The sequence below is a fragment of the Lactuca virosa genome, chromosome 4 (assembly GCF_052849685.1).
Source record: "Lactuca virosa cultivar CGN04683 chromosome 4, Lactuca_virosa_CGN04683_v6, whole genome shotgun sequence".
NCBI lineage: Eukaryota > Viridiplantae > Streptophyta > Magnoliopsida > Asterales > Asteraceae > Lactuca > Lactuca virosa.
This window is the reverse complement of record NC_136429.1, coordinates 148,777,339-148,849,427: the sequence shown is the minus strand read 5'-3', so window position 1 is coordinate 148,849,427 and position 72,089 is coordinate 148,777,339. Positions and strand designations below refer to the sequence as shown.

At 34.8% G+C, this 72,089-nt stretch overlaps 4 protein-coding genes across 4 annotated transcripts; 1 reads left to right on the top strand and 3 right to left on the bottom strand.

Moving 5' to 3' along the window:
* The first annotated feature begins 25,673 nt into the window (after nt 1-25,673).
* On the top strand, nt 25,674-31,030 carry LOC145107537 (kinase with adenine nucleotide alpha hydrolases-like domain-containing protein). Its single transcript, XM_079044441.1, has 11 exons — nt 25,674-25,809; nt 25,937-26,349; nt 26,451-26,524; nt 26,699-26,817; nt 27,163-27,278; nt 27,955-28,515; nt 28,592-28,840; nt 29,446-29,609; nt 29,768-29,995; nt 30,228-30,377; nt 30,562-31,030. Exons 2-11 carry the CDS (start codon nt 26,178-26,180, stop codon nt 30,832-30,834), a joined length of 2,106 nt encoding a protein of 701 aa, XP_078900567.1. The 5' UTR covers nt 25,674-25,809; nt 25,937-26,177; the 3' UTR covers nt 30,835-31,030.
* Nucleotides 31,031-33,973: 2,943 nt separating this feature from the next.
* LOC145107536 (WD-40 repeat-containing protein MSI3-like) lies at nt 33,974-36,234 on the bottom strand. Its single transcript, XM_079044440.1, has 6 exons — nt 35,870-36,234; nt 35,080-35,403; nt 34,834-34,977; nt 34,623-34,747; nt 34,457-34,552; nt 33,974-34,362 (listed from the first exon to the last, which is right to left on the bottom strand). The coding sequence occupies exons 1-6, from the start codon at nt 36,188-36,190 to the stop codon at nt 34,161-34,163; spliced, it is 1,212 nt and encodes a 403-aa protein (XP_078900566.1). The 5' UTR covers nt 36,191-36,234; the 3' UTR covers nt 33,974-34,160.
* A 13,676-nt stretch (nt 36,235-49,910) lies between these two features.
* On the bottom strand, nt 49,911-50,501 carry LOC145105203 (uncharacterized). Its single transcript, XM_079042334.1, has one exon. It carries the CDS (start codon nt 50,499-50,501, stop codon nt 49,911-49,913), a length of 591 nt encoding a protein of 196 aa, XP_078898460.1.
* Nucleotides 50,502-63,067: 12,566 nt separating this feature from the next.
* On the bottom strand, nt 63,068-65,022 carry LOC145107535 (heavy metal-associated isoprenylated plant protein 26-like). The gene is made up of 2 exons (XM_079044439.1): nt 64,909-65,022; nt 63,068-63,530 (listed from the first exon to the last, which is right to left on the bottom strand). Exons 1-2 carry the CDS (start codon nt 64,990-64,992, stop codon nt 63,147-63,149), a joined length of 468 nt encoding a protein of 155 aa, XP_078900565.1. The 5' UTR covers nt 64,993-65,022; the 3' UTR covers nt 63,068-63,146.
* Between the last annotated feature and the right edge of the window lie 7,067 nt (nt 65,023-72,089).

Here is a 72,089-nt window from a genome sequence, read left to right as displayed (position 1 = left end):
ATGTTAGTGTGCCGGTAAACCACACACGCTCCACTAACGACTTTGAGAATGCAAATATCACAATTGCTATCTAGCTAAAATCTACTTAGTGAAAGTGTTTCCTCACCATCATTTTCATGAATCGGAGAGAAACCTTATGACACTTAGATTTAATAGTGTATGTGTTCTTATCCATGTGAATTTGTCAAAACCATAATCACAAGACAAGGTTAGTGACAAATCCAAACTCATATTGATTAAACTTGTGCAATCTTAAATTCTTGCCATTTGGCAGCTCAGGTGCCTGCCATTGCTTCCAAGTAGTTGTGCAACCAATTGAGAACTCTCAGAACTCCTATGCAAAGCCAACTTGAATAGGCACAAAAATTTCAACACGATAGGTTATAAACCTCAAGTCGTGTGCTAGTGAAGGACTTTAGGTTTTATTCTTGATTAAGTCTTGAAACTTTCAAGAGCTTTAAGACTCCCACTGTCCTCTTGACATATAAGACTCCCTTGTCAAATATTCAAGAGATAGTGTGGATTCTTTATCAAGACTAACACTTTACACAATTGGCCTAAGTTGGTCTCTGTTTTATCCAAAACATCACAACTTACCAATTTCAAATGTACAAGAGTAGATAACCTTTTACTCTTACATTTGACTAGTGTTAACAAACCCTCTTTAAGATATGTCACTCAAGTTACAATCTTGGAGTATGACTCTAAGAATTGTTTTGGAACGAAGTATGACTCATCTTTTTGATTTAACCATTTCAACAATTCATGACTCCTCTTCTTAGTCATAAGAATGCACTAAGATGACTTTAGAGGACCAATTGTGATATGGTATCTTAATCATTAAGATGATCATAAACATGATACTAAAGTACTCTCCCATCTTTTCAGATTTGAGAAACTTTTATCTTTCTGCCATACTTTGATTCTTTTTATTCGTTCTGTCTCACATTGAAACTTCTCCAATGCTACAGACTTATACTTAAACTTATAAGTATAACCATATTTACTGAACTTAAGTAAATCATGATGAATAGTCTTCTTGATCTTTTGTGGTGGACTTGACCAGTGCACAAGAATGTGTACTCGATCCCTTAGTCCTTTCCTTATTCACATAAGGAATTAGTCTTCATTTTCCAAGCTGAAAGTTCTCATTCATCATACTATACAACTTGCATGATTCCAAGTTTCGGTCCAATTGAACCTTGGGTGATGAGAATCTTTCCTTATTTGGTAATATTAGACACTACCACAACCGAAAGAATCAAATCCATTTTTCCAATATTGCTATCAATGGAATCTTATAAGCAACAACTTTTCACAAATGCCATTGTAAGGATACTTAAAATAAATAAAATCAAAACCTTTTTTCTTTTATTTTAAAACTTTGCGGAAAAACTTATCCTTACAATCCATATGAAAACCTTGTTGTTATCTATTCCTAAGAAATATAAATATCATAACTCTTAAGTAATAGCCCAAAATTCTGATCACCGAACCATGCGATTGAAATCCATCTTCGCGATCAGAATCAGCATGTACTTAATAGAGTTAGACAATGGACTTTACCTGAAGTAGAGCCAAACTTATTGACTTTAACATCCTTAGGTAAATTTGGCAGCTTCGTAACCAATGCCCCTTCCTTTGGCAATAGTTACCTATGGACCCTTGATAATGGGACTATCTCAGACTTCGCCTCTCTCTTTACCATTGGGTCAACCGAGTTGACTATGGCCGATCCCTTTCCATTGGGAAGAGAGAGCTTTACTGGATATCCAATGTCATCATAGTCAATGTCCATAGCGTTTTAGGAAGTTGATCTTAGCAAATAGATAAGATCATTAAGGGTCTTGTCTTAGTCTGTTTCATAGGATTCCCAAAAGAACTCACTATGTGACTTAGAAAGTAGTTGAGCCACCAACTTTCTCAAGACTTTGACACCAAACTCTCCCGGCTTGTCAATATGTGACTACATCTCCAAGATGTGATCACACCTAGACCTTGCCTTGCCAATAGGGCTTGAGTGACCTTAAACGTTTTAGGAACTTGTGGGTTAGGGAGAATAATTGGAGGAGGTGAAAGAAGTATGATATTCATGGGACATCATCTTCATTTAGGAAAGCTTGTTTCAAGAGATTTGGGAAGATCATAAATGTCTAGACCAGACATCTTTTTGGGAGATATTCAAGATAGTTGATTTAAAGTCCTTAATATGACACCCAATATGAAATATTAAGGCTAGGACCCAACAAACTATTTTATAACTTAGAAGAGGGATGTCGTAATCCAAGCTATAAAATATTTGAAGGTAGGTGAATGACGATTCACCAATTTCCACCATGAAAAACGAAATAATTTATTAGGTTTTAATTGGATTTGAAAGTCCTAGATCTTTGAGATTCATTGAACTGTTCAAAGGCATGTTTCAATCTCGAGTGTGCCCTTCAGGTTTTGTGACTGGGATGCTGAGGATCACAAAACAAGGTGTGAATAACCATGCAAATATACTTGGTACCCTTAATATTTACCCCTTAATCAGTGTGTCGGTTAACCACACACGCTCCACCAATACTATGATAAATATTAAGTTACCCTTTGCCTACCTTGTTAAGTCCAGGTTAGTGTGCCGGTTAACCACACACGCTCCACTAAGGACTTAAGCAAAGTGCAAAGTGTAATTTCATGGGTTAGCACCAAATTCACATTTTCCTAAATAACTAAGATGGGGTATTAATAAGAGTTTAGTTACTTAGTATTTATCATTAATACTTTTAATGAAAGGAGAATTATAGTCCTTGTCCTACCCGTTCGGCTAACGACCCTCCACCAGTCAAGGAAGCGGTGGGTGAGAGTGGACACCCATTAAACTGCCATTTTATAGGCAGTAACCTTATACCCCCCTTATAGACCGGCTTCGTGAATGAGGCCTACTAACGGTAAGACTGACTTTACTCTTATACATATATATAAATATTATTAACTTATAATATTATAAAGTATAAGGGTTGAATTTTAACTTTTAAAATTCTAAGGGCTAACTTGGAATTAAAGTATTCATAAGTGAAAACTTTTCAAATTCCAAAACTTGAGGGCAAGTTTTGAAACTATTCAAAACTAATTAATTCCATAACTTATGAGTTTAAAGTAGTTTTAATTAAAAAAAAAACTCTTCAAGTTCCATAACTTGAGGACAAGTTATGGAAGACTTTAAACTAATTAATAAAAAAAATAACTTTTTTTTTATTGTAACTTATGGAACTAATTAAGGTTACACTTTTTTTTTTAATTTAATGAAGAGACTCTTGAACCTCCATAACTTGAGGACAAGTTATGGAGTCATAAAACCATTTAATTAGAACTAGACTCTTCATTTTGTAACCTTTGCCAACTTTTATGAGTTTTATGATTCTTAAATGTGACTTTTCATATAACTTGAGGACAAGTTACAAAAACACACTTTGGAATCAACTCTTAGATTAAAATGGATTGAAAACAACTATTTCACACAACTTTTCTATTAATCTAAGAACCTCATAAGAACAAGATATTCAAATCATCAATCTTCAAGAAATTAGCATGAACATACAAACTAATACAAATCTTGAAATTATGACAATTATCTTAGAAATTGGATTAGCATGAACATTACCACATCAAAAACAAGTTTATAAGTCCAAAAACATCTTAGGGTAATGTTCCTAGTCCAATTCCAGCCAAAACAATCGAATATATGCATCCAACTCGATTTTTCAGCTACTTTTGCAAGTATAACAAGAAAACAAGCCTAGGCTCTGATACCACTGTTGGTTTATGAGCATTCTAACACTCCTAAGTGTACATGCAACCCTAAATATCTTGGATCTATGTTTTCTCTATTATACATACAATTATGAACATCCAAGGTATTATCCTAATCTAGCATACAAAATAATAAATATAACAAGATAGAATACATACCTCTTTCATGTAGAATGTCTTCATGAAGCTTGAGTGCCTAGTGCCCCAAGTGTGACACCTCAAATGGTTCACACAACACCAACTACACTTGGAATAACTTGAGAGAAACTTGAACACTCCTTGAAATCGTCTAGCCCTCACACTCACACATTAGTGCACGATTTCTTGAGCCATGGGATTCTTTTATATGGTGGCTATTAGGGTTACACCATGTAACTCATAACTTTACCCATTCCTTATGCTCCATGGATTTTAACCTCCATGGAGTATCCATGGGTCACCTCATGGACTTAGTCCAACATAAGGAATCTTGGATCACAAGCCCACATATATAAGAATGAATGATTTACACAATCAACCCATATATTTAATTAGTCTCCTTTTGATCACTTAATTAATTCCAAATTAATTCTTGATCAATACTAATTAAATAACCTTATTAATATATTAGAACTTATAATATATTAACCAACCTTAAGTGTTATTTCTCTCATTATAGTCTATCCAAATGCATGATGCCATGCAACCCAAATGGACCATGTCGGGTCGGGTCAAGTCTTACCAATTATAGTTATGGACTTAGACATTAATCCAACATCTTGAACCATGCATGTGTTAAAACCTTTTTTAAGTACTTTTTGAGCTCATGAGCCCCATTAAAGACATGCATGTATGTAAAGTTTCCAACTTTACGTGAAAAGTCACCCTAAGGAATCAGATCTGAGAGTTTGGCTTAAAGTCTCAATGGATTAAGTGCTTAATGAAGAGGGGTGGTCAACTAGGGAGTATGTTAGGCGTACCAAGCTGGTACGCTGCGCGTAATAGCCCTAGAGGGTGTACGTTAAGTGTATGAACTGAGTACGCCCCGCGTACTCAGCAGGTGGGCTTCGGATATTGGGCTTCTTGGTTTTGGGCCCATGTTTGGACCTTAGGAGATTAGGGTCTTGTTGGGCCATCAAATTTCTAATTTTGGGATGATGCTATTATTTTGGACTTTTTTATAGGAAGGCCCATGAAGGGATTTGGGCCCAATTTGGAAGATTGGGCCATAATTGGGCTTTGGCCTTTGGGTGACCATTTTGGAATTGGGCATTTTGAGTAGTTGGTTTGGGCCTTGGCCTTGGGCCAAGTTAGGTAAAGGGTAAAATGGTCTTTTACCCTAGTGTAGACTCTTATTTATGGGTCAGGATCCAATTATTAATTGGATTTTATTTTATGATGATAGTGCGGGGATTTTCGGACCAGCAGCCAGAGATTTATCTGTGATATTTAGCAGTCTGAGGTGAGTTTCCTCATTGTGATTAGCGAGTCGAAGGCACCAATGTCGTCCCGTGGTTTATTATGTTAGGTTGCTAGATGTATGCGTGACTCTTGCATGTGTTATGAGTTGGTATGTATACCGAGCGGAGCTCGATGTCGGGCGAGGCCCGATGACTGTATTGTATGCTATTGTCTTTGTGATTATTGCATGTGTTAGTATGATTATATGTTTATACGTTTATATGTGTACCAGGTGGAGCCTGATGATTGACAAATCTATAAACCGAGTGGGGCTCGGTGTCGGGCGGGGCCCGAGGCCGGGCGGGACTTGTTTTTGGGTGAGGCCCGGTGAAGGGAGGGGCCTAGTATGTGTTTATTATGTATGGTATGTGGTATCGTGGTGAACTCACTAACCTTTGTGCTTACGGTTTTCAGTTTATGTTTCAGGTACTTCTGGTTCAAAAGGGAAGAGCCCGAGATGAATGAAGTGCACACACCACCTCATTCCGTATTTTGTGATTTACTCTGATATTTTATGATGTGGTGATACACTTTGATCTATCTTGGTCGTATAACAAAGTTTTGGATTACCGTTTTATAAATTTAAAAATGAAATTTTTGGGTCTTATTTTTTGGGACATTAAAATGTGTTCTAGCCTTATGTTTTTTTATTTTCATAGGTTAGTTTTAGTTTCATAAAGTATGTTGTTATAACTAGAGAAAATTACATAGAGTTCTAGGTTTCATGTACCCACAAGTGTTTATGTAAAAATCCACAGTGCAAATAATTTTGTAACCTAGAAAACCCATCAATGATATGTACTCGACCTGATGTATCGTGTCTAGGGATGAGCATCAGAACCGGCCCGGGAACCAAACTTGGTGGAAAATAGGAGTTGAACCGGACTGTCGGTTCTATCGGTCCCGGTTCCGGTTCCGGTTCTTGTCGGGTCTTCAATGTTGGAACCAGTCCTCGAGAAATAGCAACGTATTTTGAGAAATACCTGTAAAATAACTTGTTATTAGTTATATTTGTTACTTAATAATTAATACTAATTCTATCTTAAAAAAAGTCCTTTTATCAATCATATAAGTTCATAATTCACAAAAGATTAGAAATATTGATCTCTAAAAGAAATCACGTATTTCTTTACTAATTTTGAGTTATGATCATTACCCAAGGAGCCCATGCAAAGCCATAAAGCAATGCCTGCAAATAACAAAAAATTAATAAAATAATAATTTATTATTTATAGGATTTTGCAAAATTTGGTCAAAATTGTGTTAAAAATAAAATGGACGTACATAAGCTATTGATGCTAGTAAGCCTATGCACATTAGTTTCTCTCCAACCAACGGATTAGCAAGAGGAAGCACCACCAACTAGATAAAAAAAAGTCAAAATTGTAATTTAACCAAAATTCAGTGATTAGCATTAGAAGTTCAACAGACATGGGTTATATTTAAGACGGTCCTGTTCGGTTCCCGGTTTTGGGCCGGTTCCAATGACTGGTTCCCAGTTCCAAGAATCCACAAGAATATCATCTTGGTCCCGGCCCGACCGGTTCTATCCGGTACAGGTTCCAGCCGGTTCCCCGGTTCAAGTGTTCATCCCTAATCGTGTCCCTTGAGCATGACAAGTCGTTATCAGGCAAACCCAAGAAAAAACCATTGGATTGTGGTCAAGAACACTCTCATGTATCTTAGGAGGACGAAAGATATACTCTTGGTCTATGGTGGTAAAGAAGAGAAAAGTGTAAAGGGTTACACAAATGAAAGTTTCTAGACGGGCATATACGAATTCTCGTTCGCAGTCGGGGTTCATCTTCTTGCTGAATAAAGGAGCAGTGACATGGAGGAGTTCTAAGCAAGATGTGGTGGCAGATTTGACTACATAGTCCGAGTATATATCAACTAATGAAGTTGTATAGGAGGTTAGATGGTTGAAGAAGTTCATCAGCGGTCTAGGTGTTGTTCCTAACATTGGTGATCATGTTTAGATCTTCTGCGACAATGGGGTGTAGTCGCTTTGACTAAAGAACCTAGATCACACAAGTGTTTCAAACATATACTAAAAAAGTACCGCTACATCAGAAATATTGTTGAAGAATGAGACATCATAGTGGTAGAGTATCATCAAAATAGAATCATGATGATCTGTTCACTAAGCCATTGTCACAGACCAAGCATGGTGGTCATACTCGGTCGATATGCATTAGATTTTCTAGTGAGCTGGCTGTTGGATTAGGTGTCTAAGCCCATAACTATAATTGGTATAAACTTGAATTGATTATAGCACAGTACTTTTGGGTTGCCTTTAAACCTGGCAATTGAATAGGATGACTATTAGAGAGAGAAGAATGACTTATTAATTTATTACTTGGTTAATAAATTAATTAGAAATCATATTGTTTAATTAATATTTAATCAGAAATTAATTTAGAATTAATTTTGGGGTTAAAGGAATTAATTAAAACTACAGGGACTAAAGGTGACAATGTTCAATAGTTGAGCATTGGCCAATTCTAGAACCTCCCTATAGTAGGGGGAACGAATTCTAGATGATCTTTAGGGTTTCCTTGGGCTCTAACGGTGCCTTGGAACTTGGATGCCTTAGGGAGGAAGTTAAGGGATAAGGGTTATCTTGGATATACCTGCCTTATCCAGTACCTTCCTAACACATATATAAACCCTCATTAGGGTTAAATTTCGGTAATGACTCCTCTAAGAGCCTAAGGGACGAAATTTCTCTTCTATTACTCTCTCTCTATAGTTTTCCTTGGTTGCTTGAGTTTGTTTGTGAACCATTAGAGGCGCGACACTTGTGGCGCTTGCTACCAAAGGTCTTTCAAGCAAGGATTTAGATTGTTTACAATAACAATCTAAAAGGAATGTATCATAACCCTTCTTATGTGATTTTCGATTATTATCCATAGATCTAGGGTTTATACTTTGTTGTTCATTATTGTATGTTCAATTACAGAAAACGTAGATCTTCAATTAGGGTTGCATGCACACATAGGATTGTATGTTTTCCTTAAAACCCAACAGTGGTAACTGAGCATAGGTTTAGTTTTCTATTGAATTGATACTAATATGAACTTGAACAAGGAGGAGAAAACAGAATCGTCATTCTGTTCTTCGAACTCGCCGAGTTGTTCTTCGAACTCGACGTGTTGGACTGCAACACGACGTGTTGGTCCTCCCACTCGGCGTGTTTGCGTGTCAGATCCTGATTTCAGATTTTCTTGCCTAACTTGATTTATTTGGTTAATATTTGGTAATTATCTTTTACTAAATCTGCAATAATCCGATTTTTGGTAATATTAGATAATTAAATAAGACCTAAATGTTAGGAGATAATTATGAATTTGATAATGTTGATTTTATTTGATTTTAATTATCCTTATGGATATAATTAATAATTTAATTAATTGTTTAATTAAAGGATAATTAATATATTCATAATTGGTTACTAAATAATTAATTTGATTATTAATAGGACTTAATAATTAGTGTTAACTTTAGGGTTGTTTGAGATTTAAATTAAAAGATTTAATTTTTGAAATTTAAAATGTAAACCCTAAATGACATTCTTATGGATTTTGTTGATAATTTAATTAAATGATTAATTAAAGGATAATTAATAAATCCATATATTGTTTAAATTTAATTAAATTAAAATTTTAATTTATTAAAAGATGTAACCCTTGGAATTTCAAAATGTTTAAAATTCACCTTATACTATATATATAATTAAGAGTTTAATATATATTATATGTATAAGAAAAGTGAGTCGAACCACTAGTACGCCTCATTCACGAAGCCATACTATAAAGGGAGTTTAAGGAAACGGCCTGTAAAATGACTGATATTGGATATCCATTCTTACACACCGCTCTCTTGTATGGTTGAGGGTCGTTAGCCGAACAGGTTCGATAGGACAATTAATCATCATTAAAAGTATAATGATAAATTAACTAAACCATTTTATAAAATCCCACTTTTAGTTACTTTAGGAAAAATGTGAATTTGATGTTAACCCATGAAATTGCACATTGCACCTTATTGGTCGTTAGTGGAGCGTGTGTGGTTAACCGACACACTAATATGGGACTAATATTGTTGGCAATGGGTGTCTCGTAAATTATCATTGAATTAATGGAGCGTGTGTGGTTAACCGGCACGTTAATTTCAGATGATAAATGACATCGAGAGTACCAAGCTAATTTGCATGGTTATTTACATCTCGTTTGTGATCCTCGGCATCCCAGTCACAAAGTGAGAGCATAATCGAGATTAAACATGACATGGAATAGTTCAATGAATCTCAAAAGATCTAGGAGTTTCATAAGATTGAAATTGGTAAATGCCTTACCTACCTAAAATAGATTCAAATTTGATTACGGCATCCCTCTTCAGAATTTGAATCGAAAATAAGGATCCTAGCCTTAATTTAAATTTTTGGGTTAATAATTAAGGATTAAAATCAACTAACTTGAATTCTCTATTCTCCCTTTACAGATGTCGAGTCAAGACAACAATGGTTCTCCTCGTTCTTCTGGAAATGTTTTTTCCTTATCTGAAGATGATATTCCACATGTTGATCAAGGTGAAAGAATGTTCCCTTCTTCAAGCAATGGTGTAACTGGAATCATGCTTCTCCAACTCTTCTTCCACCTCCTCCAGTGACTCCCTAAATCATGTCTTCTTCAAGTTGAAAAGTACGAAACTACTCAAGCTCTATTGGCATGTAAACATCACGATGGAAAGGCTGTATGTGTGCATGTTTTAAAAATGAAATCGTACATTGACATATTAGGGATGTTGAGTGTCGTTTTCCTAAGGGAGTTGGTCACTAACATGGTTCTAGTTTCGCTTCCTGAATCATATAGTCAGTTCATTAAAGACTACTATATGATGGACCAAGACGTGACCCTAATTGATCTAACATATATGTTGATTGTTGTTGAAGCAGAAATACTTAAGAGCACAAGTCAAGCAAAAATGTTTGAAGGATCTGTCTCCAAATTTTCCATGGACATTAACAATGGCAACATTGGTAGTCCAGAAAAGGTTTCTCTCCCCAATGGAAAGGGATCGGCCAAGGTCAAACCGTTGACCATATGGTAAAGAGAAAGGCTAATTCTGAGATAGTTTCATGTGCTAATCCCAAAAGGTCCATGTGTTTCTATTGCCAATTGAAGAGGCATTGGATGCGAAGCTGCCCAGACTACCTGAAAGATCTTAGAGATAATAAAGTCAAGTTGTGTGACTCTACTTCAGGTACATCCACTATATAACTCCATTATTTTATTAAGTTCATATTCATAGATTCTTAATACATGATGTGATAGTCACATTTTGATGTTTTTGCAGGATCTAAGAGAAAGAAGGAAGCTTAAGAAGAGTAAGCTGAATCTGATCGTGAGAGATGGATTTCGGTCGCATAGTTCGATGATCAGATTTTTGAGCAGCTGCTTCGGAGTTATGATAGATTGCTTAGGAAATATCTAGAGACATAGTTTTCATATATTTGCATTGTAAGGACAAATTTTCCGCTTATTATTAATAAAAGTGAAATTTTGATTTATTTACTTTATATTTCCTTGCAATGGCATTTATGAGAATTGATGGTTATATTTCTATTATTAGCAATGTTAAATATGGATTTGATTCTTAATTATGTCGTTTGTGGAAATGTCATAATCAACCAAGTGAAAAGGAATTCTCATCACCCAAGTTTCAATTGGAAAGAAACTTGGAGTCATACAATTCGTATTGTGTGATGTATGAGAATCTTGATCATTGGAAGATCATGACTAAGTCGTTGATCACATGTTTATGTGAGTCAAGTGAAGGACTAAAGGATCTAGTACACATTGATGTGGACTATTTAGATCCACCACAAAGAAAAGTAACTATATTCGTCATGGTTTACCGATGTTTCAGTGAACATGGTTGTGTTTATAAGATTAAGCATAATTCTGATACTTTGAAAAGGTTTCAAAGAGTGACAGAACGAGTAAGAAGAATCTATTAGGCAGAAAGATAAACGTTTCTCCAATCTGAAAGGAAATGAGAGTACTTTGTTATCGTGTTTTATGATCATCTTAATGATTATGGAACCATGTCACAAATTGATCCTCGAAGAACATCTTAGTTCAATAATTTGACTAAGAAGAGGAATCGGATATTGTTGAAATGGTTCAATCGAGAGATGAGTCATACTTCGTTTCCAAACAAGTTCTAGAGTCATACTCTAGTTACTTCAAATCGTATCTTGAAGATTATTTAAAACTAAGTAGGTTATAACACCTCATGAAATGTGAAGTAATAATGTTTTCTTACTCTGGCACATTTGAAATTGGTAGTTGTGATGTTTTTGTTAAAACAAAGGATAAACTAAGACCAATTATATGAAGTGTTTTCTTGTCAAGAATCCATACTAACTTTTGAATATTGGTTTTTCTTGTCAAGGAATGTTCCTTAAAAGAAAATTTTTATATGTCAAGAAGTCAGTGGGAGTCTTAATGATCTTCAAGAGTTTTAGGAGTCAATCAAGAATAAACCTTTTTGTAATCACTAGCACACAACCTAAGGTTGATAACCTATCGTGTTCAGTTGACACATTCTTGTTTCTGTGCACTTCCAGTTGAGTTGACAATGTTTATGAGTTCTATGGTTCCCATTTGACTGCAAAAGGCATAGCACATTGGTCAGTGATAATATATTGGTTAATGGAAGTGAGCTACTTAAACAACATGGAAACGCTGGTAGGCCTTTGAGCAACCAGAAAGCGATAAATTAAGAATAAGCAAAGTTTAGTCCATGAAAGGAAAAAACTAAATTTTGATTTTGGTTTTGTCATCTACCTTATCTTATTATTGTAGGTTGAAATTGATAAATTCACATGGATAAGAACGCATACACCATAAAATCTAGGTGGCAGAAGGTTTCGCTCTTATTCATGGAAATGATTATGAGGAAACACTTTAGCTAGTAGATTTTAAAGATTTAATAAATATCATTATGATTAGTGGTTGTGATAATTGCATTCTCAAATTCGCAATATGATTGCGGCATCCATTTTCATAGTTCGAATTGTGAGAAATGGCAATAAATAGTTTGAACGTTCAGGACTTATTTCTATAAGTTCTGAAAGGGTTTAAACACACATATGCTATCTAATGAAGATGTATGAGCTTGAAAAGTCTAGATGAATACTTATTAAAGCACCACGTATCAGAAATCTGAACTTTAGTAAGAAAGTCAAGAGCATTGATTTCTAGAAGTCCAGTTGATTTCTGGGTACATGTCAAAGCTAGTGGGAGCATAATTGTTATGTTAAGTGTTGTAAGTTGGCAATACTATTTGGTGAAAACATAGTTTACAAATTTGCAAGTTGCAAAGTTTGGGAATTGTTTTTCTATAGTAAGTTTTGGGGGAGAGGACACTTATACTTCATTTCAAATCTAAGAGTTTAGATTGAAGTTTTAATAAGACTTAGTCATGGACATATGTGAATATTGTGTTGAAATGATTCAACATAGGATATTCGATATATGAAAATATTATAGCAAGAGGTTGATCAGATATCAGGCATTATGTATCGAATCGCATATGTTTCAGATATAGGATTCATTACATATGCTATAATATTCACTTGTTCTGATTTTTCCAAATGCCTAGGGCATTAAGAGGGAAAATGACTAGAACTAGATTTGACTAGAGTTGTTAAACAACTGTCAAGAACAGTCTGAGGTTTACCAAAAGATTGGTTGCTTATGGACAGTTGGAAGTATAGTATTTGGACAGACCATATTGACATAATTCTGAGTGGATGTGATTCTTATTCAGAATTGATGGTCATATGGGAATATGGAAATATTTCCATAATAAGAGTTGGTTATTGAAATCTACATGTGAGCTAGAGACCTTAACGCAAGGAAGGTGTTCAAGGAGTCACCTTGAATTTGATACTTCATTACCATGAAATTGTTTTAGTAACAAAGTTTCAATGGAGCATTTTGTGACATCGTTGGCTAAGTCTCGATGACTTTGACGCCACGTCATCACAAAAGGATATTACATGTAAGGTAGAAATTATAACACTTTTAGTAGTGACTAGAATTTGGAATTGTGAAATGAGCATCGTTGGAATAGTGTCCAATCGATCTATTCACAAAGGAAGGACCATAGAGAGACATAGTATGCATGTTTATAACATGGCATGACTGATGTTTAATTCAAGTGATAAATTGATTAATCGAAACATTATACAATTAATAAAGTCTAATTAATATGGTGATTAAATAATAAGTGTTTTATTTATATTCAATAGTTTTGACACCATAGTTAATTAGGTTATTATTGTGTTTCATTTCGCATGTTTTACTTCCCGAATAATTGGATTATTCAAACATCCACAGTCGATCATACTTTTGGAAGTAAGTAGTGAATTAATACTGTCATGAATCAGATTGTAGATTGTCTAAGGGGTTAGATATAGTAATGGTTTGCGGCAGTATTCATGAGTACTTTTGAAATGGGGATTTAAGTATTGGATTAACCCACGCTCAAAGAATTACTTCATGGATTTTATCACAAGTAACTTTGAGACGATAATATATTATATTCTTGAAACGGAGATATATGAGTTGTTGTTTACAATTTAGTTGTGCATTGATAATATGTAAACACGTCAGTAACTTGATGTTATAAAACGTATTGTTGTGCATGATTTGATGAGTAAACAGTACAAGCATATAAGTCGAAGTTTATCCGTTCCTTTTGCCCTAACGGGAAAAGCGATATATGTGGGGCCCTCGATGATTTGATGATGGCATATAAAGCGCTTGGCCAAGCCTGGACTGAATTGATGTGTTCAATTAGCAGTCTAATATCAGTCGTCATAAATCGGAAATCGGGAACAAATATTGGACAGAGAGATTGATTATAATTCATGTCTCATGTCCATACGATATCTTGTAAAATGGAGAAATATTTGATCACTTATCTAAGGACACGTTACTGACTAGGTCAGAGTTCGACAACGACTTTTGGTAGCTACAATTTGCTGATCAATTTGGTAGTTATACTGGCAGTTATAGTTATTAGACTTATCAAAGTGGGAGACTGTTGGATTAGGTGTCTAAGCTCATAACTATAATTGGTATAAACTTGAATTGATTGTAGCATAGTCCTTTTGGGTTGCCTTCAAACCTGGCAATTGAATAGGATGACTATTAGAGAGAGAAGAATGATTTATTAATTTATTACTTGGTTGATAAATTAATTAGAAATCAAAATAAATGATTTATTAATGTATTATTGAAATAATATATTAATTAGAAATCATATTGTTTAATTAATATTTAATCAGAAATTAATTTGGAATTAATTTTGGGGTTAAAGGAATTAATTAAAACTACAGGGACTAAAGGTGACAATGTTCAATAGTTGAGCATTAGGTAGTTCTAGAACCTCCATATAGTAGGGGGAACGAATTCTAGATGATCTCTATGGTTTCCTTGGGCTCTAAGGGTGCCTTGGATGCCTTAGGGAGGAAGTTAAGGGATTAGGGTTATCTTGGATATATCTGCCTTATCCAATACCTTCCTAACACCTATATAAACCCTCCTTAGGGTTAAATTTTGTCAATGAATCATCTAAGAGCCTAAGGGCCGAAATTTCTCTTCTATTACTCTCTCTATATATATAGTTTTCCTTGGTTGCTTGAATTTGTTTGTGAACCATTAGAGGCGCGACACTTGTGGCGCTTGCTACCAAAGGTCTTTCAAGAAAGGATTTAGATTGCTTACAATAACAATCTAAAAGGTATGTATCATAACCCTTCTTATGTGATTTTCGATTATTATCCATGGATATAGATTTTATACTTTGTTGTTCATTATTGTATGTTCAATTAGAGAAAACATAGATCTTCAATTAGGGTTGCATGCACACATAGGATTGTATGTTTTGCTTAAAACCCATCATTGGCTTGATAGTTTTGAGTTTTAGTTTGATATATTGGAATTGATACAATATAAATTCTATCTGATTTGGTGATTATTTCTAGTGACTTAATAGTGTGTTGGATTGCAGCCATTTACATTAATTTATTTTTATGCTCCACTTTACATGTTTTGCAACCAACTTCCAGAGTATTAATTTAGTCACATCTCCATAGTCGGTCCTACTTCTGGAAGTAAGTAGTGATTTAAGATTGTCATGTAGTATTAGTAAATTGTTCATGGTGATGAACATAGCATGGATATGTGAATAATACTCATGAGTTCTTAAATGGAGATTAAGTATTGGAGTAACCTGCACTTAAAGATTACTTCATGTAAATTATCACAAACAATTCTAAGATGATAATACCTTATGTTCTTCAAACAGAGATGCATGAGACTTTAGTTCTGTAGGCTTTTATGCCTTGTTTTCTCCAATGTTTTTTGTAATTAGCAGCTATACAGGGTATGTCCAGATATGACATGATGAGTGAGGAAGGTCTATATAGTTGAAGTTTATTTTTTCATTCTTCCCTAACAACAGAAGCAATATTTATGGGTGTTGGGTTATGAGAATTACATCAATCCTATGGTACACATGCAAACCCTAATGCTCGGATCTAGTTTTTCTAAGTGTACATGAAACAATTGTCCAAGACTTGCAAACCCTAATCTAGCATACAATAAAAATCAAAATCTACATCTAATGAAGAGTTAAGATATTACCTTTTATTGTAGCTTGATGATCTTGAGCTTTTGAGAACTTTAGCACCTCAAGTGTGATGCCTCTAGTAGATCACAAACACCAAAGCAATTGGAGAATGCAAGAGAGAGATGGAGGAGGCTAAAATCGGCTCTGGATTCCTTCTAGGGTTTCTGGTATCCGATTTTAGGTGCCCAAGGGTTCCTTATATAGGTGAGGAATTAGGGTTTTAGTCAAAGACCTAATATGGTTGCTTAGGCTCTAAGCAGCCCACTAGATCCTTCCAGAACCTAGCCCTTGGACGAAATCCTTATGGGCTTCCATAAGATTTCGTCCACCCTATCTTTAGGGTTCCTCAGCCCACTCTACAATTATCCAATAATTACAATAACAGTCCCCTTATATCAATTAACCTCTTTTGACCACAAAATTAATTCTAAATTAATTCTCGACCAATGTTAATTAAATAATATGATTTCTCTTTTAATATATTATTCATATAATATATTAATAAATCACTTTTATCCTCTTTCTCATTTATTCTTCCAGTCAAGTTGCTTTGATGAAGGCAACCCAAAAGGACCATGCTACAACCGGGTCAAGTACATACCAAATATAGTTATGACTTAGACACCTAATCCAACAGTCTCCCACTAGGATAAGTCTAATAACTATAAATGCAAGTACGACTTCAAAATCCGATTAGCAATCGTAGCTCTCAAAAGCTGTTATCGAACTCTGACACGTCCTATAGATAAGGGATCGTATAGTCCTCCGTTCTCAAAAAAATCGTGTGGACAATCACATGGAACATAGCCATACTTATTGTCTAGCAGTTTGTTTCTCGATCTCTGATTTGTCTGACATAGAACTTAATGGAACACATCAATTCAGTCCTGACCGGGCCCGACACATAAGTCAAAACAAAATCATCGAGGGGCCCAAGATATCACTTTTAGCCTCGTAGGATAAAAGGAACAGATAAACTTCGACTTATATGCTTGTACTAATTACTCATCAAATCGTACACAACACTGTGTTTTATAACATCAAGTTACTGATGTGTTTACGCATTATCAATGCACAACCGACTCATAAACAACAACTCATATATTTAGGTTTAAATACTATATGATATTATCGTCTCACAATCACTCGTTATTAATTCCATGAAGTGATTCACGTGAGCGTGGATTAAATCTAATACTCAAATCTTATTTCAGAAGCACTCATGAACGTTGCAGCAAACCTTTGCTATTTCTAAACGCTTAGACAATCTACAAACCAATTCATGACAGTCTTCTTTCATACTTACTTCCAACGTATGATCGACTGTGGATAGTTTAAATAATCTTATTATTTAGGAAGCCAAAACATGCAAAGTGAAACAATAGTAAATAATTAACATAAGACAGTAACATTACTTATAAATAATACTCTTTTATTTAATCATCAAATGTTAATTACAATTTATCTATTACAAGTTTCTAAAATCTATCTAATCACTAAAACTAATATCGTCCTTCAGCCCAATGCTCCTAGCGTGCTGCAAGTGCTTAACCCCACTCAGTCCCTTCGTAAGGAGATCTGCTGGGTTATCCTCTGACGATACCCTCTTCACTACGAGGAGTCCCTCTTCTACCCGATGTCTGATAAAATGATATTTTCTGTCGATATGCTTGGATCTGCCATGATCCCTCGGTTCCTTGGTTAAGGCAACCGCACCTTCGTTATCGCAGAAAATCTCCATAGGTTCCTGTGTGGCCGGTACAACTCCAAGGTCTCCGATGAAGTTCTTTAGCCATATTGCCTTCTTCAACGCTTCGCTCGCTGATATGTACTCTGATTCGCACGTTGAATCAGCTACGGTCTCCTGCTTGGAACTTTTTCATGTCATTGCTCCTCCTTTCAGGGTAAAGACCCAGCCCGACTGAGAGCGGAAATTATCTCGGTCGGTCTGAAAATTGGCGTCACTATACCCTCGCACTCTCAAGTCATCACTCCCACCGAGGATAAGAAACCAGTCCTTAGTCCTCCGCAGGCACTTAAGAATGTTCTTTACCGCAGTCCAATATGCTCTACCAGGGTTCCCTTGATATCTGTTGACCATGGTCAAAGTGAAGGCCACATCAGGGCGAGTACATGTCATAGCATACATGATTGAGCCAACTGCGGAAGCATAAGGTACTCTGCTATCTCGACATCGGTACTCGGGCTTTGAGTCTTACTCAACTTGGTATTGCTTTGGATCAGTAACTCCCCTTTCTTGGAATTTTCCATGCTAAAACGTTTCAACACTTTATCCAAGTAAGTACTTTGACTAAGTCCTATTAGTCTCTTACTCCTATTTCTTAATATCCTTATCCCTAGAATATAAGCAGCTTCTTCGAGGTCCTTCATAGCGAAGCACTTCCCAAGCCAGGACTTAACCTCCTGCAAGGTTGGGACGTCGTTTCCTATGAGCAGTATGTCATCCACATACAAAACGAGAAAGCTAACTATACTCCCACTAAATTTGACATATACACATGACTCATCCTCGCTTCTTGAGAAACCAAACTCTTTGACTTTCTCATCGAAACAAAGATTCCATCTGCGAGACGCTTGTTTCAATCCATAGATGGATTTCTCAAGCTTACACACTCTATTAGGGTGCTTCGCATCGACAAAACCCTCTGGCTGACTCATGTAAACATCTTCAGCCAACTTTCCATTTAGGAAAGCGGTTTTGACATCCATCTGCCATATTTCATAATCATGAAATGCAGCTATGGCTAGCATGACCCTTATAGACTTAATCTTCACTATTGGTGAGAAGGTCTCATCATAGTCAACTCTGGGAATTTAAGTAAAGCCCTTCGCAACCAATCGCGCCTTATACATGTGTACTTTCCCATCCATGTCGGTCTTCTTCTTGAAGATCCATTTGCACCCGACCGTCTTACGACCTGGCACATTGTCAACCAAGTCCCAAATATGATTGTCATACATGGACTGAATCTCGTTGTCCATAGCCTCTTTCCACTTTCTAGACTCCGAGCCTGCCATGGCTTCCTTGTAGTTGTTAGGTTCATCCAAATTTATCAGTGTGCTATCACTAATAAACGTATCACCTTCAGTAGTACTATGGAAACCATTAAACTCAGGTGGAACACTAACTCTATTGGAACGTCTAAGAGGTAAGGACTCGTCAATTGGTTCAACAGGAGTTTCCTCCTCGGGTTGAGCGCCAGTGTTGGAGGTTCCTTCATCGCTTAATTCATGAAGCTCTTCAAGATCAATTTGCCTCCCACTGTCCTCTTGGCATATGAGTTCTCTTTCTCGGAAAACCCCTCTCCTTGCAACGAAGACAACATTGTCACTCGGTCACACCATTCAACTGCGGTGTCCTAGGTGGCGTCAATTGCGAAACAATTCCGCATTCCTTGAGGTAGTCGTGGAATTCAATACTAAGGTACTCACCTCCTCGATCGGATTGGAGCATCTTAATTTTCCTGCCCAGCTGATTCTCCACTTCTTGCTTAAACTCTTTGAACTTTTCAAAGGTTTCTGACTTGTGCTTGATTAAGTAGATATATCCATATCTGCTATAATCATCGGTAAAAGTCACATAGAAGCGGTTTGCATCCCTTGTGGTGGATCTAAAGGGCCCACATACATCCGTATGTATGAGATCCAATAAACCCTCACCCCTTTCACAAGTACCAGTGAAGGGTGACTTGGTCATCTTTCCAAGTAAACAAGATTCGCACGTGTCATCCGACTTGAGGTCGTATGACTCCAACACTCCATCCTTTTGGAGTTAGGCTATGCGTTTCTTGTTGACATGTCCAAGACGACAATGTCACAAGCATGATTTGTTCAAACCATTGGACGAATCAATGTGCAACACATTATTTCCTAGGTTATCTACAACATTCATAGTTTCATATACTCCATTACAAGGCAATGCTTCAAAATAGAAAGTACCATTCAAGAAAACATTAATAGAACGAATTTCATTATTAAACGAAAATCTAAAACCTTGTATGTACAAACCATGAAAAGAAATAATGTTTCTCGCCATTTCTGACGAGTAGCAACAATCATTTAAATCTAAACCTAACGCACTACGAAGCACTAAAGAGTAAACTCCAATCTTCGTGACAGGCGACACTTTCCTTTTCCCCATGATCAGGTTAATCTTCCCATGCTCCACATCCCTACTTCTTCTTAGACCCTGCAAATCAGAACAAATGTGAAAACCACATCCTGTATCAAGGACCCAAGAAATAGCATGTGATGAGTTGTTAGATTGAATAGTATAAATACCTGCAAAGGAGGGCTTTATCTTCCTATCCTTGATGTCATGCAGATACTTCGGGCAGCTTCGTTTTCAATGCCCTTTGTCGTGACAGTAGAAGCACTCTGCTTCCTTTGGGTTGGAAGAGGGGGTAGCAGAACCAGCTTTGGTCCCACTAGAAGATGATCCATCATGGGGTTTACCCTTGTGGCTCTTAGAAGGAGCCTTCCTCTTCTTTCCTTTCCCTTGCCCAATAGCCAAGACAGGAGCAGCAGTAGTAGGAGTAGATGCATTAGATTTACCTTTTAGACTACTCTCAGCAATCCTTAGCATGCCTTGAAGCTTGATCAGAGTGACCTCCTCCTTGTTCATATGATAGGGTATACGAAACTGGTCGTAACAAGGAGGCAACGAGTGAAGAATGATATCTATGGCCAGCTCCTCATTGAAGTTGACATTCAACTTCAGCAAGCGGTCCACGAATCTCTGCATTTTCTGCAAGTGAGCCGTAATGGACTCTCCATCCTTTATACTGGTAGTGATCATCGAGGCGATGATCTCATACCTCTCATGCCTGGCACTTTGATGGTACCTTTCCATCAAATCTTGGTGCATCTCGTGTGGATAGTAGTCCTCGTAGGACTTTTGGAGTTCAACAGTCATTGTTGCGAGCATGATGCAATGAACCTTCGTAGCATCTCGCTCATGAGTTTCGTACGCAGCAATTTCTTCAGGAGTAGCAGTGTTCACATTGACTTCCTTCAGCTCCCTGTCGAGAACATACTCTTTGTCCTCGTAGCGGGTGACCATGCGTATGTTTCGGATCCAATCATTGAAATTGGTTCCATCGAATATCACCCTCCCACACAAGTTCATGAGTGAGAATGAGCCAAAATCATTGTTGTTTTGAGTAGACATCTGAAATAGAAAAGGAACAAAGTTTAGATTAGATTACAATCCCCAATTAGACACCCAAATGAGAAATTAGGGCTAGGACCCAACATGATTATTTACAATTCAGAAGAGGGATGTCGTAATCTAATTGCAAATAATATGAAGGTAGGTAAATGACGATTTACCGATTTCCACCATGAAAACGAAAAGGATTTAAGTTTTAAATGAATTGAAATTCCTAGATTCTTTTGAGATTCATTGAACTTTTCAATGGCATGTTTAAATCTTGATTATGCCCTTCAAGTTTGTGACTGGGATACCGAGGATCACAAATAATGTGTGAATAACCATGCAAATGTACTTGGTACTCTCGATGTCATTTACCACCTAATTGATGTGTCGGTTAGCCACACACACTCCATCAATCTATGATAAACATCGAGTCACCCTTTGCCACCTTTGCTAGTCCCAAATTAGTGTGCCGGTTAACCACGCACGCTCCACTAACGACTTGGCAAGGTGAAAAGTGTAATTTCATGGAATAGCATATAATTTCACATTTTTCCTAAAGTAACTAAGATTGGGAATTTATAAAAACATTTAGTTACTTTATATAATCATTATACTTATTAATGAGGAATTGGTTGCCCTATCCTACCCATTCGGCTAACGACCCTCCACCAATCAAGGAAGCGGTGAGTGAGAATGGACACCCATTAAACTGTCATTTTATAGGCAGCAGCCTTATACCCCTTTATAGATCGGCTTCGTGAATGAGGCCTACTAACGGTAAGACTAGCTTTAATTTATATATATATATATATATATATATATATATATATATATATATATATATAATAATTAATCTTATACTATTATAATAGTATAAGGGTTGAATTTTTACTTTTAAAACTCTAGGGTTTAGAATTTAAATATTTCAAAATTAAAACTATTAATCAAAAATTTTAAATTCCAAAACTTGATGACAAGTTTTGAAACTTTTCAAAACATCTTTTAGATCAAATTTGAAAAATAATTAATTAATCATATTATTAATCTTTATCACATAATTGACCTAATCTATTTTTTTGACAAGATAATTCAGATTTAAAATAAAAATAATTAATCTTTATCATATAAAATAAGTAATTATCTTATTTATGACAATTATCTTTAAATTTCATTAGGATAATCAATACCTTATTGAAAAAATCGGATTTTATTAGTCAAAAACGTTTTTGGTAATTATCCTAATTCAATTTCAGTCAAAATCCCGAAAAATCAGCCAACAGACGACCCGACTCGCCGAGTCACTGTTTGGACTCGTCGAGTTGCCCTGACTCGTCGAGTTCATCAGGTGACTCGACGAGTTCATCAGTCAGAGGCAAGATTTTTCGAATTTTCAGCTTTGAACAATTTTGATATGCATCAAATACAAAAGAAAAACGACCTAGGCTCTGATACCACTGTTGGGTTATGAGCATTACATCAATCCTATGGTGCACATGCAAAACCTAATGCTCGGATCTAGTTTTTCTAAGTGTACATGCAACAATTGTCCAAGACTTGCAAACCCTAATCTAGCATACAATAAAAATCGAAATCTACATCTAATGAAGAGTTAAGATATTACCTTTTATTGTAGCTTGATGATCTTGAGCTTTTGAGAACTTTAGCACCTCAAGTGTGATGCCTCTAGTAGATCACAAACACCAAAGCAATTGGAGAATGCAAGAGAAAGAGGGAGGAGGCTAAAATCGGCTATGGATTCCTTCTAGGGTTTCTAGTATCCGACTTTAGGTGCCCAAGGGTTCCTTATATAGGTGAGGAATTAGGGTTTCAGTCAAAGACCTAATCTGGTTGCTTAAGCTCTAAGCAGCCCACTAGATCCTTCCAGAACCTAGCCCTTGGACGAAATTCTTATGGGCTTCCATAAGATTTCGTCCACCCTATCTTTAGGGTTCCTCAGCCCACTCTGCAATTATCCAATAATTACAATAACAGCCCCCTTAATTCAATTAACCTCTTTTGACCACAAAATTAATTTTTGACCAATGTTAATTAAATAATATGATTTCTCTTTTAATATATTATTCATATAATATATTAATGAATCACTTTTATCCTATTTCTCAATTATTCTTCCAATCAAGTTGTTTTGGTGAAGGCAACCCAAAAGGACAATGCTACAACCGGGTCAAGTACATACCAAATATAGTTATGACTTAGACACCTAATCCAACAATGGGCCCCTTGATGATTTGGTATTGACATTAAATGCTTGGCCAAGATCTAACTGAGTTGATTAAATCAATTGTACAGTCTAATGTGGTCATCACAAATCTCTATCGAGAAACATAACCTTGAACACTAAGATTGAATTGCTCCCATGGCTCGTGTTCATATAGATATCTTGTAGAACAAAGGAATATTTGATCACTAATCTAAGGGTTGTTTCATAGCTAGTTCGTATAAGTATAACGGTTGTATTGGATAGCAGACTTTCTATCTATTATTAGGAAATATTAGACCATACATTGTTTGGGACTTGTGCAAGTGGGAGATTGTTGGAAATAGTGTCCACAGTCACAACAGTTTGGTAATATTATTATTAATAGTAAAGTCATTTTGGGTTACACGCAATGACATATTTAAGCAATAATTGACAAAAAAGAATAAATATGATCTAGTTTGATAATTTATTAGTGATTAAATAATTAATAGAAACCTGTAGATCTTAAAGGGTTTAAAGTGTAAGATTTGAGATTCAAATCTTAGGGATAATTACTTAATGACCTAGTAATTATCCAATAAGAACTCTTAACCATACCCTATAAATAAAGGACCATAAAAAAGATTTGTGATTAATTTCATTCTACCATTCGGTTTTAGCCTCACCCAATCTCTCATAATCCCGTTCTTCCAAAGAACTCGATGAGTCCTTGAGCATGCGACGCATCTGCCGATCGGCAACCTATTTAATTAGCATTTTGGTGATCAAGTGTTTTCACCAACAAGGGGTTGGTCAAGTGTTTGTTGTGTTGTTTCTTGGGTATGACTACAAGAGATGAATCTTAGTTTGGATTCTATACATCCATATAAGTGGCTAGAACTACAAAAACAATGTTGCAAGGGTATGTTTTCGGTTTTTCCCACTTTGTTAATTTTGTTGCATTAGATTTTATGAACCTGTGATCCTCTTGTGGGATATGTGTTTTTGTGTTTGCTTCGTTGTCTTTGTGGCTCTTTGATTGTATGTGCATATTCCATCATATATCTTACTTTCTTACCTAGGAAATCGAAAATATAGTAGAAAAACAGAGGCATTACCATATGTGTTCCCAACCTCAATGTACTAACTTAGAGGTCGTAAACTTCGCATTAGTTTGCCTTAATGTCAGAGCTCGTAAAAACATAGGAAAGCTTAAATGCTAACTTGCTGGAAAACAAAGACGTCGAAACGGTAACTAGGGTTCTAATATGAAGAAGAAAAGAATGTGGATGAAATTTTGAGTGACAATGATCAATTCAAAGTCATATGGGAGTGATGGTTTCGTAATAGCGTTGATAGAATATGAGAGAGATGAAAGGTGAAAAATACATACTTACCCTCATGTGAAGGCACGTGTTTAACCAAAGAGATGGTTTTTAACGTGAGTTATAGGCATGGATCAAATCCATAAATAAACCTATAGTGTTTGTCTTTAAAATTTATAATTTACATCAATAACAAAAGTAAATACATCGTTATTGGCATAGGGAGATCTCACATTCAAACCTAGGGGGTTTCAATGGCCGAAAAAGGGTGGTCAAAGCAGTTTCTAAAAGAGTTGTTTAGTAGTATTGCCAAAAACAAGCATTCTCCCCTAAACTTTGTAAATATGGGAGAGTCGCAATAACAGGGGCGGACCTAGTAGGTGTCCTGGTATGGCATCGGTCACCTACTTTTTCTGTTCGCAGTGGAAAAAATTTTGATTTTTCGATTTTTGTACCTATTTTTCTATATCGGCAACACCTATTTCAACATCGACAACACCTAATATATATTCCTGCCCGCCCCTACGCAATAGAAGGAACATTTATAAAAAATATTACTTTACAATAAAAATATAATGACATTGGCTACTTACGAAAGCAAAGAAAGGAACATTTGAATATTAATATTACAAGGAAGATTCAAGTCTTTCAAAAGACTCCTGCCGATCAAAGGTCAATAATGGTAGTTAAACATTAACGGGTATGGTGGTTTCTGGTCTCCCGTTCTTATCTCAAAAATATTACTGTTATCAAACTGTTTTTCACGCAGACGTCAATTTTGAATAAATTTTACATTTATAGAAACGTTAGATTTATCAACTCACCTCTCGAATTAAATGCCACCATGAAACTGGTGAAAATTTTTAATCGATTTCACCTTTTTTCGCGGGAAACCTTTCAAGTCCGCCGACGCTTTCTTCAATTCTGTCCCCTCCATACGCCTATCGTTTTCAAGCTCTTTGTATTTTAATCAGAAACCCCATTTGAATTGACCAATTTTTGGTTAAATTAATATATAGAAATAGAAACGTAATCGAGATAAATCGGATTTTAAATAATTTCTTTGATAGTTGGAGTAGGTGGGTTCGATTCGTTTTGGGGCAACTTCATCAAATTTCGATTAAAGATGGAGTTGCATCACAAATCGTTCATTGTTTTAGGTAATTAGTTTACTATTTCTTTTTCTTTTTTGTTTTTTCTTTTTGTTTGTTTCCCAATTCCACATTCTTTAATTTAATTTCTCCTTTTGTGGGTAGGTTTTTTCTTTGATTTTTAAATTTTTTACAGGTGGGGCTTCCTTGAGAATATTATATCTCTTGGAATTTAGCGAAAAACCCACGGATTTTGAGATCTTTATAGTTCGAATTTCGCAGATAAGTTCCATTCTAGTGGGAGACTGCATTTCTTCTTCTTCTTCTTTTAGTACATGGCTCTGCAAATTTAGGATCAAATTAGAAAATGTTTGAGGAAGAATTTGCAGGGTGTTGATTGAGAAAAATAAATAAGGGAAAATTGATCATCATAAAAAATGACATTTGAGGCTGTAGATCATAATCATAATCATCAAGGTGTTGAAACGAAGAATGTTTTGGTGGGAATTCGATTTGATGAATGTGGTAGAGAGCTTCTTGATTGGGCTATGGTGAAAGTTGCAGATGCAGGTGATCGTGTAATCGCCATTAACGTTTGTCATAATTCAGGTAACTTTTTCTTTTTCCTTTTTTTTATTTTCTTGAATATGATGTGGTTCTTGTTAAAGGATTTATTTTTTTAATATTCAAATTACTTCAATGTTTTACAGACTCTGTATCAAAGTACAAGAGTTTGTTGGATGATTATCTGGCCGATTATGAAGGCCTTTGTGACCAAAAACAGGTATTGTTTTTCAACATGCTAAACTTATTACAATGGTCTCAAGTAGACCAAGGCGCCCTGGTGCAGTGCACCAAGACGCCATCATGTGCATCAAAGCATCAACATCTGGTTGTTGTTTGATACACAACAAGATTAGAATTTCGAATTTCGAACATGTTTTTTTTTTTTTTTCAGATTGACCTTACGGGTCAAGTAGTGAGAGGGAATTCAATACGGAAAGTTTTGGTTAAAGAAGCAAAGTTTTATTCTGCAGCCGCTGTTATTGTTGGGGTTAGCAAGGTCAAGGCTTTCGGGTAAGTGGATGTTTTTAAACAAAATCATTTTTCTGTTCCAAGAAAATGAATCTTTTCGTATGAAAATTTTAATTTAAAGTATCTAACACATGGTATACTTTGGAGATTGTGCCTATTCAAAAAAAAAGTTGTTCCTTTTTTGCCTATCAATGTTATAAAGGACTTTAATACTCTTGAAAATTTTGTAAAAAGTGGAGTTACTAAAACCTTATTTCCCTCTTTTTTGTACATTAAGTTAAAAATATATATATTCATATATGGTTTACGACATTAAATTATGTTTGCTATTAAGTTTATCAAGTAAAAAAAAACATCATTTAATACTTTTACTTATGTTATTTGAAGGTGTTGGCTTTCAATTGCTAAATATTGTGCAAAGAAACTACCTTTAGCAACTGAAGTTTTGGCTCTCCATAATGGGAAAGTTGTTTTCAAGAGGTTTTCCAATGGCCAACTTTCAGGTATTTTCATTTGGTATATCGCTTACATAACATAAAATCTGGTCATGTTAGGCCATAGGCATGACATGATCAGGTTTATGTTACAATCTGATGATCCTAATTTACGCAAGTTTAATTTTTAAAAAACGTGTCTTCTTTTTTTTGTTTATGATCTTATACTAAAGTTTTTTGACATTTTTACCAATCACAAATGGGATCAAATCAAGAATTTCCAAAAAAAAGAAGGCAAATAAATGAATAATGATAGAGAAATCTACATGAGGCATGAGTTTTTACTTTATGACAAAAACTACATACATAAAAGCAAGAAATAGCAATGTATTTTTATTGATTTGTTTATTATAACATCTTACTTTTGTTTCGTGTTATAGCAATATAAACCAAATAAGCAAACACAAAGCAATTTAGTTGCTATAATTGCTATTTTTCAAAGTTTAATGTTCTAAAATGCTTTAATTTGGTAGATTTTTCCATTCATCTTTTTTTCTCCAACGAACATTTACATAACCTTTACTGAGACGCATCTTTAATGACCATACTCGTGTTACTATCATGTGATATGTTAGGATTATTATATCAATGTTATCGTATCTCAAGACTATAACACATCAAACATTAAATACCAAATCTCAATATCTACCTCCTTTTAATTATATATTAATTATTTTCTAAAAAGGGTCAATGCGAGATCCGAGGCCAAGTTTCTACTTAATCGGCAACTCCAATTTGAAAGACACCCAGTCGGAGTTTTGCTACTCCGAGGCCTCAGAAATGGGGAGACACAGTTCCGAAGAGATCAAAAGCCTAAAAGATGAAGAATTAGACCCTTTCGAACTGCGGAAGAAAGCTCTGAGCTCTGTTTCTGTTGTGATCGAGGATTTTGCCCATCAAAGACCTGGATGGCCTCTTCTCCGAGCAAACACCGTGTTAACGCCGTCGGCAATGGAGGCTAGAAAAATGTCGGTGGTGAAGTGGGTGATGAACTTGCCGAACAGGTCGACGCCGGGGACTCCAAGAACGCCGTCGTCGAATAGTGAAATTAGCCCTAAAAGCATGGCGTCGGATTCTAGGTCGGAATCTAGTTTGTTCACAAACACGAGCAACGAGAGTGGAACTCCGATCGATAAAAGCCATGAGTTGCCGGAAATTTTGAATCTTTTACTCAAAACTAATCCGTCTCGATGTCAATGGTTTGGGTTTGATCTACTTAGAGCCTCAACATCTAACTTTGCGTCAGGTAATTTTACTGATTTTGAGTGTAGATTTTTAAGAAAATTAGCAAAACTGATTGAAAATCGTCTTTTTAATTACAGAGAATTTGATCGGGAAAGGTGGTTGTCATCGTGTATATAAAGGGATGTTTCCTGATGGAAAAATGGTGGCTGTGAAGATCAGAAGGTCATCAAGAGAAGCATGGAAAGATTATATTCTGGAAATCGACATTATGACTTCGCTAAATCATGAAAACATCACACCTCTTTTAGGGGTATGCGTGGAAGAAGATAACTTGATTTCTGTTTATGATCTCGTGCTTAGAGGAAATTTAGAGGACAATATACATGGTAAGTTTCTTTCAGAAAAGAAATTTGATACGTAAAAATTTTAAATTTACTACAATTTTCTTTTTAGGGGTGAAAAAAGGTACATAAAATTACCTGTACTTGTCCAGTTGTCCAGTTGTCCTTCAAACCATTGATTTATGGTTTTAGCCTAAAAGTACATATGAACTATTATTTTTTATTGATTTGTCCATTAAAATATTATTTTTATCATTTTAGCTATTAAACTATTATTATAATATATTAATGAACAATTAATGGTTTTATGGCTAAATCCATAAAATGGTGACAGTAAGTTGCGATTTTTATATACTTTAACCATTTTTAAAACTGGATAACCAGGAAACTTGTTGCTTTTTAAACCGTAAAAAACATGATGATTTAAAAATAAATAAATAAATAAAAACATGCTGATTTAATTGCTAAAGAAAATAGCTAGAGGCTATTTGATAATAAATGGTGAAAATTCGTTGTACTTTTTTTTTCGTATACGACCATATTAACTACAATAATCAAATTTGTCCTCGATCATTGCTCTTGTTCTTGGTAAAATTTCATCTAATTGATTAAAAAAAATAACGATTTTGCTCTTTTATTTCTGTATCTAGGTGCCACGAAGGACAAATCGATTTTATCATGGGAAATAAGATTGAATATAGCCATTAAAGTTGCTGAAGCTTTAAACTATTTGCATAAAGAATGTCCTCGGCCTGTCATTCATCGTGACATCAAGTCTTCCAACATTCTTCTCTCAGAAGAATTTGAGCCTCAGGTTTGTACCATACCATCTAGCATAGGTGCACAAATGGATTGGGTTGGGCTCGGCCAGGCCCAATCCCAGGTGCACACCACACACTGTGCAGTGTGCCTGTATCTAGTAACTTTTTTTGGGAATCTAGCGTGATTCGGTTTGTTGAATCTTGTTTGCAGTTATCGGATTTTGGGCTTGCGATATGGGGACCCACGAGTTTACCATTCCTGAGTCATAGTGATGTAGTTGGAACATTTGGGTATCTTGCTCCCGAGTACTTTATGTATGGGAAAGTTAGTGAAAAAATTGATGTTTACTCTTTCGGTGTTGTTCTCTTGGAGCTTTTGACCAGAAAAAGACCGATCAGTTCGGATCCCGTTAAAGGCGAAGATAGTTTGGTCATGTGGGTAAGAATCTTTCTTGAAACCTTGTAAATATGCCATTTGTCGATGAGGGTATTTACGTCTTTTGCACATACAAGAGATTGTGAGTGAGTCCCTCTCCTACCTTTTTTCAAAAACGTTGGAATTTTTGTTCCAATGCATGCCAAACCGAGTATAACTTGTCGAGGGTAACAAATGGGGTCTTAGGCTAATTGTTTTTTGGGGTTTTTCTAATTATATTATGTATATAATGTAGGCAAAACCGAAGCTAGAAAAGGGTGATCTTGCAAGCATATTAGATGTCGATTTGGACAAAGAAGTCAATAAAAATCAAATAGTTCGAATGGCTCTAGCTGCAACACTTTGTCTCACAAGATCAGCTAGAAGGCGTCCCACAATGAACGAGGTTTGAGAAAACATCTATTCATGCTTATAATATCCACTACCTTGCATTTGTTACACTATACACGACTTGACAAACTTTCTAGGGCTATTTTCATTTGTTACACCTTGTCTTTTTAGAAGGAAAAGTCGTAAACTCTATTTTTTGTAGGAAATTTTATGACATTTTCTGTTTTGTTTGTCTTTAGGTCTTAAACATTTTAAGAGGGGAGCATGATTTGGACAAGAAGTCAACTCAAAATGATTTGGAATTGTTGTGTACTAATGAAGATCATGACGATGATGATGATGATGATGAAGTTTATCCGGAATCAAATGCGGAGTCTCATTTGAGTCTTGCATTTCTTGATGTTGATGATAAGTCAACATCGTTTGGTAGTGTGGATGTAAATCAACACACACGGCATACATTAGAAGGATACTTGAGGGGAAGGTGGAGCCCGTCTTCGAGCATGGATTAGGTTTGTTTTTGTGTGGTGTGGGGAAAATTCTTCGGGTTTTTTTGTGAAGAATGTAGATAGTTTTGTATAGCTTGAGAATGTATACGAAGGGGAAAAAAGAATGTGCACCCGATGATGAGGTGTTGTGTGTTTTTACGAATCGAGATGTAAACGTGAGATTTTCTAGTGAATTGAGAATGCGTGGTTTTCATTCAAATTTGTCTCGATAGTGTTTGTCACACAGGACAAAAGTCACACAATATATATTACATTTAACATGCATTATATTAGCACCATCATTCGGAACAAAAAAAATGTAATTATATTTTCAAACGAGGTGGAAGATGACTTGTTCTTAGTCTTTCGTCTATAAAATAACATGACTTCTTTCTCGTCTTTATAATTAAAAATAGATCTAGAAACTAAAATGTCTATTGCAGTCTGGTTACGTCTCTTGTCTTAAGTAACGAAATTTTCATTGGGCCATATTTTTATATTATATATCCTTATTCATTGTAAAATATATTTTTATATTAGAAGTTACCAAAAAGTAGAAATTTTGTTATAAAAAACATACGCAAGACAAAATACCAAATGTTAATGGATATGTTGAATGATAACTGATAAAGAACAGAAATTAGGGTTTGATGAAATAAGATCAAACAGAGAACGATTGAAAAGAAAGAAGATGATGAAATAGACTAATTGATTAAACGATCAACACAATCTAAAAAGATTGCCCAGGGAATCTCCCTCTCTCTAAGCCAAAGCTTAAGAGCCAATACAAAGTATTACACTATCAATTTTCCAGACATCCCTCTACTGTGACCTTTCTCTCTATTTATTATAATCCTAACCCACCTAGGAGAATTTCCTGTTTTGCCCTTTACTGGGCCTTCTAGACAAAACGTATAAAATTTTTGCTTAAATGGTATTTGGGTCCAGCAATACTCATTTCCTATCAATAACGGGTTAATGACTTGGTATGTAACTAATGGTTCTTCATTCACATATTTGATCGGTTTCTTTTTCTTTGTACACCATATACCACCAACTGAATTTGTTTATTTTTATATCAGAATTCCTTGTTTATTTGGCTACGTCGTATTGTCGGTTACATCTCTTATTTGGAAATTGAGATGATTAGATGGATGTAAATATTATGTGTAAGGCTGTAAGTGAACCAAAATAACATGGAAAAAAGTTTGATCATGTTCGTTCATTTAAGTTTAATCGATTAAACAAACAGACACAAACATATAAATAACTAATTTTCGTATTCATGTTTGGTCTTTTTACAAATCAATTTATGTGTGTTTATTCTTTTATGTCCATTAGGATGCTAAATGAACACAAAAACATTAACGAACATAGATGAACATAAACATACAAATCAATATTCTTACACTTATGTTAAAGGTGCTTCAAAATTGTAATTATGCATGACAATTTGTTGTTCTCAAACATGCAACCTTAAGTAGGGTTGCATAAGATTATGATGCATAAACATAGTACTTCTTTTTATGAAGCTCTTTTCTTATTGTCGTTGTATGATTTTAATTTTATGTAAGGGAGAAAATACCATGGCTCTCAAGTTAACTATAGGGATTTAAGAGTATAATTAGGACTTTTTATAAGCCTATTATATAGAGTCATCTAGATGTTATATTTTATTCATTCCTTCAGCCATGTACAGTGAGCCATGTACAGTGGCGGAGGCAATGTATAATGAGGGGGGTCAGTGTACGATTAGGGGGTCCATACATCCCACTTGAAAGTGGATCCCAGCATATATGCATAGCACATATACATACATTATTTATTTTTTATTTTTTTCAATTAGAAAGTTCTTCATTTGGCACCCACTAATCATGCTTTCTTAGCTCTTTTCTTTCTTTTTCTACCCAAATTCACCTTTCTTTTTTTGCCATGCACAGCAACACTTTAATGGGTTAATTTAATTTTAGTTTTTTTAATTTTGATTATATTAATTAATAGGTCTGGATCCGCCACTGGCCATGTAACCATTTTTTATATAATCGAGTTACATTACTATACAAAGTTGTGCCATATGATTTTTTTCACATGGGTTTCCACCTATATTTTTGTTTTTGGTGCTCTTTTATTTTGCTTCTTTTGATCATCATATTCTTTTATTTTGCTTCTTGTTGTCATCATATTTATGTAAGGTTCAAAAATATCATATACAATGGAGTTAATTGTTTGGCTCTCGATTTAGCTAAGGGATGTTTCCAGTTTGTTAGGGGTTCTAAAGTGTCATTAGGACTCTTTGTATGACTATTATATAAAGACATCTAGATGTCATATTTTACTCATTCCTTCATCTATATTATTTTTCCTTCTCCTTGGAAATTTTATGTAACATTTTTCTTTATAGTTGAGTTACATTAATATACAAAGTTGTGCCTTGTATTTTTTTTACACAGTTTTCACCTATATTTGTGTTCTTGTTATTATTTTATTTTGCTTCTTGTGATTAGGGTTGTAAACGAATTAACGTTCAGCTTACCATTCAGTCGAAAGTTCGTTTAAATTTATTTACTTAATAAATTAACGAACATGAATAAGATTTTCCGTTCGTTTAGTTAAATTAACAAACGTGGACAACGATGTCATTCATTCATTTATGTTCATAAACATCTATTCATATTCGCTCATTTACATTTGTTATATTTAGTCATTTATATTCATACATTTCCGTTCATTTAGACTACTCGCATCATCAACTAAACTTAACATAACTATCTATTAAAAAACTAATTTATTTTTTTTCCACCTATACAATCCAACCAAACCCGTTTTCTATACCCATTAACCACCCAACCAAACACGCTGATGATGTGTTGTGTATTTTAACAAATCAAAATGTGCACCCATTGTTGCCATTCCTAGTGACCTCTAAGTTGGTCAACATTCAAAGTGTTTTTTGATACAATGAACGTTCGGCTCTAGACAATTAAAGAACCCAACCATCTTCCGCGTTAAATGGTTCAGTTTTTTTTAACTTTCATATCTTATCATTGAAAACAGATCTAAAAACTATAAAGTTTGCTTATTAGAATCTAGTATGCCTCATCTGGTCTTGTCTCAAGTAACCAAATATTTATTTGGTTATACTTTTTATACTACAAATCTTAACTATCTGTAAAACATATTTTATAAAATAAAAATCAGCCTTTGGTTATTGTGTAGTTGCTGCAACTCAATTAACTAATAAACAACACAATTCTAGGCATACATACAATACAACATCAACATTCATGTTTCTTGAAATCCACTGATAATTTTCATTTTCAAGCATATAAATAGCAACTTAAAATTTGAATTTAAATGCCATCATCTTCATGATAAATACTTTCAGCCATTTGCCAAACCTGCAACGCATTGTCTTCAGCCACACTAGAAATCACCCATGGCTCGTTTTTGTTCCATGAAAAGTCTGATATTTTTGCCTTGTGTCCACCATGTGAGAACAAAAGCTCTGGTGGACCATCTTCAGTTTCACCTTCCAGCTGTTCATCTCCAATCCTGAAATAAGTTTGAACAATCACCCAAATTCAGAAGATGTGTTTGGAAGGATAAGGGCATTCAGGTCTTTTGACACAAGTCTCAGTTTAAGTACCTGTTTAGGTCCCACACCATCAGCCTTCTGTCATCAGCAGAAGATGCAATCACAGTTTCATGGTTTGGGTCCCACTCAACTTGGAATACCTCCTCCCTGTATATTAAATTTTTATGTAAAATAAAATATTATATAAAAAACATAAAAGCAAAATTAAGAAGCATACGTATGACTACTCAAAACATGAAGAGGCGATGTTAGTTTCCTCATGTCAAAAAGCCCAACTGTTGTATCTGAAGATGCTGTAGCCAAAACCCACTCATTGAAAGGATTAAAAGATAAATAATTCACCTGGAAATTATTATAAATGTCATTAGAAAACTGAAAAAGAAAAGCTATTAATATTAAAAAAAAAAAAAAAAAAAGTAAAGTTTTACCTCTTTCTCATGAACTACAACAGATTGTTCATGTTTATTTGTGCGTAAATCCCAAATCATTAGCTTACAATCATCCCCAACAGAACCAAATAAGCTTTCATTCTTCAAATGCCATGATACATCTTCAACTAAACTCCCATGATCCTGCATTAACATTTATCATTTAATTTCAACTGCAAGAATTATTAACACTCACTAATAAACCATAAATGATAAAACCTAAGTAATGAAAGATACAAAAAGTACCTCGTAAATGTATTTGGCATCAAGAACTTTATTTGAAGGCATTGCAGACACATCCCATAAACATATTTTACAATCATTAGAACCACTCAAGAGATACCCTTCTTTAAAAGAGCTCCATGAAAGCCCATAGCCTTCTTTTTCATGACCCCTTAACTTTGCATCAGGTTCACAAGAGCCCCCTTCATCATTTAAAAGTTGTTTTGTGGAATCAAATACATAGACTTCAGAAGAACTTGTCTTTGCTGCAATAATTGATGGGTTTTGTGGCATACATCTTGCCCGATTTACCTCTCCATCAACATGAATCTTCTGAATTATCTCTACCTATAAGCATTAGGTAAAAAAAATTAGGCTAAAGGCAAGAATCAGCAATGTAACTTTGTTGATTTGTAGTATGATGTCATAATAAATAAATGAATACATAGTAAGTTGCTGTTTCTTGCATTTAGCCCTAAAATGTAATCCTAGATATCAATGGATGCAAGTGCTCTCATAAAATTGACACATACGTCGGATCCAAATTTCATTTGCAAGATTTTTATTATTTTGTATTGAGAGTTTCTTATATTAGAATGGGTTACAATTTTTGAGGTGCCACCCTGCATCATATCTACTACAAATCTTCGGATCCCCAAAACGTTTGTAAGATTAGTACTTTTCTAAAATTGAAGTGTGGGAATCCAACAATTTACTTATCTAGACAATTCAATAATAGAAATTTCGTTGTGGAACATAGATTATTGTACCGATTCGAGTAAAGAAATAGCATAAGAACAAGCGACCGACTGACCTTAGGGATATGAGGGTTTTCGTGATTGGTGTCGAGAGAAGATGATGGATTAACCGGCAAGAGGACATCTGCGACGAGAAGGAAGTTAGGACTTTCATCGGAGGTATGCGTCCCGAGAATCAGCTTGTGAGTGGCGAAAGAGCCGTCTTTGTACGGAGACGGCGGCGAAGGGAGCCACTGAACGGTTAGTGAAGGCCACTCAAGAGAGTGAGAGACGATGAGATCGTATAAGAATGGAGAGTTCTTCTTCCATACACTGAACTCCTCCTCCACTTGGTGGTCTTCGCCGGCGCCGGCTCCGTCGTCTTCCTCCGACCTCATTCTTCTCTTTCTCTCTCACTATCTAGATTGTTTTCCCGCGTAGGTTTGGAAGTAGAAATGCTGAGGCGGCAAACTACAAGCGTTATATGCAAGCTGGAATGGGCTTCAGGCCCATTCAATACTTCATTATCGGTCCATATCTATTTTTATAAATTGGCATAAACATAATCATATAAATAAACTTGTGAATATATATTTTTTTTTTAATATCTAATTTTTGGATATTTTCAAACATATTTAATAAGGCGATATTTTGGACCAAATCAGTTTTGTTTTGAATTATTTTATTTCATAGCAAAAAAAAAATTGACAAAATGTAGATTTTAGATTTTGGATTTGGATTTTAGTATAAATTGTGCCGAAGTATTTTGAAATTTCAAAAACATGTTTGAAATATGGATAAACAAATCCTAAATTTCGAGAAAAATATTTAGTATTTACGGAAATCTAACGAAACCATAACTTCTAATAAATCTTAGTAAATATGTTTTCAATATAAAAACTATTTTATATGGATATGTCCGTTAGGCTAAGGGTGTTTTGCCACTTTTTGCACATTCTTTTTGCCGTCACGTAAACAAAACATCATTTTTGTCACACTACATAGAACTTTTACCATTTAGGAGGGTGGTTTATAGAATTTGAGAATTAAAAAAAATCAAAAAAAATAGCACTTGATTGGTTGGTAGGTGGGGTTAACTAATAATTGAACTCGATAGATATGTAGGTGCGGTTAATTAATAATTGAACTCGATATATAGGGAAAAGTTCAATAGAGAACCATTATTAATCAAGGAACCAAGGAATCGATCCAAAGCGTCGAAATTTAAAGCGATCAACGGCAAAAAGATGGGTTGTAGACTTTTACAATGGACGCACATGTACCGGATTTTAACGAAACTCACTTCCTTTTTTCCGTTTAAAATTTTTATTAGGCCATGTTTTTATTGAAAAAAAAACTGACTATACCGTTGTTTATAATTTTTCGTCTTCTTTTTATATAGATCAATGATGATATATAAAAAACGAAATTTTTTTTTTCGAAAAAAACTCACTTCATTTTCTTTGTTGAAAAGTTAAGGTCAATTTTTTTATAGAAAAAAAAAATTAATAAATATATCAAAATTCATACTTTTTAGTACTTTTTAAACATAGATTCATATTAATGTTAAAAAAACGATATTTATGTTCAGATTCATATTGTGAACCTGTTCAGATTCATATTATGAACCTGTTCAAATTCATATTGTGAAGTTGTTCTGATTCACATTGTAAACCTTATCAGATTCACAGTGTGCATAATAGTAAGTCAGATTCACAATGTGAATCTGAATTGATCGAACTTTTTCACATTGTAAATGTTAAAAATTGAAATATTTACAGTTTAGATTCACAGTGTGAATCTACACTAATCGATTTTATTTTTTTGTCGGTGTTGATGTTTATTAATAGAGTACAAAAAATTGATTTTTTTGGACATAATTAGTTTTTTTTTTATAAAAATAAACTAAATATTGAAAAAACTAACAAAATTAAGTGGGCTTTTTCGGAAAAAAAAATCGTTTTTTATATATCAACATGGATCTCTATGGAAAGAGGACGAAAATCGAGAACAACGGTATATTCTGGTTTTTTTTCGATAAAAAATGTGGCCTATAAAAAAAATTAACGAAAAAAAGAGGTGGGTTTTTTGGTATTGAGGTGAAATTTTTGGTATAATTTGGTGTGTGTGCTTCCAATGTACAAGTATACATCTATATATTGTGAGGTTCAATAGAGAATCATAATTAACAAATAACCAATGAACCAATCGTGAGCGTCGGAAATCATAATGATCAACGGTCAAGGAAATAGATGTATACTTGTACATTGGACGCATACACGCACCAGATTATACCAAAAAAATTCATCTCCTTACCAAAAAACTCACCTCTTTTTTTCGTTTAAATTTTTTTTAGTCCACATTTTTTATCGAAAAAAAAAACCGAATATACAGTTGTTCTCGATTTTTCGTCATCTTTCCATAGAGATCCATGTTGATATATATAAAACGAATTTTTTTTTCAAAAAAAATCCACTTCATTTTGTTAGTTTTTTCAATATTTAAGTTCATTTTTATCAAAAAAAAAAAAACTAATTATACCAAAAAAAATAATTTTTTGTACTCTATTAATAAACATCAACTCCGACTAAATAAAACAAACCTCGATCAATGTAGATTCACACTGTGAATCTAAACTGTAAATATTTCAATTTTTAACATTCACAATGTGAAAAAGCTCGATCAGTTCAGATTCACATTGTGAATCTGACTTACTATTATGCACATTGTGAATCTGAGAAGGTTCACAATGTGAATCTGAACAAGTTCACAATATGAATCTGAACAGGTTCACAATGTGAATCTGAACTGAAATATGAATCTGAACAGGTTCACAATGTGAATCTGAACTGAAATATCGTTTTTTTTTTAACATGAATATTAATCTATGTTTAAAAAGTACCAAAAAGTATGAATTTTGATATATTTATTAATTTAACTTTTCAATAAAGAAAATGAAGTGAGTTTTTTTCGAAAAAAAAAGTTCGTTTTTTATATATTATCATTGATCTCTATGGAAAGATGACGAAAAATCGTTAATAACGGTATATTCGGTTTTTTTTTTTTAAAAAAAACATGACCTAAAAAAAATTTAAACGAAAAAAGTAAGTGGGTTTTATTATAATCCAGTGCATGTGCGTCCATTGTAAAAATCTACAACCCTTCATTTTGCCGTTAATCATTTTAAACTCCGACACTTTGAATTGGTTCATTGGTTCATTGGTTCATTGATTAATAATGGTTCTGTATTGAACTTTTCTATATATATATATATATATATATATATATATATATATATATATATATATATATTTGGAAACGGCAAATTTGTATAAAACTGAAACCCCCGACAAGCAAGAAGCTAAAAAGCGGGGGCCAGAACAACAGTACATAAAGACAATTATATAGAGGAGAATGGAAAAATATTCCATTCATCCAGGTTACAGATACTATTATTACCTCTACTTTTAATCCAAACATACACCATTGATTTAATGTTTTCCACTGCCCTTGTAATGGTGCACGACCTCGCCTGAAAGAGTCTCTCGTTCCTGATTTTCCATAGAATCCAGAGTAGCCCGTAACAAATAGCAACAAATCTCTTTCGTTTCTTTGGACATCTGCCCCATGTAGCAGCAAACTCAGTGATATCTCCCACATGTTGTGCATCAAAATCTTGAATATTACATCATCTTAAGATTTTGGACCTCACCATCGTGGCAAAAGGGAATCGAATAAGTATGTGATTGACACATTCTAAACCATTAATACATGATCCACAATATGAAGAATCGATATTGATACCTCTGCTCGCCAAAGCCAAAGCGGAAGGTATTCGACCTTGGGCAGCCCTCCATATGAACGTTGTGACTTTGATAGGGATTAGTTTGCTCCAGATAATCTTTAGTTGCAAAAGATTAGGTATAGGATTTCTGCCGATCTTTCTCCTTAGTAAGCAGACTTTGTATCTTCCATCAGCAGTTAATGGACATATAACTTGGTCTGATCCATCACCGATGTGCGTGTTTGCAATCACATTGGTTAGCCTTGTCACCTCCTCCTATAAACCATATCATGTAGGGCAAGACTTCCAATCCCACGTGACACCTTCACGATATATTCTTTCACCTACTAAGCATCTTTTTGTGATTCAAGATTATACAGTTCCAGAAAAATTGTCACGATATATTCCTTCCAATCCGACCAAAAATCATGCCAAAATTGAGTTATGTATCCAGATTTTATAATTAGATTGAAGATATTGTAGAATCCAAAACCCATATCCTCAATGTCCTTTTTTGTTGCTGCCACGTTTTTCCACACACCTGTTACTGATCTATTGGAGAGATAGTCAATAGGTTTATTGCTTAAGTTGTGTATTCCATAAATAACCTTGGCCCAAATTGATGATTCCTATGTCTTGAGTCTCCACCACCATTTAACAAGGAGAGCAATGTTCAAGGCTTTGATAGATCCCATGCCAAGACCACCATCTTGTTTTAATGCTATAATTTTCTCCCATGCAACCCAATGAATCTTTTTTGCCTCATTACTGCCACCCCATGATAATTTCCTACGTAATTTTTCCAGAGTGTCAATAACCCCACTGGGGGCTTTGAATAATGACAGGTAATACGTAGGTAAGTTACCCAGCACCGACTTTATTAAGGTGAGACGACCTCCAAACGAAAGTGTCTTTGATTTCCATTCGGAGAGTTTTGCGTGGAACTTGTTGATGATAGGTTTCCAGTTCTTGATTAGATTCATGTTTGCCCCCACAGGAACGCCCAAGTAGGTAAACGGTAGAGAACCCGCTTCACAACTGAGCAATCGAGCCCATCGAGTGGTTTCTGATTTTGAGGCGCCAACACCACACACCATTGATTTGTGAAAATTAACTTTGAGGCCCAACGACACATGGAAGCATTTCAGAATATGGGCAAGGTTTTTTAAGTTTGATTTACACCATTCGCCCATAAACAACGCATCATCCGCGTAGAACAAGTGAGAAATTATCGGACCATTATTTGGGAGCTGTACACCTTTAAAAATGCCTTTATCGCTAGTCGTCTTCAATGCCACATTTAAACCTTTCATTGCAATTATAAATAAGAAGGGTGAGAGTGGGTCTCCTTATCTTACACCTTTGGAGATGCAAAACTCTTTTGTGGGGGCACCGTGGATTAGGACCGAAGCACGCGATGATGACAAACATCCTTTAATCCATGATCTCCACTTTTTTCCAAAACCCATTTGTGCAAGAATTGAGTCCAAATATTCCCAATTCACAGAATCAAAGGCTTTATCAAAGTCTACTTTGAAGAGGAGTAACTTCTTTTTTATGCTTTTCGCCCAACCACACATCTCATTTATGACAAGTGGCCCATCTAAGATGTTTCGACCTTCAACATAAGCAGACTGAGTTTCATCAATAATGTTGCCAATTACCATCTTGATTCTTGTCGCAAGCACCTTTGAAATAATTTTATACATATAGCCAATCAAACTGATGGGCTTGTAGTCACTGAGGTTCATGGGGTCTTTCATTTTTGGAGCAAGCGAGATACAAGAAGAATTGCAGTCGCGAGCGAGTGTGCCTGTATCTTCAAAGTGTCTCACGAATTTCATTATGTCTGAAGATAATGTCAGCCAGTAATGTTTGATGAACTTAAATGTGAAGCCATCCGGGCCCGATGCCTTATCCCCGCCGCAAGCCCAAACGGCAGTTTTAACTTCGTCAATTGATATAGGCGCCTCCAGTCTGATGGCATCCATCATTGAGATGGATTTGAATAGAGGGTTTATCAATTTAGGCCTTGACACCCAAGTTTATTTAAACTTTTTGTGGAAGAATCGGTATGCCTCAGATTTTATATCAACCACCTTCGTTACCCATCTACCATTTACCATAAGGCCCGAAATCAAATTCTTTCGTTTGTTTGAGTTTATGTATCCGTGGAAGAACTTGGTATTCTCATCCCCATCAATCATCCACTTTACTCGTGCTTTTTGTTTGAGGTTCATCACAGCTATCTTCTCAAGCTCCAGTATTCTGTTAATCCCCCTACTTCTGGTTTGTAGTTCCATCACAGTAAGATAGCGATAATTAGCCTCGTTTTCTAGATGGACAATGGATTCCTTAAGATTCGTGAGTTCTTGAGTTTCTTTTTTGTTTTCAATATTTCTCCACTTCCTAATTTCTTCTTTGAGGTGTCGTAGTTTCGCCGCAAGGTATGAGTCTGCATTTCCATAGCCATTGAATTCACTCCAAGTTTTAAGTACTAGCTGATCCAGACCATCTAACAATAACCAGGAGTTGTAGAACTTGAAGGAGGGGGTCCAAAGTTTTTGAAAGTCGAGGAGAGAGTGATTGGACAATGATCGGATAGGTGTCTAGGGTGTGCAGTGGCCGTGAGAGATGGGAAGAAAGTAAGAAAATTCGAGCAAGCCAAAAATCTGTCGAGCTTGCTAAGTTTTGTTGGATTAGGTGTCTAAGTTCATAACTATTTCTGGGTCGTACTTGACCCGACCCGACATGGTCCATTTGGGTTGCATGGCATCATGCATTTGGATAAACTAAAATGAGAGAAATAACACTTATGGTTTATTAATATATTATAAGTTCTAATATATTAATAATATTATTTAATTAGTTTTGATCAAAAATTAATCTAGTATTAATTAAGTGATCAAAAGATGACTAATTAAATATATGGGTTGATTATGTAAACCATCCATAACTTGTATAGTGGGCTAAAGGCTCCATGGATTATCAAGTTGGGCTAAGGTCAATAGGATGCTCCATGGGAGTTACAAACCCATGGGTCATGGAAATGAAGAGCCATGTTACATTAGGGTTTACATGGTGTAACCCTAATTGTAACACACTATATAAAGGATATGTTATCTACCAAAATCGGCTATATAAGTAGTTGCAAGAGGGCAAGCCGATTTCTAAGTGTGACATTCTCTCTCAAAGTTTATTCCAAGTGCATTTGGTGTTGTGTGAGACATTTGAGGCATCACACTTGGGGTGCTAGGCTCTCAAGGTTTTCAAGGAATCAAATCAACTACAAGGTATGTAATTCTAGCCATCTTTTATGTTAAAGTTCCCCATGTATGCTAGATAGGATTATGAACCTTGGAAAAAGTATTTTGCATGTAATTTTAGACAAACATAGATCCAAGGTTTTCTGGGGTTGCATGTACACTTAGGAGTGTTAGAATGCTCAAAACCCAACAGTGGTATCAGAGCCTAGGCTTGTTTGTTTGATACTTGATGCAAAATGGTGAAAAAAGTCGATTTTCTTGCTGTCTACATGATGAACTCGCCGAGTCTATGGGGGGATCGCCGAGTCCATGATCAAACTCATCCTACTCGTCGAGTAGGTTCGTGCGCTCGACGAGTAGGAGCCTCAGAATGCAGTTTTTCGACTTTTGCTGCTGGAAATGAACTAGAAACATTACCCTAAACTGTTTTGGTGTTATTAAACTTGTTTTAGATGGCGTAATGATTGTTCTAATCCATTTACAATGGCTAATATCAAAATTCCATGATTTTATGTGTTCTTGAAGTTTTGATATTCATATTCATGTTCTTATGAGATTAGATGATCATAGGAATTATTTGTAACTTCTTGTTAGTTTTAATTCTTGATCATTATGTGTTTTAATGGAATCCATAATTTGTCCTCAAGTTATGGATTACCAAAAGTCTTTATCTTTTAAAGTTCATTAAAATCACATAGGTTACATAAAATGAAGAGACAATCACTTTAATAAACCCATTAATCTCATAAGTTATGAATTGAAGAGTTTTGTAAAGTTACAAAACTTGCCCTCAAGTTTTGGAACATGTAAAGTCATCATAAAAACTTTAGTTCCGACCCTTAGAATTTTAAAAAGTTAAAATTCAACCCTTATACTTTATAATATTATAAGTTAATAATATATATATATATATATATATATATATATATATATATATATATATATATATGTATGTATGTATAAGATCAAGTCGTCTTACCATTAGTAGGCCTCATTCACGAAGTCGGTCTATAAGGGGGGTATAACGTTATTGCCTATAAAATGGCAGCTTAATGGGTGTCCACTCTCACCCACCGCTTCCTTGACTGGTGGAGGGTCGTTAGCCGAACGGGTAGGACAAGTACTTATAAAATTCTCATTAAAAGTATAATGATTATTATAAATTAACTAAATGTTTTATTAAATTCCCAATCTTAGTTACTTTAGGAAAAATGTGAATAAGGTGCTATCCCATGCAATTACACTTTGCACTTTGTCAAAGTCGTTAGTGGAGCGTGTGTGGTTAACCGGCACACTAACTTGGACTTAACAAGTTAGGTAAAGGGTGACTTAAGGTTTATCATAGGTCGGTGGAGCGTGTGTGGTTAACCGGCACATTGATTGAGTGATAAACATTAAGGGTACCAAGTAATTTGCACGGTTACTTCACACCTCGTTTTGTGATCCTCGGTATCCCAGTCACAAAACTTGGAGGGCACACTCGAGATTGAAACATGCCTTTGAAAAGTTCATTGCATCTCAAAAGAATCTAGGAATTTCTAAAGACCAATTAAAACCTAATAGTTTATATTTCGTTCTATGGTGGAAATTGGTGAATCGTCATTCGCCTACCTTCAAATATTCTATAGCTTGGATTACGGCATCCCTCTTCCAAGTTATAAAATATTGTGTTAGGTCCTAGCCTTAATATTTCAAATTAGGTGTTATATTAAGGATTTTAATCAACTAACTTGAATTTCTCCCATTGTAAATGTCTGGTTTAGACAACAATGATCTTCCCAAATCTCATGGAAATCATACTTCTCTTCCTCCTCCTCCTCCAATTGTTCTCCCTGACCCACAAGCCCGAAGACTTGAAAGGTTCAATGTCACTCAAGCTCTACTAGAAATGAAACATAAAGATGGAAGACATGTGTGCACTCATGTCTTAAGAATGAAGTCACACATTGACAGGTTGAGAATGTTGGGTGCTGTTATTTCAAGGAAGTTTGCTATTGACTGGGTTCTTCAGTCACTTCCTGAGTCATATAGTGATTTTATTAAAGATTACTATATGACAGATTTTGACATGACCCTAATAGATCTTTCTTATTTGCTGATTGCTGCTGAATCAGAAATGATTTGGCGCAAGAATCAAGCAACTATGGGTGGAAGATCTACTTCTCAAACTTCCATGGACATGGACAATGGTAACATTGGAAGTCTATAAAAACTTTCTCTTCCCAATGGAAAGGGATCAGCCTTGGTCAACCCGGTTGACCGGAAGGTAAAGAGAAAGTTTAAGTCTGGAATAGCCTGTTGTACCATTCCCGAAGAGTCTATATGTTTTCATTGTGAAGGAAAAGGGCATTGGAAGCGAAACTGCCCTAGCTACCTGAAGGATCTGTAAGAAAAGAAGAATCAAAAGTTTGACTCTGGTTCAGGTAAGCCCACTATCTAACTCTGTTAAGTTCCTAATTGCTGATTGTTACTACATAATGTGACTAAGTTGCATTTTGATGTTTGGCAGGATCAAGCAAAGGGAAGGAAAACTTAAAGTAAAAGTATGATGAATCTGATCGCGAAGATGGATTTCTATCGCATGGTTGAAGATCGGATTTTTGAGCTACTACTTAGGAGATATGATAGATTGCTAGAAAAATATGTAATAGCATAGTTTTCATTTCAAGTTGCATTGTAAGGGAAAAGTTTTTTCACATTTATAAATAAATAAATTTTGTTTTATCTTAATTATATCTCCTTACAATGACATTTTATGAAAAAATTGATGTTTGTATGGTTCTAGCAATAATGGAAATGTGAATTTGATTCTATCATTTGTGGTAGTGTCCAAATTTACCAAATAAGGAATATTCTCATCAACCAAGTTTCATTTGGATCGAAACTTGGAATCATGCAAGTTGTATAGTATGATGATTGAGAATTTTCATCTTTGGAAAATTAAGACTAATTCCTTGATCACATGTATATGTGAGTCAAGTGAAGGACTAAGGTATACAGTACACAGTCTTGTGCACTTGCTAAGGTCCACCAAAAAAGATCGTCAAGACTATTCATCATGATTTACTAAGGTTGAGTAAATATGGTTATACTTAACAGTTTAAGTATAATTCTGCAGCATTGAAAAAATTCGATGTATGGCAGAACGAATACGAAGAATCAAATTAGGCAGGAAGATAAAAGTTTCTCAAATCTGAAAAGATGGGAGAGCACTTTAGTATCATGTTTTGTGATCATCTTAATGATTTAGAAATCATATCACAATTGGTCCTCTAAGGACATCTTAGTGCATTCCTATGGCTAAGAAGAGGAATCAAGAATTGCTGAAATGATTGAATCAAGAAGATGAACCATACTTCGTTCCAAAACAAGTCTTAGAGTCATACTCCAAGACTGTAAGTTGAGTGACATATCTTAAAGAAAGGTTTATAACACTTGTCAAATGTAAGAGTAAAAGTGTCCTACTCTTGTACATTTGAAATTGGTAAGTTGTGATGTTTTGGATAATACAAAGACCAACTAAGGCCAATTGTGTGAAGTGTTTCTCTTGATAAAGAATCCGCACTATCTCTTGAATATTTGGCAAGTGAGTTTTATATGTCTATAGGACAGTGGGAGTCTTAAAGATCTTGGAAAAGCCTTTAGATCTAATCAAGAAGAAGAAACCTATAGTTTATCACTAGTACACGACTTGAGGTTTATAACCTATCGTGTTGACATACTCTTACTTCTGTGCCCATTCCAGTTACAGTTGGCTTTGCATAGGAGTTCTGAAAGTTCTCAATTGGTTGCATAAATACTTGGAAGCAATGGCAGGCCCTGTACTGCCAGGTGGCAAGAAGTTAAGATTGCATAAGTTCAGTCCATATGAGTTTGAATTTGTCTTTAACCTTATCTTATGATTATGGTTTTGACAAATTCACGTGGATAAGAACACATACACCATAAAATCTAAGGGTCATAAGGTTTCTCTCCGATTCATGAAAATGATGCTGAGGAAACAATTCCACCAAGTAGATTTCAAGTAAGATAGCAATTGTGATATGTGCAGTCTCAAAGTCGTTAGTGGAGCATGCGTGGTTAAGCGGCACACTAACATGGACTTATGACAAATGAAAAGATCTAAACAATTGAGACTATGACTACGGCATCCCTCTTCATAGTTCTTAAACTGTTTAGACACACCTGTGAGCTATCTTAGATAAGGTGTATGATATTGATAAAGTCTTATCAAAGCAATCTAGTATCAGAAATCTGAACTTTGGTAAGAAAGTCAATAAAGTATTGTTTTTCTAGAAGTACAGCTGATGTCTGAGTACATGTCAAAGCTAGTGGGAGCATAAGTGTTATGCTAATAATCATCATGTTAGTGGGAGCATGATAATTATGATTAGTGGTGCAAGTTAGCAATGTTAATTATAGAAAACAAAAGGGTTTCAATTGGGAAAAGTTGTTTTGCTATAATTAAGGGAGAGAAAATTATACTTCACGTCAATTCTAAAAGCTTAGATTGAGGTTTTAATCATATTTAGTCAAGGATATATATGAATTTCATGTTGGAATGGCTTGACATAAGGAAATTCTATATATGGGTCCATTATTTGCGTTCTAAAATTCGATTATGATTACAGCATCCCTCTTCATAACCTGAATTATGAGAACTTGGCAAATAGAAATAGAAATATTATAGCAAAAGACTGGTCTAGTATCATGTCTTTATGAATCGTGTCCCATATGCTTCGAATATAGGATCGATTGCATGTGCTATAATATTCATCTGTTCTAAATTTTCAAAAATGCATAGAGCATTAAGAGGGGAAAGTAGTAGAACTGGATATGACTGATTTGATTAAGCAATTGTCGAGGACAATCTAAGGTTTACCAAAGATTGGTTGCTCAGGGACAGTTGGAAGTATAGTGTTAATTTTGGAAGGACCATATTGACATATTCTGAAAGGAGGTAACTCTTGTTTAAAAGTAATAGTTAAAAAGGGGAATATGGAAATATTCCCATAGGTGGAACCTATTCATTAAATCTGTGTAAGATTAGGAAACTTATTGCAAGAAGAATGTTCAAAGCTCTGAATATAGACTTTGTTTCCATGGAATTGATCTCCATTGGAATACTCTGTAGTGTCTGTTGACAAGTCTTTATGACTTTGTGCATAATCATTACAAGAGGACCACTGCATATAAGTTTAGAATCTAACAGATTTAAGCAAATGCCAGGAATATGGGATTTGTGCATCTGCAGTATAGATTTGGGATTGTGAAATGAGAATCATTGGAAGTTCAATCGATCTATTTCACAGAGTAAAGATCATAGACAAACATAGTGTGCATACTTGGTGTATGGCATGACTAGTGTTTAGAAAACATAGTGTACATGCTCAGAGCATGGGACAACTATTGTTTTTAATTCAAGTATAAAGTTGATAGTTTGAAACAGTATACAATGAATAATGTGCAATCAATATGGTGATAAATAAGAGGTGTTTTTATTTATATTCGTAAGTTCTGAGACCCTAGTTGATTCGATTATTCTTGTGTTTCACTTTGCATGTTTCGACTTCCAGAATAACTAAGTTGCTCTTCCTGAATGACTAAGTTATTCAAACCATCCACAATCGGTCATATGTTGGAAGTAGATATGAATCAAGATTGTCATAGGTTGTATTGTAGAGGTCTAAGATGTTGGACAAAGTGGTGCTACAACACTCATGACTGCTCATAAGTTTTGAGTATTGGATTTAACCCACGCTCACTGGTATCACTTCATGGAATTTTATCTCGAGTGATCGTGAGACGGTAATATCATATAAGTATTCAAACCTAGAGACATGACTTGTTGCCTATGAATTGGTTATATATTGATCGTATGAAAATGCATTGGTAACTCGATGTTATAAAACGTGCCTTTGTGTATGATTCAACAAGTAGTAGAACAAGCATATGAGTCGAAGTTTATCTGTTCCTTCTTGGAATAGAAGCGATATCTGGGCCCCTCGATGATTTTGTTTTGACCTATGTACCGGGCCCGGTCAGAACTAAGTTGATCTGTTCACTTAAGTTCTATGCCACACAAATCGGAAATCGGGAAACAAACTGCTGGACAATAAGCAAGACATTGTTCCATGTATTTGTCCGGCTGATATCTAGAACAGAGGATTATATGATCACTTATCTTAAATGGTGTATCATCATCTTCTCAGTTCCGAGAAACCTTGAAAAGAGCTACGATTGTTGGTCGGTTCCTGAAGTCATACTTGCAGTTATAGTTATTAGACTTATCCAAGTGGGAGACTGTTGGATTAGGTGTCTAAGTTCATAACTATTTATGGGTTGTACTTGACCCGACCCGACATGGTCCATTTGGGTTGCATGGCATCATGCATTTGGATAAACTAAAATGAGAGAAATAACACTTATGGTTTATTAATATATTATAAGTTCTAATATATTAATAATATTATTTAATTAGTTTTGATCAAGAATTAATCTAGTATTAATTAAGTGATCAAAAGATGACTAATTAAATATATGGGTTGATTATGTAAATCATCCATAACTTGTATAGTGGGCTAAAGGCTCCATGGATTATCAAGTTGGGCTAAAGTCCATAGGATGCTCCATGGATGCTCCATGGGAGTTACAAACCCATGGGTCATGGAAATGAAGAGCCATGTTACATTAGGGTTTACATGGTGTAACCCTAATTGTAACACACTATATAAAGGATATGTTATCTACCAAAATCGGCTATATAAGTAGTTGCAAGAGGGCAAGCCGATTTCTAAGTGTGACATTCTCTCTCAAAGTTTATTCCAAGTGCATTTGGTGTTGTGTGAGACATTTGAGGCATCACACTTGGGGTGCTAGGCTCTCAAGGTTTTCAAGGAATCAAATCAACTACAAGGTATGTAATTCTAGCCATCTTTTATGTTAAAGTTCCCCATGTATGCTAGATAGGATTATGAACCTTGGAAAAAGTATTTTGCATGTAATTTTAGACAAACATAGATCCAAGGTTTTCTAGGGTTGCATGTACACTTAGGAGTGTTAGAATGCTCAAAACCCAACAAGTTTTGCATCTACCATGCTCATGAATGTAAATCGCTCCCCTCCCATATTAAAATCATGAAGCCCGGATTCATGAATACAGTAATTAAACGCAGCCGCACTAGCAGGGCAGAACTGTGAATTGAATCTTTCTGCTCTTCGTCTCATTACATTGAAGTCTCCAAAGAGTAGCCAAATCCCTGAGTGGGCTAGTTTGATTTGAGATAACTCATCCCACATGACTTTCTTATCAGTTGGCGATTGCGGACCATATATGTTCGCAAAAATTGTTTTTCCAGGTATCCCGGACCAAACACCAATAATGATCAAGTAATGTCTACTTTTAATTACCTCAGTTTTCTGAAACAGCGATGTATCCCATATTGAAATCAGTCCCCCTGATCTTCCAGTAGAATCTACACCATCAAAGTCCAAATCTTGAGAGTCCCAACAATCACGAGCATTGATCTTGGAGAAGTCAGTGAGTTGAGTTTCTTGAAGCCCAAGGAAATTGATTTTATGTTGAGTTTTGAGATTCTTTACCCACCTGACTTTAACATCCTCCCCGATTCCACGAACATTTAGTGAAAGAACATTCATTGACAACGATTTTGATCACCGATTTCGTCCACAATAGTCGCAAGGATCCCATCGCCCAACTCAATTTGAAATCCCAGCTCCTTACCCACCATGACAGTTTGAGAAATTCCATTTGGATCAACACTATCCATATCAGAGTGATTTGATGAACCGGATAAACAAGGGGTAGGGTTGTGATTAAGGTCTAAATTTGGGGGTTCTTGAATATTCGAGACTGAGCGTATATATATATATATATAATTCTATTCGCACAAAACATGCAAATAAGTGCGTCTAACATAAATAATAATTATATAGGGTTTAATTCTCATGATGTGCCCCTATCTCATGATTTCATTTTCTAATTCTTAATGATGGAGTTAATCAATTAAAATAAATAAACAATAAATACGTGAAAATGTGTAAATCCTCATATTTTTCCTTTATTGTTAAAAACCCGTTCCTTTCTCCTTTACTCGTTCTATATTGCATCTAATTAAACTCCATGGATATCCTAAGACCTAAATCCATAGTCTAAGGTAGGGACAATGCATTTCTTAGCATTCAACAAATGTTTGGAAATATACTTACGATGCATGTGCTTCTCCAAACCTTCCGACAGTTTTAGGTGGCTACCTTTAGTTGAGTACTTGTATAATACTTCATATCAATCAGCTACGAAGTACACCCCATATGAAGTTGTTTATGATCAAAAGCCTCGAATTAATTTATATACCTTATCTATATGGTGTTAGTAAAGTAGAAGTTGTGGATCGAAGTATGATTGCTCTAGAGGAAGTACTACAAATATTTAGTTGAGAGACCAAAATTAATTAAAACAAGAGACATTAGATCAAAAAACGACATTATAAGGAAGAAATATCAAGGGGGAGGTTTTGTAACCAACAATCCAATTGAGTTTAAACTTAATGTTCATATTGATGGGTTTCGAGCAATACATCATTCCTATGGTGTACATGCAAACCCTAATAGCTTTGGATCTAGTTTGTCTAATGAACATGCAATTGATAATCCAAAGCCATAAACCCTAGATCTAATAAACTATAACTGAAATTAGGGTTTAGATCTTACCTTTGATTGTTATATAGCAATAACAATCAATCCTTGGCTTCAGAAAGCTTAGTGCCTCAAGTGTTGCACCTCTAATGGAGCCACAAACACCACTAAGCAACTTGGATGAAGAGGGAGGAGAGAGGAGGCACCAAAAACGGCTGGAAACCCTAAAGGATTACTTTTCCACGTTTTTGGGGCTTAAGGGTCCTTTATATACATGTAGGCTATTAGGGTTTACAACTAGGAAACTCTAATCTGACTGCTTAGGCCTTAAGCAATCCAATGGACCATTCTAGAAGGCCCTTGGACGATTTCTTTATGGACCTCCATATAGAATTCGTCCATTGCCATCTAATGGATCCAAAGCCCAACTTTGTAACTATCTTATAATTACAATATCAGTCCCCTTAATTTAATTGATCTCTTTTAGTCACAAAATTAATTCTTAATTAATTCTTGACTAATATTAATTAAACAATATGATTTCTCCTTTAATATATTATTCTTATAATATATTAATAAATCATAATCAAACCTTTCTCTCTTTAATTCATCCTACATATTGCTATGGTGAAGGCAACCCAAAAGGACCATGCTCATAATCGGGTCAAGTACATACCAAAATAGTTATGGACTTAGACACTAATCCAACACATATGAACGATAAAAAAAACAAGATTGTGAAATGATTTTGTCGATAATACCATATTTTCTTGGTTTTTTGGCTCAAAAGAGTAACTCATTCCTGAAATTCAATATCATCCAAATAAAAGTGGAAATGACAACATCGCAAAAAATCTTTCGTTCTTGTTAAGACATGATGAATCCGCATATTTAAGTCTCTCTAACGTAGAGACAATTGAAATATTATCAACATCCCACCATTAGCAATTTGAGACCAAATCAAATAAGCAATAAGGCACGAGTTGAAGAGGTGATCATTTGTATGCATATCACAAAGTAAGCATAAAACAGACTCAGTCTTAACTCCTTTTTTTATCTAAGTTAACATTGGTGGAAAGTCACCATATAAATTCCATCAATTTCTAAATCCCAATCTCAACCATTTGAATGATGGTAAATTATCAATGGACACATTAGCTCACGCAATCGTAGGTCAAGAGTCAGTAACTAGCAAACTTGATGACAATCATTAATTCGATTCAGGTTACGATTGGTACACATCATTGGTGTCAAGATTTAGATTCGTTTGGTTATTTTTCGATAGATTGGTGTGTCGTCATCTTGGTCATGTCTTTCTTGATAGGTTTTTTATATACTTCCTATAGTAATTATAATGGCAGCAGAAACATACAAAGTTAATCTAAGGCAAGCAAATTCTAAGACCTACAAGGATCTTAACTTAATTGATATGAGCTACTACACGATGGATAAAATTTTACTAACCTTTAGTAAAACCAATTTGTTTAAAGAGCTTTGATGTAGATCGAATCCAACAAGTCAAGGAAGAGCAACCAAATCAGATTTCCTCTAATGGCTCACACCCAACAATACCAAACTATTTGATGTAAGAAAATAACTCTTAGAACAATAGAGATTGACCAAGAAGTTAAAGAAAGAAGAGAAACTTTAAGAATCCTTTAGAGGGGGACGAAAATATGGAGTGCATAAGGGGTATTTATGGGTTCTAATAGCTTGCAGATAAAGTATATTTGAATAATTAAATAATCATATTTAATTCAAATTCAAATCTTTTCTTTTTATCCATGCCTTAGACGAAAATTCTAGGGTTTATCCCTTGGAATTTCGTTCACTCATTTTAGGGATCCAGAATGTTCCAACTTATTCAAATATTGAATAATTAACATTCAGTCATTGTACTTTTAATTAGCACAGATTAATTCTAGATTAATTCTAATTAATTCCAATTAATTTTAAACTAGTTTCTAATTAATTAATCAACACATGAATAATTAATAAACTATTTGTAAATCTCTTATAACATTCAAATACTATTCATTGATGGCAACCCAAAAGGACCATTCTATTAATGGATAGTCTTACCAATTTAGTTATGACATTGGGCATTATAACAACAGTCAACAATTATTCCTAATGGTGGGAATCAATGGAATATATTTGTCCTAATAATAATCAACGTCTTTGTTTGGAGGGAGGTCCTTAATCAGTTGTCGGCCAGGACAAATATGGATCATAGGGGTGTTAAGATGGAATCCATAATGTTCTCGTGATGTGCTTTTTACATGGAAAATGCAAATCATTTGCTCACCGGGTGTCCTTTGGCGGCTCAACTTTGGAATCAGATTAGCGTTTGGATTGGTGAAAATAGGATGGGTTTTTGCTCTATTGACAACATGTTTTAGTGGAGTGACGCTTAATCTATTGCTCATTTCACCGAGCTATTTTGAAAATTGTGTACATGAATTTGATATGTTTTCTATGGATGTATCAGGACGTGCTTATTTTTTGGGACAATACCTACAAGAAAGATCAATTATTTGATTACATTATTTATTTTTCATATAAATGGTGTTTGTAATAGGATTTGAAAATCTATAAAGAATTGGAATGGATGGATGTAAAGCCTGCTCATGAACCAATTGTCCTTTTCCGCTATCTTCTAGCTACACATTTTATATAACTATGTCTTTCCAAAAAAATTATGAAATCACTCTTGATGAAGCGATTCGGCTCACCCTATTGGCTCATGTAACATCCCTTAATTTTGAAAGATTTGACTACATGTGAATAGTTGACCAAAAGGGTAAATTGGTCATTTCCATGAATATCATGAAATTATGAAGATGTAGTTTCATGAATAATTTGAAATATGTTTAAATCATCTTTATGATATGGTATAAAGTTTGTGAAAATCTTTATGCCCAAGAGTTATTATAGAATGATATATGCTAATGACATATGATCATATAAGGTCACACCTTATAGCAAGTTACTACTAATTGACTATTTATTAGAGTAAATTTTATTATTAATAATATCAACACTTGTATTTAATTGGAAAAACATTATTGAAAATAATATTTTACCAACTTACTGGGAATTATTGTTTCTAGGAAATAATAATTAAGAGAGCATATAACTAGTAAATATCATATGGTATGATTATAAATGTTGTGTGTAACTTTTTGGACACTTATAGTAACCATTTAGTTAATATACAACTAGCTAGTTGGAGCTTGATTAAACACTTCCAAGAATTCAAAGTCGTGGGCTTCCACCATGGGTGGTGATTGTGTGTTGTCTTCCATTTTACTATCATACGTCTCATAAAAGAGTCTCGTGCTTTCATTAATGGTGAGGTTTGACTTAGTACACATGGATTGGTATATAAAGAAGAGTATACATCAAAAACTAGCTATTTTTTTGCTAAGGATTCTCTTCTTTTTCTCCTCACAAAATCATGAGCTAGGAGCTCATTATCCTTCTCTTTCTTCTTGCAATTTGGTGTTACAATTAAGGGTTCATATACTGCTTCTCTTTAAAGTTCATTTGATATGAACTCTTAAGGATCAAGAACAACATATATACAAGTAAATACTAGCATGTTTTGGTCGTTTATCCTTGTTATCTAATTAATATGTATCTATATATCTTATTATTATATCTTTCATGTTGTTACGCCAAGTATCTTTATACATATATTGTTTCTATTTGACCCACGAAAGCTCCCATGTATATATATCGTTTGTATAATGCATATTTGAGTTATGGGGAAAATATGGTGATTAACATGGTATCATTATGTCTAAGCCTATCACAGTCGATCCTTCCATGTGCTATTTATTTTGTCTTCTTCTTCCCTCTTGTTCTAATCTCGTCAATCATCATGCCTAGAGAATCAAGCACTTCCAACGCTCCTCCTCATAAAGTGTATGGAATTATCAACATTAAGACTTACGTGCGTCTCATCCTTGATCTAACATCCTACAACTATAAACTCTGGAGTGCCCTCTTCAAGGCTCACTGCATAACGTATGATGTTCTCGACCATATCGACGATACCTACGATCCGCCAAACAAGATTCCCATCGATCCAGAATGGGAAAAGCTTAACAATATGGTAATCCTTTGGCTTTTTGGCTTTATTTCTCATAACCTTATTACCTATGCCCACTCTCCTAAATCTAACACTCGTAAGGTGTGGTTGAACATCCACTCTCTTTTCTATGAAAATAAAGAGTCAATAACTATGTAATTGGAATCTGAGATCATAAATATTTCAATGTGCGATCTGTTCACGCATACTGTGAAAAAAGTGAAGAAAATTGTTGATTTGTTGCAAGGTCTTGGTAAACCGCTTAGAGAAAGAAACTTGATCATTCATGCCCTAAATGGACTCCCAACCAAGTATGACAGTGTTGTTAATATCATTTGATTCACCAAACCCTTCCTCGCATTCTCTGAGATGCGATCCATGCTTGCCATAAAGGAAACTCGCCTTGCTACTCCTCGGATCATTACTTCGGCTCATGACAATCACTCCTCCTCTTTGTCTTTGTTACACGTCGGGACAAACACATCCCATCGCAGTGGTAACTCTTACCGTGGAAATCGGTGTGGTGGTGTGGTCAAAATCACCGCTGAGGTAGTGGAAATTCTTGATATCAGCAACATGGCTCCAATGGTAGCCAACCCTCTTGCTCGCACACATATGACTGGGTTTATCACCCACCACCCATGACACATCAGTTCTGGAACGCACCCCCCTTTGACCCAAAACTCGTAGACTGGTCCTTCTCATTCGCATCATCTTCAACGGTGGAATAGGTCCACCTCGATTGGCCCATGTATACTTGACAGTCGGCCTACATCAGCCCAACAACAAGGAAATTTCAACAACAACATCCCATAAGCAAATTTTCACACTTCCGGTCTAATTCAACCTCCATGGACTTGACCCACTAATCAGCCCACATCGCTTCTCGCTCTTTTTAGCACGATGACTCTTGATGACCCAGGAACCAGAAATGGGGTCATGGATACCGGGGCAACTGATCATGTCCATGCTAATGTAGGTATACTTAATTCTTATTCTAATAATCATTGTCCTCGATCTATTTATGCTGGTAACGGTTCTGCAATACCGGTTGTGACCTTAGGACATTACATTTTCCTATTTCTAATACTTATCGTCCACTTCATTTACAAAACGTTCTTATCGCACCACATATCATTAAAAACCTTATATTTGTTCAGAAACTTACTACTCAAAATAATTGCTCTATTGACTTTGATCCTTGTGGTTTTACCGTTCTTGATTATCAGACGCGTCGCCCTCTAATCTGCTTTGATAGCTCCGACCCGCTCTACCTAGTTACTAGCTCCACCAGTCACGCCTCTGTCACCACCACACCCACCACGTGGCATCAACGTCTTGGTCACCATGGAGATCCAGTCTTGAATCATTTAGTTTCTACCCATTTTATTTCTTGTATTTTACCGAAAAATAATGTAACTTTCCATGTATGTCAACTTGGCAAACACACTAGACTTCCTTTTATTTGTCAGATTCTTCTGTTTATGCACCTTTTGAGATTATTCGTTCTGATTTGTGGACATCCCCTATATCTAGTTGTGGTGGTTTGCGTTATTATATTTTGTTTCTTGATCATTATACTCATCATCTTTAGGTATATCCACTTGAACAAAAAACAGAAGCTTTTGAAAAAAATTTACATTTCTCTAATGTCATTAAAAATCAATTTAGAGGTACCATTAAACAGTTTCAGTGTGACAAAGGGGGAGAGTATAACAACAAAGTCTTCCATGATCACTTTGCATCTCACAATATCACTTTATGTTTCTCTTGTCCCCACACCTCTCAACAAAATGGAAGATCTGAATGCATGAGTAGTATTATCAACAACATGATGCGTACCTTACTTTTCCACTTCCATCTCCCTCCTACCTTCTAGCCCGAAGCCCTTAACATGGCAACTCACCTTCTTAATATCTTACCCTCTGTTGCTATATCTCATGACATTCCCAACTATCGTCTTTACCATCGCCATCCCACTTATGACCACCTCCGTGTTTTTGGATGCCTATGCTTCCCTCGCCTTCAACCCACTCATAAACTTCAATCTCAATCCATTTCTTGTATCTTTCTTGGCTATCCCACCTATCATCAGGGATTCGTTGCTTTGATCTCTCCACTCGACAAATCATTATTTGTCGTCACGTCACATTTAACGAGTCTGTCTTCCTATACGGATCGGTCACCCCCACCGATCCTCCCTCCTATGATTTTCTCTCATATTCTCATGTCTCTCCAAATATTCACCATATATTTCACCCCACCAATCTCCCATCGACCAACACTCCTCATAAAGAGGATGACATAGACTCTCCTACTCCCTCTCCTTCACCTCATCATGAGTTTCCTCCCTCTGATTCTCGTGATTCACCATCTCCACCTCCACATCCACCTCCACCCCCACCCCCACATCCTCCTCTCTCTCATCATATGTATGCTCTTCTTAAAGTGGCATTGTGAAACCCATTCAATGCCTTAATCTTCACGCCTCCTTGTTTTACCCCATTCTCGAGGTCACACATCCAGGCTTTGAAAGATCCAAATTAGTATAAAGTCATGAACAAGGAATATAATGCTCTTATTACGAATGGTACTTGGGTGCTTGTTCCATGACCACCAGAAGCTAATATGGTCCATTTATGTGGTTGGTTAAACATAAATTTAATGCTGATGGATCTCTTTCTTGATACAAAGCTCGATTAGTTGTTAACAGGCGAAGTCAACACCACGAGATAGATTGTGATGATACTTTCAGTCCGGTTGTCAAACCAGCCACAATACACATAGTTCTCAGCTTGGTTGTCTCTAGAAATTGGCCTATTCACCAACTTGATGTGAAGAATACTTTTATTCATGGTCATCTTCTCAATACTGTGTATATGCACCAGCCTCCGGGTTTCCGGGATCCCAACACCCGAATCATGTTTTTCACCTCCAGCGATCCTTATACGGCCTCAAACAGGCTCCTCAGGCTTGGTTTCAGTGGTTCACGCAACATGTTCTCCACTTGGGTTTTCATCACAGTCTCACGGATTCTTTTATATTCATTTATCATCATGGAGTCGATATTGGCCACCTTTTATTATATGTTGATGATATTGTATTGACTGCGTCTACTGCTGATTTGCTTGAGTCCATCACCTCTCAACTTAGTAAAGAGTTTTCCATGAATGACCTTGGCCCTTTCAACAATTTTCTTGTGATCTCTGCCACCCGCTCTTCTAAGGGTCTTTTTCTCTCTAAGAGAAAATATGCATCTAAGATTCTTGATCGGGCTCATATGCTCCAATGCAACACAGCTCATACGCCTGTGGAGACTACGTATAAGTTGGATGCTACTGGTCCCCCTGTCGATGACCCATCCTCATACCACAGTCTTGCCAGGGCTCTTTAGTATCTCACATTCACACGCTCGTACATCGCCTTTGCAGTTCAACAAATTTGTCTCTTTATACATGATCCCCGAGAACCTCACCTACATGCCCTAAAATGCATTTTACGCTACATTTGAGGGACTCTTGACCATGGTCTACAAATTTACGTCTCTCCCGTGTCATATCTTCATGCTTACTCTGGTGCAGACTGGAGAGGATGTCCCATTTATTGTCGATCGACATCGGGTTACAGTGTATTTTTGGGTGAAAATCTCATATCCTGGTCTTCTAAGAGACAGGGAGTCATCTCACGGTCCAATGTCGAATCAGAGTATCATAGCATTGCTAACGCCGTAGCAGAGACATGTTGAGTTTGTAACTTACTTCAAGAGCTCCGATGTCCGCCCGCTAAACCTACCATCATATATTGTGACAATATCAACTCAGTCTATATGACGCCGAACCCTGTCCAACAACAACGCACCAAACACATAGAGATTTGCATTCACTTCGTGTGTGATATTGTTGTTTGTGCCCTTCATGTTCCGTCTTCCGCTCAGTACACATACATTTTCACAAAAGGTCTTCCGATACAGCTCTTCAACGATTTCAAGACCAGTTTAAACATTCAGAATGGTCCTCCCAATCAAACTGCATGGGGGGGGGGGTAGAGGATTAATATGTACCTACGTATCTTATGTATTATCTATTTCATATTGTTGAACCCAATTTCTTTATACGTATATTGTTTGTATTTGGCCCAAGAAGGCTCCCTTGTATATATATATATATATATATATATATATATATATATATATATATATCGTTTGTATAATGCATATTTGAGTTATGGGGAAAATACGATGATTAACAATCCTTGCTTGGTAGATACTTATAGAGAGCTTATTCTTTATAGCTTAATGCGACACTTCATCAACTTCCATCTCCCATGATAATCACAGTCTTCAAAGGTTGTAACACTTTTCCTTCTATGGTTGATTTAATATTCTCATGCTTTGCAAAATGATCCTTCGTGGGTTAAAAAGAGTTGTAAGTTTATTCTATTTTTAGACTTCCGTTGTTGTTTTTAGCGATTTTGGAAAAAATGATTTTGAGTAAAACCCAACAGTTTTTTCAAGTGAATAAAGTCATGAAATGATGTCGTTGGACCATAAGGGTGAAATGAGGATTTTTATGATTTTGGTGTCTAACTTATGGCTTAATTGATTAAGTTTGGTAAGTATTTTGTCAAATGTGACTTAATGGAGGTTTTAAGCTCATCTGTAACACTCCAAATCAGGTATTACCATTTGAACCCTTGAATTGAAATTATATAGCATAATGGTCACTTAGTACGCGGGGCTTACTCCAGGAGTACGCTTAGCGTACTAAGGATGAATGATCGCGGATGGTGGCCGTGTACGCGGGGCGTATGTAACAGAGGAGCAAAACCCTAATTTTCGGACTTGAAACCTATTTAAACATCATTAAGCCTCTTGGACCAAACCCTAATCAGCCTCCATAGCCTCATTTCACCCTTTTACCTCAGAGTTTCCTTGTGAGAGTGTTCTTGAGCTTAAAGAGTGTATTTGTGGCCATTTTAGAGCTTATTCAAGAAGAAGAAATTCCTAAGCAAGCTTGGAGTGGCATTGGGCTTCAAGAATCTGCATCTCGTTCACCTTGAAGAGCTTCTAGAGGTATAAAGTCTTGATCTTGCCATCTTATTCATTAGATCTAGTTAGGGTTTTCCATATTGTCCCTTTTGTTGGTTCTTGGATCTTCTCTTGAGAGTTGAGCAACTCCAGAGACTGAAATGGTTAGATCTGAGCTCTGTGAGCATGCTAGATGCATAAAGGTGCTAGCTTGAAGGTTATCTAGACTCCATGCATGAGTTTGAAGCTTTATATGAAGTCCTAATGTGAAGAATGAAGTTTTGAAGTCCCATATGGCATGCAAGGGCATAAAGTTGCCAACTTTATGCCCTAGGATGTCTTAATGAACTCAGATCCGATTTTGGACGTTAGAACATCAAGTATTAAGCACTTAATGGAAGTAGATGCTTAATATGCTTTTACGATGGGCGTGATATAGTGTACGCAACACGTACAGTCTGGGGACTCACTACGCTAAGCGTACTGAAGTGGTACGCTAGGCGTACGCACCCCAGTGGGTTTTGGGCTTCATATGGGCTTGTAGATTCTTTGGGCCTTAGCCAGTGTTGTGCCTAGTCATATGTTGGGTTAGTGGTCCCATGAATCTGTTTTGGGCCCTGGTGGTTTTGGTTGGGCCTTATTGGGCCATGTGGCCCATCAAATAGTTTTGGACATGAACTTTGGGCCCATTAGCAAAGGAAGACTCTTGAGCCATTATGAAAGGACTTGGGCTTGGGTACTTGGGTTCTTTAATTAGATTATATTCAACCCTAATTTTGGGTTAATGGTATTATTGCTCAACACGAGTGGTTTCGGGCTGTTAGGAGAGCAGCTTTCGGGTTCAGCAGACAGAGGTGGGTCTAAGGCACCAATGCATAAGAGTGTAACATATTTAGAGAAATGTTTGATTCTAGAGTTTTGTTTCGAGGATTCTGTCGGAGGTTAAAAATGCCAGTCCTGAACAAAATTTGATTTAGTTTCAACCCACTCTCCCCCCTGGTTTGTGATTGTCTGCCCCAAAGAGTCATCAACTCTCCCATGAACAAATTTTGGTTTTGTTTCATCCCACCCTCCCTCTTGAGGACTGTGATTTCAGATTTTGTTTTTCTTATTCCTTTTTTAGTCAATTTGTTATCTTGTTGTCGGATCTGGTATGGTATTTTCATATCTTCTGTAAGTTCGCCATTTGTTTTTCTTGTTATCGGATTAGTTCTGGAGTTTGATTTTTGGCGATTTAAGCAGAAATATGTGTTCAGTTTTTGTATTTTAAGTTCTGTGATTTAAGCAAAGATCTGGAGATCGATTTTTGTATTTGATCTAGATTTCTATGTGTGAAGAGTTTTGATTTTTGGATTTTGATCTAGATTGCTATGAGTATGATGAGTTCGATTTTTTGATTTTGATATTTTGGATTCGAAGGCTACTATGACTGACCTAGTAACCTTAATGTGTTGTTGGTGAAGTAAATCTCATCGGGAATCATGGCCACCAAACAAACACACACAATAAGGGTGTCGGAGGTGTGTAGCGACTTCCGGTGGTGGCGACTTCTGGTGACGAGTGGAGGGCGGTGGCATATGGTGGATGGGGTATGGGTGAAATTGTTGTGTTTTTCTTTTCCTTAGAAAAAATAAAATGATTAATAAATAACATAAAATTAAAAAATAAATACATAACGGTATAATAGTCTTTTTACAACATTTAGGGACCAACAACGCAATAAAATCAAATTATAGGGACGGTCCGAGTTAAAAAAATAAGTTAGGGACCAAACGTGTAATTTATCCCAAACCACAGGGACCATTCGTGTAATTTACTCAATAAAATAAGAATAATAATGAATTTGTGTGACACGTATTTTATTAATCCCCGGGTTTAATATTTTCGAGGATTAAACAAACATATAAAGTATGACTAGAAGTTTGTGTATTAAAAAAAAATTATAAATTAATGATTTAAAATTTGAGAATTTATTGAGGCGTGCTCACACGTTACAAAATACAAATGACTATTCTGTCATAAGCTTACAAATTAGTGTGTAATCAAAAGTTATATATTACAATTTAAAAAGTGTTTGCCAAGGATCTTTAGAGTATTTTAGCTTTTATGTTCTTTAGAAAAAAAAAACTTGAATCAAATAAAAAAATATATTTTTTGAAAGCTAATTCAATGAGCTTTTAGTGTTTTTATCCGTTAATTTTATATAATTTTACTGATTTTAAAAGCTTATATGTATTTTTGTCAAATATTTATGTAAAAATAAATGCCCCAACTATTTTTATCAAACATATCAACTAGTAAATTAAAAATTAAAAAGTTTATACATCTTCATAAGCTTTGAATCACAACCAACCAAATTTTCCTAAAACACAATTCATAGTTTGAACTAGAAATAATAATAGATATGAATAATAACAATCAAAATCATAGACTTGATAGGCTCTAAGCTTCAAACAAATCTTTCTTTTTTACTTAATAAACTTAATACATAAAGCACTTAATCCAAACAGATGTATATATTACCGCATCACATGATGGCACATGCACCCGTGTTTTCATCACTAAAAGCCGTAGTGTACCGAACCTCAGTCGAACTCGCCCGTTCCAAATGGCGGCTCCCCGGGTCTTGATCATACCGCACGTACCCAGCCGGTGCCTTCTTGTCATACACACCCTGAGCATAAGGGTGGGCCACCACATCGTATGGCACGTAGGGCCACAACTCGACCTTTTTACCAGTTCGATGAGCCACACGGGCCACAACCTTGTGTGGCTCAACATAACCTGTGACTGTGAGCTTATGTTGTTTTGGTTCGATGTTTATTGATGTTACACCCTTCATTCCTTCAACAGACCTACGCACCTTCCTTTCACATCCTTCGCAGTCAATCTTTACTTTAATCTCGACTGTCTGTAAATCATGACATTGTACATTAATTTATTTGTATTACAACTATGTACTTTGCAAAATCTATATGATTATTGTTACAACAATGTTATCCAGATAGATAACGATTTTCACTGCTATAATTAAGTAGATTTTTAATTTTATATATATATATATATATATATATATATATATATAAAGAATACAAATTCTATACGACCTCCATTTACTAGTTGTATCTTATGTGTGAGTGGATGAGTGTGGTTGACTTTTTATATAAGGGAATGATATATATAATAACATCAAAAAAATACTGAAAATACATTGTTTAATGTTTATTTATGCAAAAATGTTTGATATTGTACCATTTATCTAATTGACAAGACTAAAAACGTTATATAAATATTTTTTTATTTGTATCATATCAAGTTATCAACTTTTGTAATTTTTTTTTATCAGAAGTATAATTACATATATCTTCTAAAAAGTGTCTCTACTCATATATCAATTATTACTTTATGAACATGAGATATTTTGATTACTTTTTGGAATTAAAATTGGTCACCAATGTTAGGTCAATTTTACTACCCATGGAGTTGAAGGGCCTACTTGATATCAAAATATCTAAGAGTTGTTGGAGGCACTGTAGTACCCAAAACAAATCATTAAAATATCTTCAATAATGCAACGACTTTTTAAAATTAACTTCTTGTTAATCATTAATATATGTTAATAATTAAGCTACTTTAGATTTTTATTCAAAACCCACAAGAATGCATTTCCCAATTGCTTTAGTGGATATTCTTAAAAAAAAAAAAAGCAAGTGGGAAAACACTCATAAGATCGATTTTTTAACAATAAGTTTGTGATAAAAAGTTTACCAATTTTATTGTACAAATGGATAAAAAAATATATGTAACTATATAAATTGATATAATGATAATAAACTGAAACATTATTGTATAAATTTATAGAATATTCAGTTGTCAAATAAATTAATAAAGAAATTTGAGTTTCCCGTGTAAGGTATTTGCAAGTAGAACCATTCTCTGTCACTTTCCTCTGATTTTCATGAACCCTAATAAGCTCTGAAAACAGTCAGAGTATCTATTCGTACAACTCGCACTGCATTAGTTACAAATCAATAATAAACAGTAGTTCTACTACTTTTGAACTCCAAATGCTACAAACACTTGAGATTCGATTACTAACACGATAAAGCATATTGTAACATCGAAGTGTGCATTGGTGTGTTCATTTTTTTTTATCAGATCCTTAAAATATCTCAAAAGGGGAACAGCAACATCATGATTTCTGTTCATAGAAACTTGAAGAATGACTGGATCGAAATCCGAAAACGAAGTAGCAAATTAAGCTCGTAAGAATTTGTGAAAAAATTTACCTGTAATTGTTTGCGATTTTTGTGGTTATGATGACTTCCGCCTGAGCAATCGAACATGTTAGAGAGATGATCTAGAGCCCCCATTTTTTTTCTTTCTCTGTGTAGATTACGAGTTACAGGAAGATGATTCTGAAAATTAACCCTTCTCTGAATTTATAAAGGGTCATTAGTTTCTTATTGCCCCCTTGTACTTCTTTCACTCTAGAAGTTTTAGTCCCTAAACTTTAAAGCATGTGCACTAAAGTTCTTTTTTTCCCTCTGTATAAATAATTTTTAGGCTATACGATATACCAACAATACATCTCAGCGATGTCCAATGCGGGCAACAATGCACGGTGGGAATATCGTGTTGGTTAGGGTTGTGCCCGCAAATCTGACACTGTCGTGGTTCCAGCCACGTTGCACTGTCTCACTTACCTTTCTCTCCATTGCTATTGTATTGTACATGAAGTCAGCGTTGTGTAAATTTTGTAAGGAATTTTTAATACCGCCCTTTGAATTTTCTGGCATATTGTAATTTTCTGACGTAGTACATTTTTTCTAGTATATGTTATCCTAAAATCATGTGTTTTATTATTGACATTTTGTTCTAACTTCGCAATAACATCAAATATTGCTAATGGTATATGTTTTTGATCCATTTCCGTAGATCCATTTTACCGTATACATTGGTTTAAATCCTGAGTTGAATCCATTATGTAATTTATTTATTTTCTAGTTTAATTTAATGTATTTTTTTAGTTTAGTTTAATGAAATATTTTAATTATCTTAAACTTTATCTAAAATTTCATTATTATTATTTTAGATTGAAAAATAAAAAAATAAGAGTGAAAAGTAAAAGAAAGTATAACATAGGTTGAAAGAAAAAAATAAAAGACTGACGGAACCGAGATGATGTTTATGTGGCACAAAGAAAGAAAAGGAAAAAAGGTTACACCACATGGCCTTATTAGGATGAACGGAGTCGAAGGCAAAAGGCAATGTGTTGGCTGAGGTGCCATTTTAGCATCGGCGGGAACACCAAACCACGTGCTAGTGCCGAGCACCATCAAGAATAAGACACAGTGAAATGCTAGTTCACTTCTTATGTGAAATACTTCTTAAGCTTTTAAGTGCTTAACACAATTAGATACTAAATGAGAAACACTTTAGAACACCAATACTTGCAACTAGCTTCAAAAGGGAGCAAGGTTGCTCACGGTTTTGAGAGTGTTCTAAGGGAAAGATTAGTTAAAATGTAAGAATTACCCTTCCTTATGTATACCGACATGCAATATCTAATACTCATACTTCCAATTAATGCAAAGTAGTGGTATCTTGCAAGTAAGGTGTGTAAGAGGGAAGTTGGCAAGCAACCTCCCATACCTTTGATATTTTTGCCCCGAGAGAGAGAGAGAGAGAGAGAGAGAGAGAGAGAGAGAGAGAGTTGACTAGTTACTCCAACCAGATTAGTTAATATAACTAAGAAAGTTAAATGGTAACCAAAGTGACCAAAAACTTGAATATAACTTATTAAATCAAACCATATGATATAATAACCAGTTTAAACTCTCTTTAATTATTATTTTCATAAAACAATAATGATTATCTAATTAAATACATTAGTTTTTTTATATTTATTAATAATCATATTAATAATAAATATTCAATATGTGTCAGTTTGATTAAGATGTGACCCTATATGATCATATATTATTAGCAAATATTATTCGATAATGACTCTTAAGCATATAGATCTAACAATAAGGTTCGACGGGATGTTGCTTCAACAGGAATACAACTTCGCCTCTTCAACCCACCAACATCGAAGGTTACACATGGGTGGGACTCTGTCCACCCTTATGTGTTTTCCAATTGGCGAATCGCTAAAAAAATCATTTTTTTAGTTTTTTAACAATTTAAAGATTATTTTTCCGGTTTGATGTGATTTTATTTTTTCAAAATAACATTGAATTCTTTTTGGCAGTGAATAACAATATGATTTTTACATAAAAATTCAGAATTTTAATAGTTAAATAATAAAAAATATTTTTTTGGAATCGTTAAACCGTACAAATTTCATACTATATTGGTTTTATAGAATTCAATTTTTTGTCAATTATTTATTTAAAAAAAATATTGTATGATGGTTAATCGAAAAAAAGAAACAAAATAATATGTTTTTAATTTTCTTTATCTAACTTGGCATTTTCAAAATTATAGAACTCTTTGGATATGTTATTTGACTTATGCTTTTGGTAGAATGATTTTGTTTTTGTTTTTAACTAGGGTTTATTTACTTGTTTTTTATTTTAAATAGGGAATATAGATTTGGAATAAATTAATAGAGAAAATGGCAATATAACTTAATATGTTAACTAGTAATTGAGCCTACATTTTGCTGCGGGTTTTTACGTGTTTTTGTTGCGTGTTAAGAAAGTTGAGGAAGGAAATCATATTATATATATATATATATATATATATATATATATTACGGAGACGAGGGATAAACACGAAAGTTTAAAAATTAACAAATAAAATTAACATTTTATAAAGTTGAAGGTGGAAGGGGTAAAAATGGTTTTTAAAAAGTAAAGAATAAAAAATATTAATTTATAAAATAGATGGGTTACAAGGGATGAATTATATAAAGTTAATGATTAAACTTGAAGTTCACGCATTAAGATAGTTGTACATTGTGTTTTAACAACTGCATTCTTAGTTAAGTGCAATTGTCTCACAAACCAAAAGTTATATTTTAGCGTGTCTATATATATATATATATATATATATATATATATATATATATATATATATATATATATATAGAGAGAGAGAGAGAGAGAGAGAAGTAGGTTCATATGTGGATGCACAATTACTGTGTGGATGTAGGGATTAATATGAACCAATCATTTTAAAAACATATACAAGGGTAATTTTGTAATCATATCTATTATTTATATATAGTAAATTGTTGAATTAATTTATATGCTTTCAAATAGGTGTAACGTCTGTGTTTCTGGGCTAAACATTAAAGATGATGTAATAGTCTAGGTCAACTATTGTAACGTGTTTTGAAGTAATAAGAATGAATTATGTGAATTTATGTGTCTTATATTTAATTATGATGATATAATAAAGTAAGGATAAAAATAAGCGTCAAAAGTAAAATGTTAAATAAACCCGATATCTATGAAGAAAGTTGTAGTGGTCGTAACAAGGATTCCGGAGATATAAAGAACGTCGAAATCCGAGTTATAACGAAGAAGTTATGACATGTCGAAGTTTCGCGACAGAACCGGCACGACACTGTGTGACGTAAAAAGTGAGTTTACAATAAAGTGTTTTTTAGCCTTAGCAATCTAAATGAAAGTCGTAGTATATGTTAAATCGAGAGAGTGCATAAAAAATGTCCAAATCTGACTTCGTATGAAGAAGTTATGAATTTTCTAATATTTGTTAATATATTATGTGATTAATATATTTATTGGAAATAGTAATAATTAACAAGAATATAATTGGAATTAATTTTGGGATTAATTAAAATTAATTGAGAGTGCAAGGGCTAAGCGTTAATTGTTTAATAGTTAAATAAAGGAGAGGTTCCAGAACCTTCTTATATGGGACGGTTTTGGAGACCAATTATTAGGGTTTCTGGAAGCCTCGTACTGATAAGGAAAATAGATAACCACCCGGATTTTAAATAATAAAATTATATGTTCAAATTAGAGTTTCTTGATATGGTATAAATAGGGCCCTAGGGTCTCTTATTTTCGGCCACTTGTATCCTCAGAAGAACAGATGAATTCTTACTACTCCCTCCTCTCCCCTCAATTGTCTTTTAGTTGTAAGGTTTGGGTCCAAACCATTAGAGGCGTCATAGTTTTGGTGCTAGCTTTCCAATTTCTACAAAGGAAGGATTGGAGTGGTTTGTTTACTACAACAAATTTAAGGTATGTAACCCTAATTCCTTGTTTTCAAATTTGTGAGGGTTCATGTTTGTTTTGTTATTCATAGTATGTTGCCTTCAAAGTGTTATGACATATATCCTTATAGGTTGCATGTGCCCTTCTTAATTGTAAAGTGATTTTTCGCATTGTAGTTATAACCTATAAAATCCATCACATATGGTGTATCATTCTTAGAGTTTAAGAATTATAATGTTGAGACTAGCACACACCCGTACCTTTTTAATTACCACATCCTGCATATGTATTCCTTCTTCTACACATCAATAACATAAAATTGATCCATGTTTCTTGTTTCAAACTTCATCACTCTACATGAAATAACTTGCCAAGAACTAAAGTCAATCAATGTAATTCATTAGTGATCAAACTTGTCAATTATTCACTAAGTTGTATATTTACATACATTTGCTTAGTTTTTAATAGTCTCTGATGTTTGGAGATACATGGTAATGATTTCATACTTGTCCTTTAACTTGCATCTTGACCATCCTTTGTATCACACAAATATTGATATCCTCTAACATACCAATAATGGGTTTCATCCTTGCATCCTTTATAACACTATTGAAGCTTTCTGAGTATCCATTCTCTACATATTCACAAGAAGCATGGTGAACTATGAAGAAAGCCAAAGACCATGTCTTTGGATCTCTGTCAATAAAATGAACAAAGGCAACATGGTTTATTACTTGAATCTCTTTCATAACTGCATTGAAATGTTCTTTATTAGTTGCTTTATTGGCCCTCCAACAAATATTTTAAAGTTGTACTCCAAGAAATTTCTTTCTAAAGTTAGCATAGATATGCCTTGCACATTGCGTATGTCCTGCTGCTGGTAAGACCTTCACTGCCTCAACCAATCCCTGTATGTATATATATATATATATATATATATATATATATATATATACACACGTATTTGATGAAGTTAGAATGATATGCCATGTATTGTGATACAATAAGAAAATAAACCATACCTTGTGTTGATAAAACATTAGAACTAGACTAATTCCATCACTTGCAAAGTTCAAATCTTCTTTAAGATTCTCAATAAACCATTTCCAAATATCTTTGTTCTCTACACATAAAACTGCCCAAGCAATTAAAAATATTCCATCAAGTTTAATTATCCTTCTAAACCCTGACCTCCAACCCTCTTTCACTTAATTAAAACATATGTAAATCCTACTGAAGTGATTTTTAGCATCAGGCACAACATTAACAGAAAGTTTTACTGTTGAACCTGGATTTGATCTTCTAATCTCCTCACCATATGACCATAGCTTGGCATAATTGTCTATAATTATACCTTCGATCACCTAGAGTGAAAGCATATTTCTTGACCCTCCTACACTGACTCATACCCACTTCAATGCTAAAGGTGTTTTCACCTCCTCCCTAAGTAGTCTAACACTCATTTTCTAATTGTTTACAAATTCTTGACTGAAATGACTTCCTATCCATCTGTAAGTGACAATTGATCCAAATTTGAAATTCCTAGCACAATTATGCTCACTTTTAAGAGAGTTGATATGGAAAGACTGATCATCACTCATCTACGACCCCAAAAGCCTAAAAGTATAGTTTCCATCACAACATTTAAATAATAGCCTTCCACTATCATTTTTCATAAAACAAAGTTGATAACCATTTACAATTGCATAATTGCATAACATGTGTTTGAGTTGTTTAGGATTATCAAACCTCATACCTAACACAGGTTGTTGCTCATTCCAGTGTTGCTCTTCATTGGAACTATTTGGCAAATAATCAACAACATCAACTTATTCAGCTTCATTCTCAACCATGTCAGAATCAACAGGTTCAGGAGGACCTATATTCTCACCCACCTCACAATCTGGGGCATTATCCTTTTTGAAAAAAAAATGAGGGTTGATATTTTCATCAATGTGCCTTGTCTCACTTGTTTCAACATCATCTAGTATATTATTAACTACTTCTTCCTGGATATTATCTACCACTTCCTCTTTTTCTTCATCCAACCACTCTTACATGTTAGTATTACCAAAATGATCTATACACATTGGGATTGTAGCATCACATTCTTAAGCAATGACTATAAATTCGGCATGCTCAAGTTTATCCATAATTAACCTTAAACCTTTTGGAAAATCAATATCAGGAAGACAGTAATAGAGCTTCTCACATTTTTCTCCTGTGAATCTTTCCATGAACGTGTAGCACTTGTCCTTGTCCATTCCTGCAAAATCAATGTTAACTAGCCTCTGATTAATACTGCGGTGTGTCGTATGGGGTTCTTGGCAAAGATACCTTGGAAATGCACATCCATAATGATGTAGACAACCATGGTTGATGAAAGAAAATGGAGGAAGGAAATAAATACAGTCGAAGGAGAAAGGATGAATAAAGTGTTGTCGGTATTGTCTCATTAAAAACTCTAACAAGACACGGTCAACAGTTACATGTCGACTACTTAAATGAGGTGGCAAAGAAGTCACCGGCTTACGCCTTCATTTCTTCAAAAATGTCCAATTAGACCTGACAAAAATAAGTTTATTCCCTTTTAACGCATACAAATAAGTTAAGGGACTGAATCAACAAATTCAAAATACATCGTGGGGCTAATGTATCATTTTTCCTAAAAATAAATGATGTGTGGTTTGCGAATAAAGTAGAAGAGTGCAGGGACTATTTCTGTCAAGTGGATGGTTTATGAAAAAAGAAAAAAAAACATAGGAATTATTAGTTTATTACTGTAAATTAGAATATATCAATTAGATTGCGTAAAATGTATGGTCTGTGGATAAAAGAAAAAAAAAATATAGGAGTCATTACTACAAATTGGAGTCAGTGTTGAAGTTAGAATCTTAGATAACATAAGATAGCAAAAATGAAACAGAAATTATCAAAACCCACATAACGAACAGTGATTTTTGGTCGACATATATATATATATATATATATATATATATATATATATATATATATATATATATATATATATATATATATAATGTTCATTGGAGACAATGTTAATTTTGTGAGACATGCGACACGGTCCTAGTCACTCATCTTAGAGATAAAAAAAAAAAAAAAGTTAAAATGCAAAAAAAAAAAATCCAAAAATTATTTTTTTAATTATTATTTTCGTTATTTTATTTATCTAAATAAATAAAAATAATAAAAAAGTTAAAATGGGTGACGAAAATAATATTTAAAAAAAATTGAAAACTTTCAATTATTTTGCA

What these genes read in the sequence shown, in the direction of transcription:
- LOC145107537 (XM_079044441.1), top strand. Translation starts at nt 26,178, where the DNA reads ATGACATTTGAGGCTGTAGATCATAATCATAATCATCAAGGTGTTGAA. An exon ending in CAGAAGAATTTGAGCCTCAG is followed by an intron (nt 29,610 to 29,767) that starts GTTTGTACCATA and finishes TCTTGTTTGCAG; the next exon opens with TTATCGGATTTTGGGCTTGC. An exon ending in AAGATAGTTTGGTCATGTGG is followed by an intron (nt 29,996 to 30,227) that starts GTAAGAATCTTT and finishes TATATAATGTAG; the next exon opens with GCAAAACCGAAGCTAGAAAA.
- LOC145107535 (XM_079044439.1), bottom strand. Translation starts at nt 64,992, where the DNA reads ATGGGGGCTCTAGATCATCTCTCTAACATGTTCGATTGCTCAGGCGGA. An exon ending in AAAATCGCAAACAATTACAG is followed by an intron (nt 63,531 to 64,908) that starts GTAAATTTTTTC and finishes CATGATTTACAG; the next exon opens with ACAGTCGAGATTAAAGTAAA.
- LOC145105203 (XM_079042334.1), bottom strand. Translation starts at nt 50,501, where the DNA reads ATGAATGTTCTTTCACTAAATGTTCGTGGAATCGGGGAGGATGTTAAA.
- LOC145107536 (XM_079044440.1), bottom strand. Translation starts at nt 36,190, where the DNA reads ATGAGGTCGGAGGAAGACGACGGAGCCGGCGCCGGCGAAGACCACCAA. An exon ending in TTGTAGTTCATGAGAAAGAG is followed by an intron (nt 34,748 to 34,833) that starts GTAAAACTTTAC and finishes AATAATTTCCAG; the next exon opens with GTGAATTATTTATCTTTTAA. An exon ending in ATGGTGTGGGACCTAAACAG is followed by an intron (nt 34,363 to 34,456) that starts GTACTTAAACTG and finishes AACTTATTTCAG; the next exon opens with GATTGGAGATGAACAGCTGG.